At 40.4% G+C, this 71,747-nt stretch overlaps 4 protein-coding genes across 11 annotated transcripts in view; 3 read left to right on the top strand and 1 right to left on the bottom strand.

Annotated features, from left to right (window-relative positions):
* Positions 1–17,776, bottom strand: part of fgf14 (fibroblast growth factor 14) — a 90,764-nt gene extending 72,988 nt beyond the window's left edge. Inside the window, exon 1 of one of the 2 annotated variants that reach the window (XM_086124369.1) lies at positions 16,932–17,776. In XM_086124369.1, the coding sequence (XP_085980495.1) occupies positions 16,932–17,022 (91 nt within the window). In that variant the 5' untranslated portion in view covers positions 17,023–17,776. Of the gene's footprint in view, positions 1–1,617; positions 1,733–16,931 lie in introns of those variants that run through there. The other variant, XM_086124371.1, reaches the window with a different exon arrangement.
* An 11,820-nt stretch (positions 17,777–29,596) lies between these two features.
* On the top strand, positions 29,597–39,638 carry cdc16 (cell division cycle 16 homolog (S. cerevisiae)). The gene is made up of 18 exons (XM_086124466.1): positions 29,597–29,801; positions 29,964–30,018; positions 31,601–31,698; positions 31,887–31,925; positions 32,587–32,724; positions 33,027–33,186; positions 33,675–33,769; positions 34,256–34,389; positions 34,499–34,578; positions 35,315–35,364; positions 35,438–35,511; positions 35,593–35,718; positions 36,762–36,914; positions 37,032–37,095; positions 37,573–37,634; positions 37,713–37,848; positions 38,466–38,556; positions 39,077–39,638. Exons 1-18 carry the CDS (start codon positions 29,754–29,756, stop codon positions 39,331–39,333), a joined length of 1,860 nt encoding a protein of 619 aa, XP_085980592.1. The 5' UTR covers positions 29,597–29,753; the 3' UTR covers positions 39,334–39,638.
* A 2,834-nt stretch (positions 39,639–42,472) lies between these two features.
* On the top strand, positions 42,473–52,076 carry upf3a (UPF3A regulator of nonsense mediated mRNA decay). 2 transcript variants are annotated; one of them, XM_086124573.1, is made up of 10 exons: positions 42,473–42,653; positions 44,363–44,469; positions 44,559–44,665; positions 45,313–45,411; positions 45,654–45,764; positions 46,959–47,014; positions 47,101–47,247; positions 47,321–47,454; positions 49,768–50,062; positions 51,236–52,076. In XM_086124573.1, the coding sequence occupies exons 1-10, from the start codon at positions 42,522–42,524 to the stop codon at positions 51,431–51,433; spliced, it is 1,386 nt and encodes a 461-aa protein (XP_085980699.1). In that variant the 5' UTR covers positions 42,473–42,521; the 3' UTR covers positions 51,434–52,076. The 2 variants fall into 2 exon arrangements, with proteins under 2 accessions (XP_085980699.1, XP_085980697.1); XM_086124571.1 differs by having other exon boundaries at positions 49,768–50,074.
* Positions 52,077–53,462: 1,386 nt separating this feature from the next.
* asmtl (acetylserotonin O-methyltransferase-like) lies at positions 53,463–61,077 on the top strand. Of its 6 annotated transcripts, none has more exons than XM_086124051.1 (17): positions 53,476–53,501; positions 54,161–54,277; positions 54,353–54,484; positions 54,662–54,709; positions 54,857–54,921; positions 54,993–55,057; positions 55,792–55,898; positions 56,200–56,260; positions 56,619–56,724; positions 57,228–57,441; positions 57,494–57,640; positions 58,355–58,511; positions 58,798–58,997; positions 59,065–59,197; positions 59,905–60,045; positions 60,124–60,246; positions 60,872–61,077. In XM_086124051.1, the coding sequence occupies exons 2-17, from the start codon at positions 54,185–54,187 to the stop codon at positions 61,075–61,077; spliced, it is 1,998 nt and encodes a 665-aa protein (XP_085980177.1). In that variant the 5' UTR covers positions 53,476–53,501; positions 54,161–54,184. The 6 variants fall into 6 exon arrangements, with proteins under 6 accessions (XP_085980181.1, XP_085980177.1, XP_085980180.1 ...); XM_086124054.1 differs by having other exon boundaries at positions 53,488–53,615; positions 57,228–57,423; XM_086124050.1 differs by having other exon boundaries at positions 53,488–53,615.
* Positions 61,078–71,747: the final 10,670 nt, after the last annotated feature.

Genomic DNA, 71,747 nt, shown 5'->3' with positions numbered 1-71,747 from the left:
GGTTTTAGTTATTTAACATGACTGACGTTTTCAGGGGTTAAAAAAATTGTCCTTTTCTAAGTTTAAATCTATTATGACAGATATTCACTCATTTTGTCCAACTATGTATCGCCAGTGATAAATGGAGGTTCACTGTTAGCATGAAATTTAAAAACATAGAAACGCCTTCACACTATTTGTCTCTCTCATGTTTGTTTGGAGCCGTTACGTAAAAGTCCCAATCAGCAGCTCACGGGAGAAGTCGATGCAACGCTATTGAGAGCATCACAAAAGACGGCCTTGGCAGATCGTGACTCCGTTGGCGACGACTGCACAAGCGCTTATGGAAGTCACGTGTTGAGACATGAGACTTGATGACTGCAGTGTAACGTGAAAACGAGATCAGTAAAACGTAAACATGGACATTTTGGATCATATCTGTTGGGAATATATATGTGGTTTCCTGCTGGACCATCTTGTCCAATAATATGAGGAGGGTTTCTACACATAAATCAGCCATAATGGAAGCACATTCAGATGCTTTTTAATATATACACAAACAACACACATGCACGCTACAATGGGTGACCTTCAGGTTTGATCATCTGCACTGTGGCGATCATTTTTATTGATGTAAAGGCACACTGCGTTGAAAGCGCTTCTTCACTAATCACATTATCTCCCGCAAATGTCATGATGTCTTGCTATTTGCCTGCCAAAGATACGTTTTCATGGCTTGTTTGTTAGCTAGCTAGTTAGATCATGCACACTGATTGTTGTGGAAGAGCACAGTTTGGGCAAAGGATAATACAATCACAATTTAGGACAGTTCCAGGTATTTAGATTAACTTTTTGTTGGCATTTTTAGGACTTTTTAGAAACGCAAAGAATAATAAGGAGATTTGCAAGACATTTTGAAAGTCTGAAGTTAGTTAATGGGGGGGGGAAAAATCCTTGTGACGGATTTTCAAACAATGTCCATCCACGTATGTTTTCCTTTTTATGTTTGTTTGTTATAATAGCACAAGGTATCGCATTTTTACAACAATAACACGAAACCTACAGATTTCCACAAAACATTGTCAATGGGAAGGTGTTGGCTCAAGGAAGAACCTTTCCATGTTGAATGCATCAGACCAATATATTGATTATAGTCATCCAAATATTATTCTGATGCTGGTGTTCTCCAATTGTAGGAAATGATACTGGATCTCAGTAGTTCCCAGATTTTCCCCAAAAGGCATCTACAGTAAAAATGATAACTTGTACTTTTCCGTCTTAAAACAGTCATTTCAATTGGAAAATCAATTGGAAAATCTTAAAATCCTGAAATTTATGGCAACAATGTTAGTTACCGCAACAAAGCAAGCAAGTTATATTTATTTGTATCTTTAAATTGGGGTTCCATGAAGTGGATAACTGGTCGGTAAACTCTTCTTTGTTTTGAAATGCAGGAAAGCCAAATTTCACAACAGCAAAACTTATTGTAATATATTATAATATTATTAGAATTATATTTGGTGAAATTGCCCAACTTATATTGTATCTAGTTTGTTGCTTTGAAATGTTGAGGGGTTTTTTGTTTGTTTGTTTTTTAAATACCGATTACCACCAGAAAAGCTCTTTAACGGGACTCACCGCTCTGTTCCGCATTAAGTGCCTTGCGAACTTGTCGCTCCACAATCTTAGCAAAAGACGTGGCCTCCATATTTGGCCTGCAAAAAACTTAAACCAGGACCTTTATTTTACATATCCTCTCCAGCATTTCCGCGGTTTTGATATGACCCACAGAGGTACGTGCCACCTTTTAAGCCGTTCTCACACAAATATCTAAGCTGTCACATGCTTGTCAAGACATCGCCAGCGCCATAAACTTCCAACATGTCCCGCAGATAACAGCGACACCTTCTCAGCTCGCCGCAGGCAATCTCAAGTGTAGTGCTGACACTGGCACATTGTGTGCATGTGGAAACGTGCTTGTTTTGGATGGAGGCAAATAGCTACACGTACATGTTTACGTCAACATCAAAAACAAAATTTTATCATTGCCATGTATAATGTGGTCACTGTAAAATGTGTGTGTTGTGTTAACATCATAATCAATTTGAGTGGAAATAAACATAACAGAATTTCTTTTTACACATTCAATTGTATGTCCGGGTGCTTTGCTAAAATGGAATGTGATTTAGGTCTTCATTAAACTTTACTGTAATGTAATTTTGAGAAAATGTATTTTGCAGATCTCAAAAGTCAAAATCAAAACTGTATTATAATATGATATGTATTCAATGTACGATATGCACCCATTTTCTGAATCGTGATGGGACAATGACACAAACAAATACTGCAGAGCAAATAATTCATTTCTTTCGTAAATGTATTTTATAAAATCTATTCTCTTTTTCTTCACTGCAATCAGTCAAAGAGAACTATCGTTCATCATGTAGCCTGCCTAGCTAGTTGATGCCTCAATTTTTTTATTATTTTTTTGTTCTCATATAAAAATGCCAGTGGTGTCTGTCTAAATATAGAACACCAGGTCCAACTACTAGAAGACAGAAACTGAAAGCAAGAAGAAAATAAATAAATAATTGGTTAAAAAAATATACCCAGAGCTATGTAAGTACCCAGGAAAATAAAAGCACAGCAGTACGAATCTTGCCTTGTGAGATGAATAAAATGAAAGCTTGGAGGCTAATGCCCCCCCCCCCATAAAAAACAGAACAATTTTCTGTTCCACTTCTCTAAAACCATGTACACACACCAAAAAAAATGACTTGGGGAGCATGATATGGAGAGAAAGACCACAGCAGCACAAGTCTGCCTGCTGCACTGCAGCAAAAATTCACACAGCCAACACACAACCTCCTGCACTCATCAACGCAACCGTGAGCACAAGAAGCTTTACATTGAAACAACAGTATCCAATTGGAAGAATCTAGTCACAGGATATATTACCATATGTTCTTCATAAGCAATATTTTGCTCAGCTCTGTAAACAGCATGGCAACGCATACCAAATAAAGTGAAAGTACTGCCGCCGCTCAAGTATGGACTCAAGATTACATTTTGAAAAACATAAATAAATGAAAATTGAAAAAAAATCATAATTTTTTAGGGTAGAATTTAATTATTTTAATAAAAATTTTGAAAAAACAATTTTGTAAAATACTACTTTGCAACTTTAAAACTAAATATAATATATTATTTCTTATAATTATGATTCAATTTTGACGAAATTAATACATGAAAAAATATATAAACACCAATAATAATAAAATATTCGCTGTCAAGCTGTAGCATGCCCCACATGCTACAATCATAGGTGTCAAACTCAGGTCCTGGAGGGCCGCTGTCTTGCATGTTTTCCAAGTCTCCCTGTTGCAACACACCTGATTCAAATGAACAGGTTCAATGTCAGGCTTGCGCAGAGCTTGCTGATGATCTGATCATTTGAATCAGGTGTGTTGCAACAGGGAGACTTGGAAAACACGCAGGACAGCGGCCCTCCAGGACCTGAGTTTGACACCCCTGTGATGATAAATGTTATATTCAGTCCCATTAATGATCTATTTTTCCATAATTCTGATTTCATTAAATACTAAAAGTAACAGTTGAAGGAATTAATAAATTATATAAAATAAATACATTGAAAGGAAAAAGTGAGATATTTAACACACTACGTAAAATGGTTGACATACCGATTCAAATTTAGATCCTGATGGATTCATGAAATACCTTAAGAAATAAAAATGCAATTTTGAGGCCACTCATAAAACATTCAATAAACTTGGCAAACAAGTTATACATACAGTACATATTTTGTCAATAACATTACATCACAATATTAAACTTTTGTAGTAGTCACTACATTTCAGGTTTAACTATGCGAAAAAGACCATGAGACCCCCACAATCAGCATCAAGAGTCCTATATCGAAAGAGCAGTGAAAGTCCCTTGTAACGTAATCAAACTCACAAAGTCATGGCTGATATGGCCGGTAAGCTAATCAAGATGCAGGAGCAGACGATCACAATGGGAGATATATGGGGGACGCAGAGCAGGCTGGATTGGGAATATGATTAACCCACGATAAGAGAATCCTGACAAGGTAGGAAAATATGGGCAGTGAAACAAACAAAGAATAAATATCCAAATAATATTATTTAGTCTACTCTTTTACATCCTTATTTTTTAACATCCCAGGTAGTTTTACTCTGGCTTTTTTCACCCAAGTCTGAACCAAATATTTTTCTGTTTGACAAGTGTCTGTTGTATTACCTGGCAAAAGACATTTTGCTGCCCATTGAAATTTTTATGTCCATTTGCCCCCAATCCACACACACACACACACACACACACACACACACACACACACACACACACACACACACACTTTCCCTCCCATCTGCCCCCATTGCATTAAGGGCATAACCACTACACTTTCGAACACGCACTAGAAAATGGTAGCTTTCTATTTTTTGGGATAAGGAGTGGTTCCAAACACAGCCAAGTATGGAGGAAGCTGACTTTTTGTTACCTTGATGCTTTCTCTGCTAACTATGCCTGTTACCCTGCAGAGCTGATACAATCATTCTAATAAGCTAAGCATTGAAACCTGCACTGAAGTTGATGTACACACAGTAAACAAGTCTTAGGCCACGACTCGATTTGTGGTTTAAAAAAAAAAAAAAAACAAGCAAGAACCTATTAAATATTGTTGAGAATCTAAATGAAAGTGCCCTATCAGTATTAATTTGGTCATAATTATCCTCCATATAGATACATAGATCGATAGATCAGTCGGTCAATCGGTAGGTATGCCATAGATATGCTTGAAAGCCATATGATGTCACAAGTGTCAAATATTTCTCACAACCTGAGCACATAGTCAATGTTGACCACGAGTAGGCCTTTATCAAACACCCGAGAACCCATGAAGGAAAGCACAAGCAAACAGCGAGCGGTATCGTGTCGAGCTTTTTCTTCTTGAGTTAAGAAGCACACTTCACATTATGGCCCGGCGTAATAAATGAGCTGCAGGCCAGCGGTGACTCATGAAATCATATCAGCAATCAATCATAATCAAATCAATGAGATGTACTCTGGGCACAGGAAAGTAAGCAGGGCCTGGTGGACCTCATCGTGTTTTTCTGCTCTCCTCATCCGTCTGAAAATCTTAATGGTGGTCCTGTGGATGAATGATTTGGCATCTTCGAGAGCTTTATTGGAATTACCAATTAACAGAACAGTGTTACAAGAAATGCTTTTGAATCCAATGTATTCAAACAAACACTTGCAACAACAACAAAAAAAAAAAAAGAAAAATAGGTAGATTGCATACTAAGGTAACTTAATCAATCTCCTTTTTCCCCGAAGTAAAACATGGGTTAGAATAAATATTATATATTAAGAATATACTGTGTATATATATATTTATAATTCAAGGTACCACTGTGTACACTAACAATCCAATTCAATCTTGGCAGTGTGTCTGCTGTAAAATGTCACACACTTGAATCTGCACACCAGTGAACAACTGAAATACAATTTGTGCTTCTTAGTAGAGGCTCGCATGGGCTTCGCAGTTCACAACTCAACATGCACCCTTTCTCCAATTCGAGTATTCATGATAATGAAATCTACACCTTTTGTCCAGCGCTACACGGCGTGAGCCACAATAAAATAGAGGCGGTTTAAAATGTAGCAAAAGTCGTGATCCTGGAGGTGTTTTGACACCACAGACTGTTTTAAATTATGACAATAAATGCAATATGTCTCCTTTGGAAATCATAGAGTTCCTCACACATCAGTATGAGCAAGTTACCAAGGTGACACAACGTGCAAAAAAGCGAACATTCGTCAGCAGCAACCTGAAGAAAAATTATACTAAAGCACAATCCATAAATTATCTCGGTAGACACTGACCACAGAGGTAATGTTCTTCAAGCCTTAGTCAATTAGAAAGAAACACTGAAACTGTAGGGGTGTTCACACGGCAAGATTTGGTCCGGTGCTACGCCGGGGCTGCCCCAGTAGAGCGTTCACACGTGCAAATTAGCTCCGGCGTAGCCCCGGAAAACAGCTTACACCGGACCAAATTTGATCCACCTCAGGGAGGTGGTTTAAAAATTTGCTCCAGAGCAAATGCTTGTTTGCGAAGCAGCACCAGTGTAAATTTGCACGTGTGAACGCAACTGGGTTAAATTTGCTCCAGAGCAAATGCTTGTGAAGAGTTTACGTACGGCGAGAATGCGTTGCTTTCGCGCTCTGTCGGACTTCCGTCATGTGTTTGTTTAATAACGACACAAGACTTGGCTGGTAACATCTTTCCTTTTGTAGAAGACTGGACTGTCTCGGAGTTCTTTGTGTAGTTTGTTCATTTGTTGTGTGTTCACAACCCCCCGCTCCCCATATAATTTATTTTGTGATTTCCTCTCTTGATTTTCTGTTTGGCGCCCGCTCCCCATATAATTTATTTTGTGATTTCCTCTCTTGATTTTCTGTTTGGCACATTACGTGTTTGCTTTTCTGAGTGTCATTGAAGTCATCGTTGATTTACGTTTTCGGGGGCGGTCACTCTCGAGCAGAAGGTACGGAGACCGAGAAGGAGAAGGACGTGCCTGTCCAGTAGTCGCTTGAGTTGTGTATACGTTTTAAAAAGAACCAACACGACAGCTCATTTGTTTTCTGTCGTTTTGCTCTGCTGCAGAAACTGCCGTGTGAACGCAAGTGGGGCTGCACCGACGCTGTGCCGGTGCAGACACGCTCAGCGGCTTTGTACGTGTGAACGCTCCACACAATTTGCTGCGGTGCAAAATATATCGCAACAAAATACATCGGTGCAGCGCCGGAGCAAATGTGTGCCGTGTGAACACCCCTTGTGTCGCTTGAACACATGCTCTTAAGAAGCAGCCATAAGTCTTTGTGTTGCTGTCATATATCTTGCCAGTTACAAAACCCACAACTTTACTTTGGATGGCAGCCAGATGTGTGATAATACTGAAGGGGAAGGAGAGTGTTAGAATAGACCAAGAGGAGGCGTTTGTTTTGGAGGACATTGGTAAATATTAAAAATGGACACTTCACTTGATCAACGATTTACCCATATTGTAAATTTAAATTTACCACCAATGATTATTCATTCATTGTAACGTGATGGCACTCTCTCCATGAATGTTCTAAACTCTTGTTTCTTTTTCAACGTTGTATTGAGCAGAATAATGCTGTCAGAACGGGGGTCTCTGTGAACGGAGCGCACCTCCAATTCTTGATGTTATGTTGGGCTTTTTTCGATGGCAAATCACAAACCCCAATTTCAATTCAGTTGGGACGGTGTGTTAAGTGTAAATAAAAACAGAACACCGTACAATTATTTGCAAATCTGATTCAAATTGTATTCACTAGAATACACTGCAAAGACAAGACCGTTATTTTTCAAATATCAAATACCGTATATACTGTATTTGTATTTATTTATCTATCTATCTATCTATCTATCTATCTATCTATCTATTTATTGTCACTCATTTTAAATTCCATCAACTCTCCTTTTAACAAAACTCAATAACTATTTGGGGACTGTGAATACTAATTGTTGAAGCATTATAGGTGGAACTGTTTCCCATTCTTGCTTTATGTACAACTCCTGTTCAACATTCCAGGGTCTCTGTTGTCATATTTTATGCGCCACACATTTTCAATGGGAGACAGGTTTGGACTGCTTGGTCAATCTAATAGTAGCACTATTTTACAAAGAAGCCAGAAGATTGTAACACTTTCAGAGTGGGGCAAATTGGATGGTCCTTGTTCTCTATGCTCTGGAAAATACGACATCCACGATTTCACAAAACAATTTAAAATGTGGTCTCGTCAGACCACAGCACACTTTTCCGCGTGTATCAGTTCATCTCAGATGCGTTCGAGTCCAGAGAAGCCAGTGGGGTTTCTAAGTGTTGTTGAGATACTGTACTGCTTTCACTTTGCATGGTAGAGTTTTAACTTGCATTTACAGATGTCATGACGAAATGTGTTTAACTAGCAAAGGTTTTCTGAAGTATGCCTGAACCCACGTGGCAAAATCCTTCACACGGTGATGTTATTTACCCATCGTTGCTTGCGAACAAGTGAGCCTTTCGGGGAGGCTCCTTTTATACACAATCATGACACTCACCTGTTTCCAATGAAGTTGCTCATTTGAATATGCTTGCCAAATTGAATATAGTTAAAAAAGGATTTCCAAATAATTGTATTCTGGTTTGACTTGCACTCAACACAATGACACAATTTATTTGTTTTTCGGCCTTGTCATTGAGAGCAAAACAACTGCAGGGAACAGTTTGACCCAAGAATGGGTTGTGCTTTAAAATGGAGTAAACGTCTCAAAATAAGATTTATTTTTTCTTAAATAGGCTAAAAAGTAAGAAAAATCTGCAAGCCACAGGAACATAGGACTAATCACACACCACAAAATATACTGTCGATAATGCTTATAAATGCTCATCTGCGGCAAATTAGGATTGGACAAACAATTAAATTGCGGGTGGCAGCGTTGAGTTTCAAAATAAGAGTAAGCAACCAAAATGTTCGGAAATAGGCAGTAATTTCCTGAGCGCAACCATCGCCCTTTAGCCAATCCTCAGTGAGATGCAACCTGGCACTTTGAATGGAAAAGCAAAAACATTGATGTTTGGGGGGGGGGGGGTTCTAGATCTGCATCAATTGTGTTTATGTTGTAGTTTTCATTTTGAGTAGTCGGCTTACTTCAGAGGTAGATAAATGTTTCCATGCTTCTATTTCCCACCAGACTTCATTGACAATTTGCCTGCAATTCATTTTGAAGAAGAGGTTAAATTGAATGAGATGTCAGCGATTCATAATGCCCGTTTTCATTTTTCCAGAATAGCTCTGATTACGTGTTTTAAAGTGATATCATTGAGGTGTTAGGCACATTAAATGGACTACCACAGAGTAACATGACCCCTTTTAAGTGGTTACCAAGGAAACCACACTTTTACAACAACATTATCCGTGATGTCTTCAGTGTACGCCCTGATCCTTTATTCAAAGACTACTTTGCACATTTTGCTGAAAGAAGTCGATTCTTCTCATCAGCCAGAATTCCAAAAGGCACATAAGTGATACACCTCTGTGATGACCAAAACAAACAAAAGTAGGTTATCGTTCTCTAGATTAAACGAGAAATGTTTCATAAGATAAAATAACCTTGATTCATGATATAATCTGTGCATGTTTTGGGATTCACGGGATTTAAATATGTGCTCAAATGAACCACTCTTTCTTCATACAAACAGTATGTTTGCATGGTCTGTGCTCATTGATCTTGTGATTCCAGTAGCAAGTGATAGTCGGCTGGCTGGCCAATGTAAAGCTTGTGATATAACAGACCATACAGTGAATGGTACAGCATTGACAGTGGAAATAAAAAGGCTCCAAAACCAAGCTCAAATGCCATCTTTTGAAGATGTTAAAAAAAAAATTGACAAAGATAAATCCAAATTGTTTAGACCGTTCAATGTGTCCTGCACAACCTATACAACTGAATTAAAAAAAAAAGTGAATGTCTTTGAGACGGGAAGTAAATATAAACAACTGAAATGTGGTTACACAAGTGTGACCGTCATCTTATCACTGGGACAATGGCTGTGTTGAGAGCAATAACATTCAATCTCATGTTAAATAGATGACAGCACACACCCATGACAATTTAAAGTGCACCTGAACTGTAACGAACCAGTCTCTGGTTTTGAGTTGGCTAATATTCATTAACACACTGGGCTTTATTTGTGTGCCCAGTGCAACTCTAGGACGCGGCCTGGTCGGCACAGAGGTCTGTTCTAGGTTTAGGTATTTTCTCAGAGACAGACCCTAATTGGTGGGTAACCACTCCAGGGTGTTACACACCAATCACAAAAGTAGATTGACCACCCCATTACAACTATGTCAAATAAGTTTTGAATTAGAATCAAGAGTGATGCATTCAAAAATTATGTTGTTGTTTTTTTGTACAGGAGGACTTCGCTCATGCACTTCTTCATGTGATGAATCCTAGCAGTGTGCAATGATGGTTGGAGGTGGGTATTTTTAGCCAGCCCTGCCATTCTCTCATAATTGTAGGAGTTATGTTTGCGTGTTAACCCACACTTTAGCACCACTCTTTTCTTTGTCTCTCACTACCAATTGAATGAGTGCACATACATTATGCAGATATCATGTACAAACCAGTACACCCTTTTCTACTCGGAGAGCCTTGATTTTGGGTGGTAGCTACCTTGAAACGATACTGGAATGGATGGCTGCATCTGACCGTAAGATGCAGTTCAGGTGAAAATTAATTATACAGTGGAGTATGCTGTCCCTTCAAGCCTGGTTGCCATTTGAGGTTGATTGTAGGTCTTGTCTGGCATTTCAATTCATTCGATTCCATTTCATCCTGTTCAGAGATTTACATCTTTTTTTTCTATTTAACATTTATTTGTTGAGCGCTACAATGCAACTGTAATCTGAGGGTTAACCATGATGTAATGATTGATGCAATATGCAGCTCGACCAATGAAGAGTGAGTGGCATAACCAACTAATGTGCTTGTGCTGAATGTAATAAACATTCACATGTGGACTTGTGCTGTGTGCAATGGCAGACAGCCCTCTCTCTGTGACATGCGGGCACTCACAGCCAACAATGAGGCGCTCTAAAGCACCCACACGAGTCTGAAGCCCTCAGTCCACGCATTGGTCCATGCATTGGCTGTCAAGTCAGAGATTGTAATTTATTTGTCTCCACTTTTAAACTGGTGCAAAGTAAAAATACATACTAGTTCTGGGCACATAATCTACTGTTCATCATGATAATCAGAAAAAAAAATTAAAGCATCAATGTTTCAGTGAGGGCCCATCAAACTTTCATTTCACAGGATAGATCAAGACATAACCTTATCCTCCAACGTTTACCACATTACTGACCTCATTAGATCACTGCCATTCACCGTAGCCAGAGTCCCCCATTCAAGTGACATTTGCAAAGTTTCAAGATGACATCTGCGTCATCGCTCACACAGGAGAGAAACTTACTCCGGCTCTATTCCTTCCACTCAGCTGCCTCATTACTTAATTGACTTAATAAAGTACAAATGAACTGCTCGGACTGTCAAAGCTTTCACGACAAGTTGCCATGTATGCATGAAAGAACTGCCGAATGCCTTCTTCAGGATTTCTGACAATAAACAGAGTCCACCATTTGCATTACGAGGTGGAGGAAATACTTCAATGATCAGTCAAAAATCACTGAAAAAAAGTGAAAAATATCATCAATTACTATATTTGTGAAGGGGGGGGTAATTTTGGACCGTGTAATTTTTATTCTAATTTTGGGTTGCAACGCAAGGCAAAACAGCTGATGAAGCAAATGATCAACAACTCAACAATCTTGTAAATTGGAGCCCTCATAATTCAAGGCACTTGTGTACATTCCATGATCAAACTTAAAATGATGCCTGAGCTTGAAAGTGAATCACGAGACTTGAAATTGGGCTTGGACGGGAGCTTAACTCTCATCACGTATGCCCAGCTTGACAGCCTTGTCAGCTTTGTCTCTCTCAGTTCTTGCAGTTTAGGTGGAGTTACTATAAATACAGCCACAAAGCTGGGGTACCATATCTAGGCCTTTTTAGATGAGGCTGCAAGTGCAGTTGCCTCTTCTCTATGACAAGAAAAACACATGCCTGGATTGAACTGCTGCGTGATTTGTTTGACAGGTAACATGCTCAACTCGTTATCTTATCGCCATGAAGCGCCGTTCTGACACTGCCTCGCTACTTCATTAAATGCCAGCTTGCTGAATCCACAGAAATCATGAGCCTATTTTTCATAGTAATGGTCCATCTCGGCTTGTGTGGTCAGTGCGTTGGCCTCGATGAGGGTCTTGCTTTGGCTTCCAACAAGCTTGAGTCTGGAATGTTAGCGTCTTTGAGCGCCTGCCACGTGGAGCCATCGCAATCAGTCCATCATCAACCCCAATGTGCCTTTTGCGTCACTGGCATTAATGACTCACTGTTTGAAAGAGTGAGGGCTTTAACTCAAAAGATGTTGCAAGATGCTCAAAAAGAATGAACCATCAATCTCATGTTCACAATTATTCAGAAGTTTAACCTGAAAGAGAAAAGGCCCATTGTGATTCCTCACACTTAATTCAGTACCAGCCAATTCTAGACCAAGTCTGAAAAGATGTTTAAAAACGTCTTTGGGAGTGAATGAGTTAAGCATTACATGGCCATAAATCAAGTGACCCACAACTTATGTGGATCAAATTATTTAAAAAATGGTAAATGTGTAAGAATTAAATATACCGGTACACAAATTTAAGTCTACATATACAGTATACATCACCGAAATGTAACAAACACTTAATTTTACCACTTGAAATGTCTCATAACTACTGTTACTTTGCTACTTAAAATGTTAGCTAAACTTGAAAAATGGAAATTGGGCTGAATTAGGTAAATATTCATAGTTTTTTCAAGGACATGCTAATTCAATTGTATATCGCGCTAATTTTTCCGATGCTTGATCCTGAGGCTGACTTTCTCACCTCATTTTCTGAGAACTGCACTTTTTAATCGTCAAAAGTTTGAACACTGTATATATTTATAACATATTTAAACACTATATTAAATTGCATATTACCTCATTAAGAGTGCAGTCCTTCCACCTGCACGTTGGCTGTTTATAATAATAATAATAATCATCATACATTTTATTTATAAGCGCCTTTCAAGACACCCAAGGACACTTATTGGTCGTTCACCAAAGATTCACGGGTGAGCGACGGATACTACAGTACTGTTTCCACTCTCCGACCACATACTCGCAATGGAGCTCAGCTGAATGAATTCGTTCACTAAATGATCCATTCAATTTATGTAAATTAGTCAAATTACGGTGGCCTCAACTGAAAGTTAAGCAGATTTTGCTTAAAGTTAGCTTGACCGACAGAATATGTACATCTCGCAATAAGGAAAATATGTGACTTAGAGGGCCACCCACCTCCCCAAACTCGACTTATACAGTGAAACTCCTCTACAACCAAATCATGTTTGCAGCAAGAAATGTTTCACAACAGGGGACTTTTCACTCTAGCAAATTTTATCTTAGATGTAAACACACACACACACGCACACACAGCGTATATGTGTACTCTTTTTTTTTTTTAGTCCCATAGTGCATAAGTATGAGCATACATTTATTTGAGACTTCATAAAGCTAGTGTACAGTATACAAACATAAGACAAAATCGACCAAATTACAACAGCTGCGTTCCTTCTTTCTGTTAAATGAAATTACTCGAGGTCGTTATTCCGTCATTATACTGACAGAAGATCGGTCACCGGGATCGTCACTAACTGGGTCAGTGCCAACGGACCTTCTCAGTTCGTCACTGCCGGATTCCCGTTTCGCTGAAGACAAAGGGAAACGCGCTGTGTCTCGCATGTGTTTGTTCGAATACACTGGTGTTGCTTCTCGAAGAGCGGAGGAGCGGCTCCTCATCCTCTGACAGAAATGAAAAAAAGAATGAATATCACTGTCTAATATTTTCTGTATCAAACTGTATAGTTATAGTTTTAAAAGAAATTGAATCTTGGTGAAATGACTTATTTTGAGAATTTTCAGAAGACGTATTTGCGGTCACAAGAGCGTAATATCCTGTGATGAACCTTTACATTAAGTTTATTTATTGAAAGTTTGAATCAAACAGTTGTAATATTATGGCGGCTGGCCTGACAAATTGCTCCGACCCGATTCAACAATTGTCTGGTGCAGAATTGAATAGCAAAAGGAAAATAATTTTTATATTCATTTAAGATTTCCGAAGAGTTTATAGCTTCCATGGAATCCTATATCAAACACCTCTTCCGTTGCTGACACAAATGTAATGTCTTTTCTCACTTGCCACATAGTGATGCAACATGACAGTCTAAACCCGTAATATAGGAATCTAAACGCCGCCCAATGTGCCAAAACTGGTCACCAAAAATCTATGTTGACATTTTTATTTCATGCTCACATCAACCTCTGAAAATATGAGAATGATCACCCATCTATTAGGGATTCGGGGTGTTTTCCTCTTATAGAAGTGCTCTAAAAAAATCTACGCAAATACAAATGCAAATCACAAGACATGTCTTGCCACACTACACAATGTGACACTTAAAAAAAATGTGGCGGAATCTCTCATCATGCAAACATTGACGTATTCATTGCATATACGCCTGCGTACAGAACCTTATTTTCAGTAACGCCTTGACAACGGCTGTTGCAGATGAGACTAGCCATCAATCAAACAAAAATGACATAAATTACATTTTAATATCTTCGTGATAAGCAACTCAACATTAATATTTCACAACACAAAAATAGCTACCATGATAAAATAAAATCATAACAATAAAAACTTGACATTTAGAAATCCGTGCCTCAAAATGGCATACGCATCTTGGTGGGCGAGCACCAATAGACATACAACACAGCCAGCTTTCTTAACCTGCTGGATTGATCGTTAGTGAAATGGGTGTCCGTAGGTACTTTATGTTCTCTGACGGTACACTAGGTGGCAATGCTGGTATAAAAATACTGCTGAGATGAAACGGGCTGTGTGGGTTAATAGCTTGTTAAGAAAAGACAGTGTTTGGCTACACTTTGGCCTTGTTATTTTGCCTCCCACCACCACATACTTAACCCGGTTAGAGACGATTGAAGGGACGGACAAAAACCCACTTCTGTTCTTGCTTTGTCCATCCTTCCTGCATCAATCCGGGACGGACCGTTCCGTCCCAGGGACAGAATGCCCATCTCTGGTAAATACTACGGTCTTTGTTTTAGTTTTCACGGTGTTCCAAAGCAATAAAACGATTGTGAACATCAGTACAAAGTGTGGTTCTTTACCTGTGTAGATACACTGCTTGTGCTATGGACGCTTGTAATGTAGTCAGTAGTATGTTCTCGACGCTGACTGGCTGTCACTGGCGTAACACCAAAGGACAAGAAGAAGAAGAAGAAAAAAAGATCTGCCAGTGATAAAATACTGTTGGAGAACTAAATTTTAGCAATTTTGGAAGTGTGGTTATGAAAACAATGACGGAGTGACAGTCTCTGACAGTGCTAAAATAGCGGTGACAAATTGACGGACTGACGTTGAGAGATTTGGTCGGCTTGAAATAATGACCCAGACGCTTGCGAATGATGAATGACGGATCAACAAAATTGACTGATGCGCCTCCGTCTGATTGTTACTTCCAAAGCTAGTTAAACTGTATGAGGTAGTAAACCTAAACGAGGTAGGCCTGTGTTTTGCTCAAGCACACTTAAAAGAAATGTGTAAAAAATGTGTCATAGTTGATTCATAAAACAAATGGTGACTTCAAAGCTAGATATGGTGAAGTTAAAAAAAAAAGCTAAATTAGGGTACATATTTTTAAACTGCTCACATTAAGAAACATAAAAATAGCGCGGATCCACTGAATCCTGTACAAGCATGAGACTAAATAGTCCGTCACGTGATAACGAACAATTCTCAGTTCTGTGTTTCACGAAATAAATTGTTACTTTTAAGGTTAGCTATGTAGTTTTATCCTGTTGAGGGGCACATAAAGAAACCTGTAAAAACTTGACTCAAGTGATGGAAAATCCTTAAAATTGTGTGACATGGTGGCAAACAGCGAGTTGTGCCGATGATGCTCATAGTCTACTTAATCCCGAAGCAAACTATTCTTTTTTTGTTCACCCAAGTATGGAATTGTTTAACCTGTATGTGGGGGAAATAAATGGTACGAAAATATGGTATGGTCTTTCAATGGCCAAAACATTAGGTACAAGTGCACAGTCTAATGAGATCCACTCAATTTTAAAAAGTGCCTTGGTTTCGAGTGACACTGTGAGAGAGCCATTCATTTCATAATATATTTCGGGGTTTGCCGCACACTGCACTGCATCATACGGAGAGCTGTTTGTCATGTTTGTTTGTATTTGGAACGCGTTTGACTATGTTGGAGTTTACCTAACGTGGTGGTCTTCTTTGCCTGTATTCAACTGTTTCTCCTGCAGTGTCAGAGTGTCTCTCCATGCAGTCAGATGTTGATGTGTGGTGCAGTTGCACTGTACTGCTGAGCTCATCATCTTCCCTTCGCCAGGCTGCACGGAGTAACAAGTAGCCCCGCACAACGCAGACACACACCACCAACACCACCAGATGCACTATTATTAAACACATCTCCCCATTCAGCCTGTTGAAATAAACATGGCATTGTTGCATTAGCACACACAAACACACATTACCCCACCTCCCCCTACCAAAAAAAAAGCACTGCATTGCTTTGCCAATGCAGTGCTGCTGGTGGGGGCCCGTTTAATCGAAAAGTACTGTTGCAGTGGAGGGCTACTGCTGCTGCAGTACGAACCCGGATGGCATCATGTAGTGCAGGGGTAGGCAACATGTGGCACATGGGCTATAGAGGGGCCCGCGAGAGCAGCTAATCCAGCCCGCTGGACAAATAAAACCATCTGGTCAGCATTCAAAACATAAATGATCATACATTACATTTGTTTGCATCATTAAATTCATATGGCATTCAGAGGACTTCATATAAACTGAAATAAGGGCCCTTACCACGACTGCCAATGTAACAACTATGCAATAACTGTGCAATACAGCTACTTTGGAAAGAAAAAAGTTGCAGGTGATGTGGTGCGGCTTGTTACTTGTCCCCCAAAAATGATAGCAGATATACAGAATAAGTTGTTCCTCCTCCCTTATGGCTGTGTGTGCCTCTGCATTACTGCATTCATAGCATTACAGGATCTGTCACAAATTTCAAAGCAGAGGAGCAATAAAGCCAAATCAGACACTTGGTTTATGATAGGGATAACGAAGATGCCTCTTACCACTTGGATTCTTGTTTTTCTTGAGACTCTTGCCACAAAGACACTGCAGCATATGCGTTCCTTTGCTGAAAATGTTCCAAAGAAACCACATTGATTGATTTGGGCGAATCCAGTGGCTCAAACACCCGGAGAGAGATGAGATCCTTGCGGTTGCATAATAATAACAAGAGTAACGATAATGACAACACAGTTCTCCACGCAAAGCCTGCCAATTGTATCATACAGGAAGAGGAAGGGGAAAAAACATCTCCTGTCTGTGCGGGATTTCTTGTGTTTCTCTCACGTGGCTTTATTCGTAACAATGCTGTGGTTTCTTCTTCTTCTCCTTCTTCTTGTGGCGTCCTCAAGTAGAAAAGGTACTCTTAATTGTATGTGTCGCACCGGGGAGGAGACGCCAGCACGCATACACACACGCACGCACGCACGCGCACACACACATTCACACACGCGAGCACACCCAAGCACACACGCGCGGCACAACGCGCGCACAACTAAAACAATAAAAGACGCCGGACTTCCGTGGAGGAGAAAACCATCGCGGCGTTTTAGTTCATCACTCTGAGGAGAAGCTGAAGAGGTGGAGGAGGAGGAGGGTGGATCAGCACCGCGTCACACGTCAGGGGAGGATGCATCCTTTGAAGACCCCCTGCACAAGTCCAAATTCGCCCCTGTAGTCAGTCACACGGCCCCCATCACAGTTTGCACGTCTCTGCCAGTCCCGCACCGCTGCGTCTCGATGCGTGTAGATCCCCGCGTGTCTCTTTCAACGCCACGCTAACTCCCCCTCCCCTTAAAAAAAGTGCACCTACTGTATATCAAAATGTCCATGGATGGGGGTTTTTTTCTGTCCAGCTTGTGTTGGAAACAGGAGGAGGATGAAAAGAAGGAGGAGCAGAATAGGTCTCACTGGAAAGTCTGGCTTTGCGTTACGTAAACACGTGGTTTGTGCCCCGTCATGTCAGTGATGCTGCGAAGAAGATTCCGATATGCTACACTGTAATCATACCTGTCAACTCATACGGTTTAGCCATAGTTCATACGGATTTTGTGGTGAATTTTACGTATATGGCCGTATCGCACAAATCATACGGATTCTGAACATTTGCGGGGGGGTTTTCACCAACTCCAAATGATTTGGAGTTGGTGAAAAAAGTAACGCAGGAATACAACTCTGAACACAGTAATGCCACTAAGTAGAATGATGATTAGACATTAACCAGACATTGTTTTATGGAGATCTACAATAAATATCATTGAAAATTTCGTGGGTTTTTTTCTGCCGTTATTTTGACATATAAAATGCTTTGGTATGTTATAAGGATTTTTTGCTCTTTCTAAGGATTTTTTTGGTAGTTTATATAGGTTGGCGCTCCGAAAAATTGACAGGTATGTGTAATACGTGTCGAATTCTGAAGTGTAGTGCACAATTGCAAGAGTGAAATTTGCACGGCAGTGGATAAAATTGAAAATGAGTTGTGTTCACAGTGTCAAACTGTGACAATGTTGGGGAGGTGAACGTATCCTACATTCTCAGATCAAGTAAATTTCGTAGAGTACATTTTGCCCAGTCTAAACAAAGTAAAATATGAGAGTAAAGTATTCAGATCGAGTCAATTTTACATACCAAAAAATTTGGAGCAATATACATTTGGAAAAAAAAAAACAATCAGAAATATATAGACTTGAAAAAAAAAAAAGAAATTCTAAGTAAATTTTTCAATGAGTTTTTTTTCAGTAAAATTTACTGGCACAGTAATTTATTATTTTTTAAAAGTCATTCAAGAATTGAGTAACAAAACCACAACCTTCAGGACGGGAGATGGCAAATCTGCCATGTGAGCCGTGCTGCTCCGACTGGGAATGAGTAAATTGCTGATGTCAGTCAGAATACTCGTACCTCCAAAAGTATTTGGGGTCTCCTTTTGGAGACATCAGAAATTTACTATTTCACATAGAAGTGACATGGCCCAGGTGGTAGAGTGGCTGTCTCCCAATCTGAAGGTTGTTGGTGCATTCCTCAATCCTTGAGTGCCTTCTTTTTTCAATTAACTAATACTGTGCAGCGGCCCGGTGGGCCAATGGTGAGTGCGTCGACCTCACAGTGCAGGGGTCTTGGGTTAAATCCCCGCTCCGGCCTCCCTGTGTGGATTTTGGATGTTCTCCCCCCTGCGTGGGTTTTCTCCGGGTACTCCGGTTTCCTTCCACATTCCCAGAACATGCACGGTAGGCTGATTGCACACTTTAAACTGCCCCTAGGTGTGAGTGTGAGCATGGTTGGTTGTTTGTCTCTGTGTGCCCTGCGATTAGCTGGCAACTGGTTCAGGGTGTCCCCAGCCTACTGCCCGCAGACGGCTGGGATAGGCTCCAGCACCCCCCGCGAGGATAAAAGCCGATTGGAAAATGAATGCATGAATGAATAATACTATGCAAGTAAAATTCACTCAAAAGGTCTCCTTGTAAAATTTCCTTTGAATTTCTGACTGGAAAAAAAACAACTTTGTCTGTGTTTTTCAAGTAAACATTGCTCCAAATATTTTTTTCTGTGTAAAATGTACACTGAAAATGTAACCCCCAAATTTGACTCTGTTTGATTGGGGACAAAATGTAGTCTTTTTGAGTGAAATGTACTGTGTATGTACTTATAAGATATTTGCATCTAGAAAAAAACTAAAATGTACTAAAGTAACAAATAAATATTTAAAATTATATCACTGTCAGTGGATGGGGAATATCTTGCCTTACATTGTAAGTCTCCAAGATTTCAATTAATAAAGAGCTCAGCGTCTTCTTTGAAAGCTGTGAAAATGAACCGTATTTTGACAAAGTTAGGAATAGAAAGCAATTTACAGAGAAGACGTCAAATAGGTCGTGAAAGTCAAAAGTTGTCAGAAAAAAAATACAAAAGCAAAATACAGATACCTGAAAATTCTACTTCACTAAAATAAAAAGTTATTTGCACTTGATTGTTCCCCATTCACCACTGTTGCCATGTTAAAACCGTCATTAGATGCAGCATTTTAACATTCCTAACACTCATGCAAACGAACAAAAACAACCCATGTAAAACTTGAAAACATCGAAACACTGTACAATAACATTGCTAACCAATGACAGCATGGATTCTGGTCACATTAAATTTGAGGACCGTTGATTTGTTGGGATTTCAAAATATTTTGTTCACCCAGGAAATAACAGGGGCAGCACAAAAGCTGATTGTTTAGCGCATCTGCCTCACAGCTCAAACAGTAACTAAACTTCATGTCTATTTTGTGTTCATGAGAAGACACTCAAATGATCCAGAAATCAAAAAGGCAATGTGATTGTAAATGTGATAGTGCAGCAAACTAATGCAAGTACAAGTCCTGAAAAGTGGCTATTGAGCAAATGTATAATGTGACTGAGCAACATTTTATGACTTGACCTGGTTTTTGACTCGACTTAGTTTGAAATTTTTCGGGATTTAACTTGCGTGATTTTGGCCATGGTAACTTCATACTTGTTTAAAACTTTAATGTTAAGAATGTCAGTCACGGGGCACATATAGAGACAAACGACCACTCACCCCCACTTCCATACGATCACTGATTGGGAACCGATCCCACACTGCCCGCACACAAGTCAGGTGAGTGTATCACTACACCATCAGTGACTTCATATAGCCCAACATATTCCACTCATGCACACGGTTAGACAGCGCTTCACGCTCCAAACATGAAGAAAAGGCTCTTCATGTTTGATTTGAGATAACAGTAGTTTTCCCAAAAGAGTATTCCATGTAAAAACACAACTGTAATAAATCCTTCGATAAAGACAACCATTTTTTCTTGGATGTGTATTTTCGTGAGGTCAAACAGAGTCACTGTGGAATCAGCACAAGCGGGCAATGTTGTGACCTTAGCCTCTGTGCAGCTTTCGCATTCATCCGCCGACGGCAATGCAAAGTATCATTGCACCCTGGAGGATATTGTCTGACCATCTTGTCAGGTATCATTACAATACTTGTGTTTGATTGCCCCAAGCTGCAGGCACCAGGAACTGGTCCCTTGTGTGCTGTAACGGCCTCTTTTCTTCAGACAGGAAAACCAGAAAGAAATGGGTTCAAGTTTGTATTACGCTTTTCCCGTTTGCTTGTATTTACATTAAAGCCTTCTTATCAATCACTTGCTGTAGCTTATCCCAAATGATTTTGTACCAAAGGTACAGTAGATGACACCATGGACTGGTTACCAGTCAGTTGCAGGGCACTTATTAAGGTGGAGAACCTTTCACACCATCGCTGAGTGAGTAAGGTTTGAAATCAAACCAAATAATGTTTTAGGATCCCACAAATGTGGGCTCAGACAAACTGCGATAAAAGGATTTACAGAAAAATGCAGCGACAAAGTACAAACAGAAATTGCTGGTCACAAGGAGCCAGGATAAGCAAGACATAGGGTAGAGAAAGTAACACTGAGAATACAAATGAAATGACAAAGAGTCCAATTCACACAAAAAAATACAACACGATCACAAAGAATTGATAATACCAATATTTACAAAACGAGAAACAAAGAGAGCAAAACAACTATGTATGAGGTTAAGAGGTCAAGAAAGGAACACTTCAGCATAAACGGCAAGCAAGGTCAATAAACCAACAGAGAGTAGGCAACTTAGCAGTCCTTAAGTACTGGGCAAGACCCCTTCACTCCAGCTGGAGCTGGAACAAAAATAAAGACAGACGTGACAGAACTGAACCCACACTGAACCCAATCAGTAACTTAAGGGATGTAAATTTAAAAAAAAAATAAACATTTGTACAATGACCTCGCGATGCTGTACAGGGTAAGTGATGTCGAAAATGACATGACATGACATGAAGCAATCCGATCAATACATTTAATGAGTTCTAGTCATCTTCACAGCTTGGTTTGATCCTTTATTGGTTTGTTAATAAAACCCTTATTTTATTGGCAACATGCTCTCTGTTCTTTACATACGTATGCTAGATCTCATTTGGTTACTTGGCCACGTTCACAATGTCTGTAACCAGGATGTACAGCCATGGGCAGCCATGCGATTGATTGGTCCTGTAGTGACAAAAAGATAATCAATAGTTAAGCTATTTTCTACTCCCTCTTCCACCCATGATCTGCCAGAGTAGTCAACCCCTCCCTATGTTATCTTCCTCAGACTGTCTTTATCCTAAACCTGAGACACATGAGAATTGAATGCAACAAGTCGGAAATTTGTGATATATTCCTGTTGAATGGTGTATTGTAAGCAGCATTACAAATTTTCACATGGCACCCAAAACCTTGGACATACAGTTCAAGTAGTATCATCGGACAATCTTCCTAAAAATCCTGGTGCTTGTCCTCTTTAGTGTGTGAGAGAGCCTATCCAATTTGACTTTGTGTAAGAGGTGACATAAACCTCTGACAGGCTACCAGCCAATTAAACTCATTCACTTCCAAAGGCGTTTTTAAACGTCTTTTCAGACTTGGTCCAGAATTGGCTGGTACTGAATGAGTTATAGAGCACAAATATCAATTTGTTTCTGGCAGTTGGAGTTGCTCTGATATATTTACAAAAATAAATAAATAACGAGCCCAGCATGGTCACCCTTTGTCATTCGCAAATTCACATATTCGCTTGGTACATATAGCCATAAAAGCACGGGTTCATTGAAATACAGAGTACAGAGAGTGATGCGCAATATAACATGAATTAGTGCAGTGATACTGATCAAATTGAATTGTGCTAGAGGACAAAGTGACAATGCGAAAATGAATGATGGCGTAGTAATGGCACAACAGAGAGTACAAATTGTTAAAGTGTCACGATGAAATTAACTGTTAACTGTTTAAGAAGTTAATGGTAACGGGAAAGAAGCTCTTGGAATGTCTGCCGACAAGAGGAGATGGGAAGGGTGGTGCGGCCCAGGGTGGAATGAGTCTAAGAGAAAGGAAGATCTACCGCTTGAAATTTGAAGTAGAATGGAAACATGGTGAGATGCCAAAAAGACGGTCTAGCAGTGAAACAGCAGAAAAATTTTATTCAGTGTGTGAAGAAAAAAATGGCATAACCTCATAACATATTTATGAGTTGCCTTGGTATATTTTTCAGTTTAGAATTAAATTCCTCAAAATTCCTTGTTCAATTTTCACATCAATCTGTCATTTGTGCTCATGAAAAAAGCAGTTTCTCATTTTTTTGGGACAAGTCGCAAATGCTTTGGCTGAACGAGGTATCATAAAATGTCAAGCGTGTTTATGTCAAGCGATACATTTCCATTAGACGATCTTGACTTTTTCTAACAAAGGGAAATGTTTCAAATAATGGATGAAACGCGTTTTGTGAAGTAGCTCATAGATATTTTTCCATGAGGAGATTGTCCCATGTTCACATTTCTACTTTATTTTTTGATTCTTTTTTTTTCTTTATGCTATGTAGTGCTGTCTTTTCTTCACTGTGTCACAATGAGGTGGTTGGTCAACAAATTACAGTGCAAACAACAAAAGTGATATGTGAATTGCGGTCTTCCACATACACAAAGGTGTAACTTTCAATTTAGAATATTGAATCTGAGATCAAAACTTAAGTGGCAGTTTACATCAGAATATCCCACCAGAGCGTATTACACAACGACCCAAGACCTGTCAATCTGGTGGCACTGATGTGTTCAGCGACACAAATATTTAGTTTTGAGTGATATATGAAGGATTTTTAGAAATTAAATGTTTGGTTTGGTTTGGTTTTGCAGGGTAAGCGTGATTTTTTTTTTTTTGCTATTTGTAAGAATCGTTATGAGAATCGCACTTACAAATTTCAATTCTGATCTGAGAAATGTATCGAAGCAACTGTGAAAAACTGTCACTGGATGAGCGACTGGAACTGATTCTGTAACATTTCAAGATTATCTATTGCAATCAAAGTATCGTAAAACATGAACAAGTCTGATAATAATCTGTAAAAAATAAAAATAAAAACATTTAAAAATCCTTCAAACCTCCCAACTTTATGAATGAATGAGGAGGGTGTCATACCCAGTCGGCGGCCAGCTAGCAAAGTGTCTAATTTAGTAGTCGCATCACTTATTGCTCCTTCTTGTCAAACATCACAAATGGTTTCTTCATGAAAAGAAACTCGATATTCTCTTTACTGAGACTTCAATCAAGCCAAAAGCAGAAAGTGGAATATCACCAAAATAAAACCTACAGCTACATCAAACATGGCTTAACAGAAAACAAACTGGCATGTAGTGGCCATCTCTATCATGTCACTGAAACACACAAACGAGTTTCCTTTGACGGTGGCTAAGTTGGAGTCTAGTTCTGATGGCTCACGTATGATAATGGTTTCAACTCCAAAACGACATATTGTTTATCCAAATTTATAGTCCACCTAAAGGTTGGAACTCCAAGGCACCGCTTTAGCTTGGTACTCTGCTAATTTGTTGCCATCGTAAGTCATTCCGCCATTACATAACGGCTGCACCAGTCTGTTTGGTTTCATTATTTATAGCCATTTATAGCAGCAATCTATCTGAGTATTATGAAGGGAAAAAATGGTCCAAACTTCCTGCATTCAGTAGAAAGTGCATCGTGTATGTGCCAAACTGTCATAGAAACAGACACTTTGTGGGGTTTGCGGGGGTGTGCACATAAAGCCTACTTCCGAGTCAAAGAATGCATCCCGGTAGAGCTTGGCAGTATTAATGGAGAGTGCATTGCCTTAGAGTCGTTTGCTATTCTGCCATCCATTAGTTGGCTTTGAAAACTGCTTTTTGATGAATCAGGTAGGAAGGCTTTTCAGATTGTGTTAGTGTTAGCTTTCCGTTTGCAGTTAGATAAATACAGATGTGTTTCTTTGGCTACATGTATACTTTGGTCGCTGACAAAATAGTCAAACATGAAATGGCGTGATTACAGATGATTAGCCGATCACGAAAGATGAGGGCATTCGTTACGATGGCTGCAATGTCTGATTGCTTTCGGAAAAGGGCAAGGTCCCCTTTTTTATGGATTCCTTTGCACTCACTTGACAGATGGCCAGTGGAAATGGAGGAGCGGGGTTTGAAATCCTTTTTGTCTGTCCTATTTTTGAAAGCAGCATTTCCTGACCTTTACTGAGCCAAAGTACATATGGTACCTTGACTCATGGAGGCCCCAATTTAAGTTAAAGTTTTTGAGTTATAAGCCATCGCTTGGCCAATTTTGGATTGATTCTATGCACAAGCGTCTGTATTTAAATGGTACGATGCTTTTTCTCTTTACTCAAAACTGATAACAAAGGAATATATATATATATATATATACTGTATATATATTTTTTTTGGGGGGGGGGGGGGACAGAACAGATTAATAAATACTGGCGTTATAAATTGAGTTGAGTTACGATCTTGTTACGAATTGAGTTACGATCTTGGTAACAGCAAATATGAAACTCGTAAATCAAGGTAATGCTGTATTTTATATTAATCACAATCGTGTGGCACTCTAACAAACTACATTGTCACAAAATTTTACTTTTGCACAAATGGTACAGTAAAATATTTAGCTTTTGCTATCTGGTGAAAGAGCCTGTAATTGCTTTGCCTGTCACTATTTGTCGCTGTCAACTAAGAGACATTATTTGAAATACTTTGTAAATAACTGATCATTTTTCAAGCAATTAAGTGAAACTGGATAATTTCCCTCAGGACACCTAATGATCTTTCACTGATAATGTCACAATTTTCTTTCAGTCATAAAGAATGTTATTCACCAACATTGGACATCTCATACACCAAATTTCGATGTATCGTTCTCTGTCATGTGATGGTACTTCAGCTTGATAAATAATGTTTCTTTGATTTGCTTTCTCCTCGGACAACCTGGTAATGTTTTCACAACTTGGCCAAATGGGAAATCCGGTCCTCGACCTGGGCCCAGACCACGGCAGCATTGTTTGTGAATAATTATGGATCTGAATTAATTTCTTTCTCTCCTTCCACTTTGATGGTTCAGGCTGAACATTTTTAGAAACCCTGCTCACGCCTTGCTTTTTTTTCTCCACTGGTTCTCCGTCACGAAAGCTACCTATTCTGATATTTAACACAATTGAAATTAATGATGTGATGAACTAATTTCATTCAACTCTCTAATCTGTTGGGAGAAGTGCTTTGACTCATCCTCATCCCCCACCACCACCACAACCACCCCACAAAAAAACAGATTACCAACTCATTGACGTCATGCTATAAATGCCATTATGGAATAAAAAAGTCGACTAATCTTTCCAACCCTTCAGGCACGGTGGGTGGAAATCACTGATCTAAAGGCTGCTATCGCTTCCGACTTTATCACTTTCAAAAAAGGTCACTCTTTGAATAGTGCTTATTTTGATAGAAAGATAAAGAATGTGACAATCTGCAGGATGTTAAAAAACACAAAGACAAATATGAGGTGTGGATTGCAACAAGCAGTCTGGTAAACGATGTGTGCTGCAGCTTCCTCTAAACAAGATGCCCTCACGGGACATGTTACCTTAGCCACTTTCCATCACATGGACACAAAAAAAACCTCCTCCTTTATGGTGACCTTGGGGAAATGCACAGATGCCTCCTGCTACTGCTGATCTCACTTGCATTTTGCCCCCAGGGCACCATTGAGGAAAATATGAGCACTCACAATGCTATTTGTCTCAATCTGAGCAGATCACTGACGTTTAGAGTCGTTTAAACGGCAAAATTATGAATGGTGATGAGTTAACAACCTGAATTTAAAAAATAATGTCGGGCTAGTGGCACAGTGAACAACTGGTTAGCATGTCCGCCTCACAGTGCAGAGGTGCAGGGGTTAGATTCCGGCTCAAGCTTTCCTTTGTGGAGTTTGCATGTTCTCCCCATGCCTGTGTGCGTTTTCTCCGGATACTCTGGTTTCCTCCCACATTCCAAAAACGTGCATGGCAGGCTAACTGAACATTCTAAATTGAACTGCAATTGTGAGCGCGAGTGATTGCTCATCAATGTGTGCCTTGCGATTGGCTGGCAACCAGTTCAGGGTGTACGCCGCCTATTGCCCGAAGACAGCTGGGATAGGCTCCAGCATGCCAGCAACCCTCATGAGGATACGCGGATTAGAAAATGGATGTATGGATGGATGTAGGGCTACTGTAAATGTAGAATCTTTACTGCAATGGAGTCAATTAGGTCTTCAATACTAAAGAGACTTTTGTGGAAGACTAGCTTATTCCCAGGGAGAGTACAATAAGGATCCACCTTAGGGACCCATTGCATCCCCCATCCTTTCTGAATAGAACACCAAGACAGTCTTTATTAACTCTAACCCTATTAGGATAGTATTGGCTTCTGAATTACTAAATGAACATACGTAAGGAGTACACAATAACACAATGGAGAGCTCCTAAATGCGCTATTGACTTTTTCAAAGCTTAAAACCTTCAAAAGGTTCCATTTCAAAAGGATCTTTCCATAAGAAACAATGTATAAGGATGGATGGATGGATGGATGGATACATCTAATCTAGGTTGAAACTGCGCCCTTGATGAAACAGGAACTAATGAACTGTACAGGCAATTTTTGAAACATTTAACCATCCTTGTCATACAAAGGAAATAAACCAGAGTTTACGCAAGAATTTATTCAAGTTACACATATTGTATTGCATTAAGTGCAAAGATATACGGACAATAAATCATCAGCTAGAAAACGATTTACTCCTCGCACATGGTGACCGCCAGACATGATGACAACAGGAATTGTTTCGAAAGGAAAAGGTATGTCTTCAAGTAAGGTTGGAATAAAATAACATAATTTCTGCACCTTAGCCTGAACATGAAGAAATGCCAGTGGGAGTCAGTGCAGATTGCCAGGAAAACCATGAGTTGTTGTTCCGGCTGAGGATGAAGGATCAAACTTACACTTAGTGTACTTATTTAACACTATTTAGTGCATCCAGGAAAATTCAATGCAGCTCTGTTTGTGTTTTGAAATGAAAATAGAGATGACACAGGGGTGAGGCAGATGTGTCTGTTTCTAAATGCTAGTGACTGCAGGGTTGTTTCAGACTTTGCCCAGCCGCTGCATGAAAGTCACTCCAAATCATGGATGCCATTGGCGGGAAAAGTGGTGTAGGGGCAATAACGCTGCAATTCAGTACTGAGAGTTGTCCCTGCAAGAACACAAAATAAGCTCCTCTGTGGAGGAAAAAAGAGTACGTAGTAGTTTTGGTTCAAATACATTTTTAAAATGTGATGGGCCTGTCATTATCACATATAATTTGTGTTTATCTTCAGAATCGGAATCAGAATCATCTTTATTGGCCAAGTATGTAGAACACACAAGGAATTTGTCTCCGGTATAACACGCTGCATTAGTATCATCGTAAATAAGGACATGACAAATAAGTATGGAAGGACATTTCGTAATGTAAGTGAACCGTAGTGCGGTGGTACCACCCAGTGACAACTGTGAGACAATGTGCAAAGCATCAAGCAGAGCTAAAGTGATCAGCGGTAGAATACAATACGATGACAGTTTGTACAGTTGGTGCAGAAAATCATTGAACCATTTTAGAGTGACCAGTAGCAGTATTTGTTGTACAAGAAGAGTGACTATGTCAGTGACTGTTTAGGGAGTTAATGGCTAGAGGGAAGAAGCTGTTTAAGTGTCTGCTGGATTTGGTGCGCATGGATCTGTAGCGCCTGCCTGAGGGGAGTAGCTGGAAAAGGTGGTGGGCAGGGTGCGGGGGATCCAGGAGGATTTTCTGTGCCCTTGTCTTCATTCTTGCAGTGTGCAAGTCCTCAAGAGTGGGTAGGGCGGTGCCAATGATTTTTTCCGCCGTCCTAACTGTGCGTTGAAGTCGGATTTTGTCCTTTTTTGTGGCGGCCCCAAACCAAACCGTGATGGAAGAACACAGGATTGATTCGATGACTGCCGTGTAGAACTGGCGTAGCACCTCCTGTGGCAGGCCATGCTTCCTCAACAGCCTCAGGAAGTACATCCTCTGCTGGGCCCTTGCGTTTCGTCTGGTAGTGCCTCTTGATATTAAATCACTTGAGCTGGAATAGGATCCCTTGAACAGCTACTGTTTCTTGGCAAATTAAGAAGACACGGTTATTTCATAGTTCTGTGAAAAAAATGTGCCAATTTCCACTGGAAGTGACCACCAACTTTCCTTTTTCGTCACTACAGTCTTCATTACAGAAATGGGCTGGAAAAATGCACCTAAGTGTGGAAGTGTAGAATACTTAAATCAATTTAGAACATGCCAAATGAAATATTTTTATTTCAAAAGTAAAGTAACAACGGCAAAGAGCAGTTAACGGGGCAATCAACAATGCAGTACAAACGCTGACTGGCATTCAGCATTCTGTAAATGACGTCACTCGTGCAGATTATTATAATAATAATAATAATAATAATAATAATACATTTTATTTTGAAGAACGAAAGCATTTTGGTTGTTAAGCACGTTGCTATGAGTCGAAATATGATTATGGGTGGGTTAGGTTAAAAAAACTAACGAAACTATGTTTGAAATAGTTTAAGATATAAGTACTGTATTATTCAAAAGATGGTCAATTGGAGGACGAGAAAAGTCAAATGCGGAAGAACGCATTTCACGGGGTATTTTTTGTTTCCTTTCGGTGGAGTTTAACGACGCACTGAGAGCGCAAGTTGCACACGGACGGTTGCACAGGAAGCCTTGGATTTGATTTCAAGCAGAGAGCAGGCTTGCACATACTTTACAACTTAACTGCAAGCTGAACTGTTACAGTTTCTTTCTTCACTGTGACATGTTTTTGATATTTAGGCAACTGCGTAAAAAATAATTTAAAATGAATCTTGACAGACTTCGAAAGCGAGTCCGGCAGTACATCGACCAGGTAACAGGGATGCTATGTGGAGTTAATGACCATCGTAGTTAATGTTAGCCTGCATTCAAGCCAAGTGAAGATGTCAAAGACATTTTTAGAGAACGTGCTTATTCAAGCAGCATGGCATCATGCATTATGTGTCACTCTTGGGACTCTTGTGTTTGATTTCAGCAACAGTACCAAAGCGCGCTGTTTTGGGCCGACAAGATAGCGTCGCTTTCTCATGGTAAGTTGTCGGTGCCGGTGTCATCGAGCATTTTCCATTCTGGCAGTCAACACGAATGCTTCGAAATATCATTTGTTACGGGCAAATGGTGTGACTTATATTTGATACGTACTAAGAGTAGTATATTATTTTAGCTTCGCACAACATTTATGTCTTTAAGCCAGACTGTTTCCCTCATTTCCAATGAGGGTTTTGTTTGTTTATTTGTTTGTTTCTGCAACTTTAAACTTATAACACGCTGCATAATTGCCACTGGTCCACCACAACGACAAAGGTAATTGGATGGACGTTTTTATCCCAGGCCAATCAACCTCGTCAAAACGGTTCTAAATTCTTGTGCCGCATTCACATCAACACGGAAATATCCCATTTGCCACTTGCATTTTCCGAACTTCAATCGTTTTAATTAAGCAAATTCAGATATTAAAAAAAAACAGCATGGCTGACTACTGTGTAATTTGAATGTCTGCACTCTTGTTAACTAATTTAAATTAGCTCTCTCATATAACCTACTTTGTATAACTGTAGTTGATATGGTCTGCAGTCTGGGGTGTTCGGAAGTAGTACGCATTTGTGCAGATAATGTTAATTGTTTCACGCTATGACGCGCTGCCAGGAACAACTTCAAAATAAAAACGTGTGCTGGCAATGATGTCAATATGTTATTTAAGACAGGTTTAATTTGAAGTTGGCCTTCTTACTGCATTGGTGGCATACAGTATTACTGTCATGCATGCATACACAGTTGTTGCTGTGGTTTGCTTGACAACTGCACTTTTACTGACAATGTACTCTTCCTCAAATATTTTTTAAAATTTAAATCAAGGTTCCTGAATGACTTTAGGACTCGTTTCAGCCCGAATTCTGTCTTTTATATTATTGATTAATCGTTGACTCGGATTTTTAAAAAAACATGTTTTAATATCCATCCCTTTATTCAAAAACAGGACATTATGGCAAATTGATACTGCAGAAAATTCTCAAATCAAAATTAATTCCGTTTCTGGTTTGATCCGTAACATGTCAGGTCATTGGCAAAAAATTACATTTTTGTTTTCCCAAGTAAAAGCAAATGTTTTCAAATGTCTTATTTTGAAAAATGACAATCAGTTGGCTTTGAGAAATTCTGAAGATTTGGACAATTATACATTTGACAAGGTTTTGAAACGATTAATTGATTGTCCAAGCTATCTATTAATTTGCGTTCCAATGCACTTCTGCTTGTTTGAGGTTGAAAATTTCCTAGTTTCCAGTTTTCTTTTAGTGCAGCAGCAGGTTCACCTCAGCAACCAGGGCACACCAGCGCGGTGTTCCCACACAAATTAGAGCGGACCGAACATATTGTTTTGTATTTTTTGTTATTGTAAAGTGTCCTTGGGTGTCTTGAAAGGCGCTTATAAATAAAATCTATTATTATTATTATAACTACAGTTTTATTAGAACTTGAAAATATTTGGCCATGACACTGTAGTAGTGTTCTGTTTCATTAAAAAAGTTGCTTTGCAATGTTTGCCTGTACTGTGACATCGTTTAAAGCAATGCCTGACCAAATTTATCATCTCCCCGGTGTTGTGGCATACAGAAGATCCACAGGACATATACTGGCTTGCTCAGTGCCTTTACTTGACGTCCCAATATCACAGAGCCTCGCATGCACTACGCTCGAGGAAACTTGATAAGGTAATTCCAAAAGTCTCTTTGTAGTAAAAGTTGGGCTTGACGTGTGTGTGGAAACCAAGTTAGTTCGAGAAAAGCTACGTTTCTGCATCATAGTCTGTGTTTGATGACTGCTTTGTTAAACATTTTATTTTTCAAATGAGGTTCACTAATGTTCGCTTGCATTGTGACATTCACCCTTTCTTATACAGATGTATGGAGCCTGTCAGTATCTTGCTGCACGGTGCCATGTAAGTTACTTGAATATGTGATGGAACTTCTAGTATTGAACACAGTGCTTGGTGGTGTTCTGATTTTTAACTTTTTTTTTTTTTCCCCCTGTGAAAAGTACTGATGATGGATCAAACTGTCAACACTATAAAGCAATTCATTGCGCGAGGCACTGTTTTGAGTAAAATTCATATCAGTCATCATCGGAATAAGAATAGTGAAATGTAAAAGCAATAAAATTCATAATGTCACATAACTCCTTATTTTTTTCCTACCATTTTCTTTTTACCGCCATTTTGTCTTTTGAAATAATTGTTTCTTTAAAAAAAAAAAAAAAGCATCCAAAGAAGAAGCCAAGCGTTAATATTTCGTTGCTCGTCAACCTGTGGTTGAACAAGGCACGCTGAGGTCTTGCTGGAATCACACCCCAAATTGTTTGTGACTTTAAATGAGTATTCTTGCAAATATACAAATATCCAGTCAAATTCTGAATTATATATAAGATAACCTTTTATTTGTCCCACACCGGGGACATTTGCAGTCTACAGCAGCAAAATAGGGGGCGGGGAGCAAAAAATATGAATTTTGATTGTAGAGGTTTCATTATAGTTTACGAGTTGGAATGGAAATTATTAAAATTATGAGTGAAATGATGATTGGATGATTGTATTTGTGTTCTAGTATGCCGCCAAGGAGTTCCAGCAGGCCTTAGATATTTTATCAGAGGAGGCAAGTTGTAAGAAGCTGCTCGACAGGAGTGTGAAGGAGGAGGTCGGGACACCAGAGGCAAACAAAGAGTGGGACATGTCGCCTGCCTCTGTAAGTTCGAACCTGTATATCTCTCAATCACAAATGAAATATTTACATTGTTCTCTCTACATTAAACGCCTTGTTTCATTATTGGAAAAAAAAGGCAGAAGGAAAGTCTGAGGTGCTTGCACCCTCTGCTGGTTCCTGCCAAATAGTAAAATTATTATGTTAAAACCGAGTCTAGGCGTAACAACCCTTTAAAAAACAGGGTTGAGCATCCACCTGTGCACATTCTACAGCAGAGAAGACAGTCAGTAGGAGGCAGCGAGTGTTGTATTGACACTGGACTGAGGTTCGTGTTCCTCTTCCAGATCAGCAGCTCCATCTGCCTCCTGCGTGGCAAGATCTATGATGCCATGGACAACCGGCCATTGGCCACTTCCAGCTACAAAGAGGCCTTGAAACTAGACGTGTACTGCTTCGAAGCCTTTGAGCTTCTCACATCGCACCACATGTTGACAGCCCAGGAAGGTAACAGGGGCCTCTGGTACTTTCCACCTTATTCCAAAACATTTCAAAATAGATATGCAGCCCTCAGACAGACTCCTCCTTTTTACCACCAGAAATAAAAACAGTTTGTGGATTTCTCACACACTCACATTATAACTGACTGCAGATCCCGTTTCAGCTTAGTTACTAACCAAAACAGCAGCACCTACCAAAGCACATAATCAGCCTCTCGGGTAAATTTGTCTAATGCTTGGTGTGAATGAGTCCCTCGTGCAGTATTATAAAGAAGAAGCCTGTAAAGGTGTTTCACGTTCCATTATAAGGCGACTGACCAAATTGACACTCCTCATTGTTGTGTGTATCCACGTTTCTCTTCGGGGGAGCTTTGTGACTTGTTTTGTCAAAGTCTGCCATGATTCTTACTGTTTCACTTCATTTCATAGTCCTTCTTCTTCAGTTATATTTGTTGGAAATTGCCGTAATCTTGTATACTCTACCTTGTTCAACAGAGAAAGACTTCCTACACTCGCTACCGCTGAGTCAGCAGTGCACAGAGGAAGAGGAGGAGCTGCTTCATTTCCTATTTGAAAATAAATTAAAGAAGGTACAGTGGTCCATAGCTGTTTGCAGGGGATAGGGACTGGATTGGGCCGTAAATAGCAAAAATCCACATGAAATATACGGGTTGGGGGGGTATTTATTTAAAACCCCAAAAATTCTTAAAAAAAAAAAACACTGATAGACATCAACAATGCATTTTCAACAAAAACAGGGAAATGGGGAACCTCCCGACCCCCTTACCCCCCCCCCCCAAAATATTGAAAAAACAGTCATGTGTGAACATGCAAATAAATCCTCAAGTGCTGAACCTCGAATATGCAGTGGTCCACTGTACATAAGCGTAATAATAGAAAACAAAAAAAACAAATGTACGGAAAGACGCAGAAAGTGTTTGCATGTTGTTGGCACCACCACATAACATGTATTGGCAATGCAAACACGATGCCTGCAGTTTAATACAGTTCTGAAAGAATTGTATAAGATTGTGTTGGTGTGCCTTAAGTGTCTCCATTCGTCTTTGCCACAACAGTACAACAAGCCCAGTGACCTGGTGGTGCCTACCATGGTCAACAATCTGCAGGACAATTTAGATGTTGTAGTGTCCCTGGCCGAAAGGCATTATTACAACTGTGACTTCAAAATGTGCTACAAGCTAACCTCCACGTAAGTAATCTTGCACCCAGATTGTGTGCGGTGGTGATTCGAAAGTGCCTTGAGCTCACTGTCTGGCCTTTTCTTCCTTTCCTCCTCCTTTTTTTTCCCTGTCTTTTAGGGTGATGGTCAAAGACCCTTTCCATGCTAACTGTTTACCAGTGCACATCGGAACTCTAGTAGAGCTGGGAAAAGCAAACGGTAACGTATACGCCTGCTTTTCAGAACCACTTGACCAACATATGCTGTGCATACATACAAGTTAAGCGTTCTGGAAGTCAAATAAAACTTGAGTTCAAACCACCATTGTTGTGTGTGAGACTCAAGTAAATCTTAAGAATTCAGTTTAGAGAGTTAATAGAAAGCCTAACTCCACAATTGATGCTCTTTTTCTGATGTCACTACAGAATGGTAACGATGACTTTAAGAAGGAAATGGGATGATAACCATAGAGCAGGAAATGATTGTTACTGCGACAGAATATTCTTCCATCAAATTTCCTCATTAGGGTTGCAGGTGAGCTAGAGTGGAGTACATACAAACTATGCACAAAAAGAGTCGAAATGCGAACCCCAAACCTCAGAATTGTGAGGCGCACGTGCTAACCACTAATTAATTTTACTAAACGTATATGAACGTAAATACACTTATCATGCACTAAATTCAGCAATAGGTACAAAATGCCACACAGTGACCATTTCCATCGTGAGTCTGTCGAGTGTCTTGGAAGGGTTAGGAGACTTTATTTAAATGTTATCAGACAACATGTGTTTTTGCTTGTATAAAAGTTGTAATTGTTGCCTTGAAATTTGAATGTTCTCATGAAATTGGCACTCAAACGGAGTGTCACCGAGGAGATGGCATTCTACTTTGGAGTTTCTACTGTATTGATTAGTGTTTCCATGTTTATGTATGTCTGTGTGTATTTGTCCTACAGAGTTATTTTATCTATCACACAAACTTGTGGACTTGTATCCCAACAACCCAGTAAGTTTCTCTTCATCCACACCATTTTCATTTGCCACAATGACCTAAAAAAAATGAAAACACACATTTCCAGGTATCCTGGTTCGCCGTTGGCTGCTACTATCTCATGGTTGGCCATAAAAATGAAAACGCCCGTCGCTACCTCAGGTATTTATGTTACCAGTCTGCAAGAATTACCATGTTTAGGAGTAAGGTGTTTGCCAAGCTAATGTTTTACCTGTCCCTTAGCAAAGCCACCACTCTGGAGAGGACGTATGGTCCGGCCTGGATTGCCTACGGTCATTCCTTTGCCATGGAGAGTGAGCATGACCAGGCCATGGCTGCCTACTTTACAGCCGCACAGCTGATGAAAGGGTACTCCCACAACTCAAAATACAGTAATCCCTCGTTTATCGCTGTTAATGGGGACCAAAACCACCCGCAATAAACGAAAATCCGCGAAGTAGCGACCAATTAACATACAGGTTAATTTTTTTTCTCAGTCTGGAAAAAGTCCGCAAACGGTGCGAGAAGCTGCAAAACAACAGCGAGTCACATAGCGCAACATATACAGTATTGTACTCCATGTATGTGGGAAAAAAAGAATTATGAATATGTTTGAAAAAATCCGCGATGCACTGAAGCTGTGATAAACGAACCGCGAAATAGCGAGGGATCACTGTATAGTTTTCTTTGCATTTGCAAAATTAGTGCCCCAAATAGCAGGTGGTGCGATGAGGGTGGTTGTAGTCACATTTGCTATGATTGACATCTCTGTTGCTGTCGAATCTTTACACTGCCTGCAGGCCAGACATGTCATCTGTAAAGCTGACGGTTAGTCTGTCCAGCTCAATTTTGAGGGTGTAAATTCTTGTGATTTCTTTTTAGTACACTTGTTAACATTAACCTCCCCAAAAGTCCCATTTCTCATTATGGGCTGTTGCGTGTAAAATTTGGAAAAAGGTGTTCCATTATGGAATAAGGTTTTAACATAAGAAAATATGAAAAATGGAAAGTGCTTGTGGGTGTGAATAATTTCTAGATGCACTGTAAAATACTGTAATATAATTTAAAAATTGTGGAAAATGTCTTGAAAAATATTGTTTGCTATTAATATGCAAAGGTATTCATTAAAAAAACATATTTTGCATCCTTCAAATTACTCTCCCTGGTACTTTCTCCAGTTGAAAAATGAAATGCTCCTGGCGGGGGTCATTTCATGGTTAATTGTTTTCTACTCTCACTATTCATGATCAGTCTTCCATTTCGTTTCCAAAAATGCCTCACGGTTAGTGTAATAGTGCCTGTTGCTTTTGGCACTCACCATCTTATAAATAATAGGTCAGTGTTTTTGTCAATAACTTTTTAATACATCCTCTGACTTTCTTGTTCATTTATACCACATCTTCCTATTCCAGGTGTCACTTGCCAATGCTGTACATCGGCCTGGAGTACGGCCTGACCAACAATTCTAAGCTGGCCGAGCGTTTCTTCAGTCAAGCGCTGAGCATCGCTCCGGAGGACCCATTTGTCATTCACGAGGTGGCCGTGGTTGCTTTTCAGAATGGAGAGTGAGTCAAACACAAGCTTAAGACATTAATTGTACTTAATGGCCATTTCAATAATCCAGCAAGGCATTCACTGTGAGTGTGAAGTTGTGTAAAATCTTTTCCACATCTGCCTTTCAGCTGGAAGATGTCTGAGAGGTATTTCCTGGACGCCATGGAGAAGATTAAAGCCATTGGGAACGAGGTAGCTGCCTTAACAATGGGAAATGGAAAATAATTTTTAATATAACTTTTTTCCCAATTCTTTTGGAATTGTTTTCATTTTAGATATTTAAAATTATATCAATTATTGTTTGTATTCATTCCTTCATCTATTCCTGGTGCATTAATTTAAAAGGTGGATTATTTTTTTCTTAAACATTTTAGAATTTTTATTTGGAATTACTTTTGAGTGACTTACGTTTCATATCGAAAGGAAAAGAAGAAGTTTCATATGCATTTTTGTAATTATTTACAATTAGTTCTTTCATTTTTGTATTATTAAAATGCTACATATTTTGTTTACTTAAGCTGTGTTTTTATTGAACACTGTTTTTAGGAAAGTGCAATGTACTTGATTTAATCTAAAATTCATGTTATTTTAGTTAGAAGTATTTCATTTTATTTAAAATGATTATTTTTGTATTTATGTCATTGTCACTGTGGCTCATTTTCATTCAAGGTCACTGTAGACAAGTGGGAGCCTTTATTAAACAACCTGGGTCACGTGTGTCGCAAACTCAAGTAGGTAGCATGACATTGTTCATGTTAGATTTGCCCTAGAATGTTGGTTTCATAAAGCTCTGACATGCATTTGTGCAGGAAATACGACCAGGCTCTGGAGTACCACCGTCAGGCGCTGGTGCTGATCCCCCAGCACGCCTCCACCTACGCTGCTATAGGATATGTCCACAGCCTCATGGGAGACTTTGAGAGTGCTATCGACTACTTCCATACAGTAAAACATTTTTCAAATCAAATTAGTTCACCAGCCACGACAGCGGGTCCATTTTAGGGCCGGGAGATAAATCGATTTCATAGATTCATTCGATGTCCATCATATTACTTACTTGATCTCCTATTTATGAGAGTAATTATGCTGTATAGCATTTCAATGTGTACCATTATCATGAGTTGTGCTAATCCCTTCTACCACTGAGGCGTGACTGTTGGCCAAGGTAGAAAAATGTGCATCCATGTTAGGGTTCGTTCAAGGTCGCAAATGTTCGTGAAAGGTTCGCCAAATATTCGCCAACAGTTTTCCTTGTCAACATTTTTCTTGTCGCCAGGGAATTTTGAATGTTCATAGGTTTATTGTACCGTTTGCCATCCAGTGGAAGCGTGGTTTTCTCCGTCACTATATGCCGCTGGCATGGATAGAAAAACAAAGATATATTTCTGATTAATGAAAATATATAAATAACCATACAGTAACAAAATGTTGAATAATTCTGTGAGAATTCTTCAGGTGTTCATTTTTACACATTTTACCGAACTAAGGTCCAAGTGTACTGAACCAAAAACCGTTACCACAGATCCAAGATAGTTTTGTCAGAATTTTTCCCCCCCTCTTAGGCGCTTGGACTGAAACGAGATGACACGTTTTCCGTGACGATGCTTGGCCACTGCATCGACATGTACATTGGTGAAACAGATGCCTACGAAGGTACATTGCACTTGTTTTTGTTCATACTTTTTTCCTGTGAAACAACTGGAAATATGTGTAAAACTTTGATGAGCCAAACTGACTTTTTAAAATCAATTTAAATTAAGTATCTTTAAAAAAGTGAAATAAATCTCACGTAACATAGATGAACTGTTTCCGTGGTGACCCATTACGTGTGCAGAGCATTGTCAACAGTCATACAAGTGTAAATAGAAGTTAACTGCTCAGTGCAGTTTATTAAGACTGCTTAACCTGCGCTCACATTAATTTTTTTTTTTTTTAATTCTAACGTCATTCTTTTTTTAATGATCTAATCTTTGTGTTTTGGCTACAGAGAATAGAAAAAAAAATTGACACCCCTGTTCAAATGCGTCCCCCGCTAAAGGTGTTGAACCACTGCCTTTTTAGTTCTGAAACTACCTCTGCATCTCCATAACTTCTATTTGCTGTTTTATGAAAGTCATCGCAGTGTTCCTCTTTCCCATCATTGACAACTTTTTCCAAATGTGTGCCCGTGAAGGTACTGACATCGGCGACAAGGTGCGAGGAAGTGCCAACACGCAGACGCTGATGAAGGCGCTCAACGCGACGGAGCTCACGGAAACGTTGGCCTCGCCGCGGCTGGAGGACGTTAGCAGCGCCATGACGGTGGAGACGCCGTTATCCCACCAGGACAAGATGGTCCTTGACGTGCCCCTGCGGCTGTCCCTGACGCTGGAATGCGACATGTACGAAAGCGACGTCATGTTGGACACCCTGTCGGACACCAGCATGTGATTTCGAAGCAACAAGGTTGTCATGGAGACAACACAACCAAGAGTGGAAGGCAACTTTGCATGTGCCTTTGTTTGTGGGTCTAAAATGAGATTTGGACTTAAATGCTAGGCCTCGGAAAGATCTTGATTGTTTGGAGCTAACACAATCTTAACCTCAAAACTTCAAAGACTGTGGTCACTTTTTTTAAATGCTTTTCCTCTCAGCAGTACCTGCGGATTTTTCATGACGACGTCAGAGCCGCAACCGTAGACAAAAATGCAAGGAAGTCCATTCAATAAATCATGCATTTGTCTTTAAAGATTTTAGCATGAGTGTGTGTATATGCATGTGTGTGTCTATTTGACATAATTGGATGGAAGTGTATTAAGTTTTAATGGGAAATCAAACCACTACATTCCATCGTGTCATTTGCGTTACACTTCATTTTGACATGTGATATTCCCTTTAATTTTCATTCAAAATGTTTATTTTTGACTTGCCTTGTAGTACTTAAGTACATTACACTTTCTAGTAAAAAAAAAAAATAAAAGTGAACTTTGGCCTCTGCTCCTATTCTGTAGAGACCATGCCCCAATACCTCAACTACTTGTAGAATAAATAAATGTCATGTGTTCCCCAACAGAAAGTAAATAACAGGTGACGACTCTACGTTACAAGTCCTTGGACATCATAATTCTAGAAATTCGACAAAAAGTTTTTTTATGGCCCATTCTTTTTTTTTTCTTTTTAATTGCAATCCTCTTAAGGGAAATTCCAAACTTTAACCTCGATTTCATCCACACGTGGTAGCTTTTGTCTATGCTCTGTTTGTAAGCATGATGCAGCAGTGTCAACTGAATACAGTAGTATGAATAGAAGTGTTGGACGCCTTTCTAATGAGGCGTCCGAAATGTAATGAAGCAGGAATGTTGTTCAGTCTTGCAGACCAATCCCTATGGGAAAAGGTTCTTGGGCCATCTCGGAAGGACCTACCCACCAGGAACTTTATATTCAGACGAGTTCCTGTTGTTTACCCTCAAAAAATTTGATTTCCAGAACACCTGGACAGGATTTGACATGCAACACACTCTGCTCGTGTTCAGTTCTACTGAAAACAAGCTCATTGATTCAAGAATTTTTAGACCTCACCCAGTTGTCAAAACCCCGCCTTTGTTACATTCTGTGCAAAGACGGAAAAAATTGTGGTTCTTTTGTTATGGCTGTGATGCAGCAATCTTTGCAGAAAAAAATGCCCCCCCCCAGGTAAAGATAAGATAAGAAAACCTTTATTAGTCTCGCAATGGAGAAATTCCAAATTCACAGCAGTAAAGTTATGAAAGGAAGAAGTAGAACAACAAAATATAGGAGCTGCTGGAAAGGCAGCCACTCTCGCGGTGCCATTTTGAAGTCAAAATAACAAAAATAACACAACACAACACATAGGACACAGACAGTCGTGCAATCTTCACCAATTTTCTGCATACACTTTGTTGTCTGAAGCAGTTATAGAAAGAGGAGAAAGCAAACACGAAGCTGTAGCATCCATTGACGAAAAGAGATTAGTTCCCTTCTCCTGTCCCACATAATCCGCTTCAAACTCCAAGCCGCAACTCCCAGTTCCAAATCCGCATCGGCGCTCCGCGCTAACGCTCCTTTCTTCTCATCGTCGGCTCCTCAAGACTTACATCCATCCAGCCGCAGACCGTTCAACAGCACCGATCTCTCCGCTGAACAAAGCGGGGCTGTGAAAAATGCTGCCCATTACAGGCGCAAGACACAAGTGCCCCGGGACAGTCCAGCAACGACAGTCAAATGGCGCCGACATTCCTCCCAGTCAAAAACAGTGCTGGTATACCCATGCTGCCGAGAAGGCAGAAGAAGTACTCCAAGAAAAAGAAACATCAGTGGAAAAATTAGAAACCTTGAAACCGATGGAGGAACCCCCAATCCAGGATGCCCAGGCAGCAAAGCATGCCGAGTTGGGCGCGCTACGTTAGTTAGAATAATATAACATTCCATTTAATAAGATGCAATTCTGTAGGAAGATGTGTTCGCAGAGGTGGGTCCTCCTCAAAGCCCAGCCTGGTTGATCAATGAAGTCTCAATAGCAGCGCCTTCAAGTAGGTGGTCCACCTCGGATCTTGTCCAGGTGAGTCGGGCAGAATCTATACAGTGACATCCAATTGGGTCATTGTCATCTACCCCCGTCTCCAAGCCGAGGAAGTTGGGGGAAGGAGGAAGCGCTTTACAAATACTTTTTAAGTCTGGTATTAAGCTTGTATACGAAGATACCGTCTTTAATTTCCATGAGTATGGTATTCCAGAGCACTGGAAATCAAACAGGAAATGCTCTGGAACGCGCAGACTACTTTTTGGCTCACTGGATCACTAAAGGGTAGCATTGAAGGCAAGTGGTTAGCATATCTGCATTGGGTATGGGTGTTCAATTCTCAGCTCTGACCTTGATGTGTGGCGAGGGCAAGTCCTCCCTGTGCTTGCTTTTCTGAGGCAACAGTGGCTTCCTCCTACATTCCATAAACATACATGTCAGGTTAATTGATTTCAATACACGTTTTGGTAACACATGTCAAATGCATTTTTATTTTTAATTAATAGGGAGAGCAGTAGTCAGACTGTTGAGTTTAGTTCCATCAGGATGAAAGCCCAAACGCGCAGCCTACAATGACCATAATGCCTTCCCTATTTCCAGTTGCGGGTTTACCAATACAGATTTATTTCTTTATTTGATGTGTAAATAGCTACTTTATTTCTTTTCATTAATAACTAGATCAGAGAATGAATGAGAAATCTATTTTTCTATTAATTAAATTAAGTTTTGCTGATTTATTTACATTTTTAACTTTAACGGCAGCAACGAAAATAACCAGTGACGATTATTGTAACTTGGTCACGAAAGAGAACGTATTTTTTTTATATTCTGGTTTTATTTCCATTTTGAATGCATTTGATGTTTTTTTGCCCTGATGAAGAACAGAAACAGGAAAGAAATTATGTAATTTCTTCTTCATGACGAATTGCTTACGAATGAAAAAGGAAAGAAATTATTCAATTTCATCTTCATGACGAATTGCTTATAAATGAAAAAGGCCAATTGGGCTCGCTCTCACCTCTCGCGATACGCTCGTGTCCTCTCGCGAGCGACCTGCTAGCGCAGACAGAGTCCTCTCAGCACAGGGAAATGGAGAAAGATGAGATCTGAAAAGGAGCAAATGACGGCATTGAAGGACAAGGGCGTCTTGAAGATCAAGTTGAGGGACAATTCGGGGGACCAGGACAATATTCCCAAGCAGAAAGAAGAGAAAAAAGAGGTGTTTACGAAGGTATGATGTCGTTTGGCCTGCAGCCTCCAGTGTTGTTATTGTTTACGGTGTGTGGGAAAACATGGCGGACGGCCTTTCAGCACCACGGACAGAGACTCCCAGAAACGTTTGTTTCTCCCAAACGATCTCGTATAACGCAGTGTTTTACATTTTTAATTAGTGGGCTCACCTGCATCAAAACATTAACTCTGCTCTTCTACTCTGTTATATAATGTAATTTTAGGCTCAAGTAATGTGCTCATTAAAAAAACGTTTTAGAGACATTCACATCATTTAAAAAAATGCAAATTCTTCACACACACACACACAAAATTGGAGATATTTGGCTTTCAGGCGAAATTGATTGAAAATGTACACAGTTCACACAACAGTGATATCATATCATGAAAGTAAGACATTTAAGGCGAAGGATGCACTAGTGATTTACTCATCTCAAACATTTCATTGAAACAAAGATGAATAGCAGCCGTTCCCTGATGATGCGACCTCAATGAGCTAGAGCATTGTTGTCCATAAAGATGAAATTAGGCCCGTGTTGTTCATGTTGGGGCACAATCACCGCATTCATAATGTTATTCAGCTAGAATGGCCTTGTCACTGTACCATTCACAAAGTGTGGGGCAGTTCTGAACCAACTGGACACAACTGCCTACACTGTAAAACCGCCACCACCAAAAGCTCGTCTGGTGAGAACAGTGGCTGATGCAAAGCGCTTTCCTTGACGTCTCCAATATCGTTGACAGACAACATTTCTGCTCAACATGAATTGACTTTCATCAGGGAACAGCACTGAGGCCCACTGGTCCCTCGTCCAATGTAAATGCTCCATGTAAGACGATGCCTGATGGTGAGGTCAGGTACCCTTGCAGGTTGTCTCACACGCAAACCACACTGATGTAAACGGTTTCGAATGGTCTGAGGTGACACTTGGGTGCCTCTCACCTCCCTTAAATGTGCTTGGAGTTGAGTGGCGTTCATCTTCCGGTTTCTCGGGGCATTTTTCACAATGAAACTGTCATCAGCATGGGATGTGATCAAAGGACGTCCACTTCCACATCTTTCTGTGACTCTTCCAGTTTCTCGGTATCTCTGTTGCAACATGCTAATGACACTCTGTGACACTCTCAGCTCAGTAACTACTTCTGCCTGAGAACATCTTGTTCGAAGCATTGATCCATTGTTAGGTGTCAAAATGTGAACAGCATGATGAGGACGACTGTTAACACAGCAGCACTAATTGAACCAGGACATTTCTTGGTCGATTCAAGGATCAAACACCTGTTGTGAATTTTGCTCTTAAGCTCCTCGTTAGAGAACAGCAACTTGTGCAAAAAGTACAGAAACATTTAACAATTGGACATCTGCAAAAGCTTAGAGAAGGTCACATTAAGTTCACCTGTAAAGGTTTGAATGCATTTTAGGCTCATCCTGAAATGTCACCCCAAAACCCAAATATCCCTAACTTTTTGTAAGTAGTGCATGCACATGTATATACATATATATATATATATATATATATATATATATATATATATGTATATATGTACAGTATATATGTATGTGTGTGTATAAAAAAAAGGTATTTTATTGGAGAGATGCACACTCCAATTATGTACACATGCACACACATCATTTTTTTGTTTTTGCATTATTATAATAATGAATTTCCCCTCTAAAAAATAAGTAACTGTTTTGTGTTTGACGGACAGGTGGTCATTCGAAGGCTCCCACCCCACCTGACCAAGGAGCAGTTAGAGGAACATCTGAGCCCGCTTCCTTCCTTTGACTACTTTGAGTTTTTCTCTGCTGATCCAAGGTATCAATATAAACCGTTTTTTTCCCAGAAATATATATGTACAGTATTATCATTATTTCCGTTCATGGCCTCCTCCTTTGTGTCCGTAGTCTGTACCCACATTTGTTCTCCAGAGCCTACATCAACTTTAAAAACCAGGACGATATCCTATTGTTCAGAGATAGATTTGATGGCTATGTCTTCATTGACAACAAAGGTGACCACTTTTTTCATTACAACAACGCTCTGAGTCTTCTTATTAAAGCACAGGGCAAAACGGTGGAATGGATCAAAGTACAGTATTTCAGTTCAGCCCTCGAATACAAATTCTGTATTTGCTCACACGATGATGGGCATAAAATGAGCTGCAGCCAATGCCAGCTGACTTTGGGCAAGAGTGCCGGTTGCTGCAGTACAATTTATCAGTTGCCCTGATTTACAAGTAGGATTGGATTAATTTTTCCATGCAGATGCTAACATAAATAACATGTTGATCCATACATACATTGCTACTGGCTATCATAAAAAACAAGAGACGCTTGCCAGCATCCTCTCAGTTATGTTTCTGTCAGGCATTTTGAAATGGTTAGCATGTTGGCCAGAACCAATGTTATCGGTTCTTTGCTTTTATTATACCGTGGTTTACTTCTTCTGCACTTGTACAACAGGAATATAAAAATGAACTGAAAGAAGTGACTCATGTTGGAATATGTCATAATTCAGAGAATTCCATCTATTGTTACATCGTATTTTTCCTGAGTTGTTGCATTTATTTATTCAAGTCGACTTGTGATTTATTGATCCATGGCATCTATTTGAGTGGAGCCGAGCATCTCTTTTACTGAATCTTTGACACCCAAACAGGTCAGGAGTTCCCTGCTGTGGTAGAGTTTGCCCCCTTCCAGAAAGTCTCCAAAAAAAAGCTCAAAAAGAAAGATGCCAAAGCTGGAAGTATCGAGGAAGGTAACAGAAGAGTGAATTATCATATCAGAACTGTAACACCGTGATTTTAACCGTGATTTTTCACATGACCCAACAAAGACAACTGTGTGCTTTTACACAGCAACACGGGATCCCACAATCAAATATTAGGCCTCTGGCACTGTTACAGTTGTGATACTACTTCAAAATGCAAACAAAATTGCTTGGTTCCATTTCACATTCCCGTACTGTGGGAGTTGCTTGAATGTCACATCCTCCTTCAGACCCGGAATATAAACGCTTCTTGGAGAACTACTCCTGTGATGAGGAGAAGTCGATGGCCAACCCTGAGACGCTCCTGGGGGAAATCGAGGCCAAAACCAAGGAGCTTATAGGTAAGCTTTTGAGTAACTATCATCATGTGGTCTCAGAAGTCAGTTCATACAAATGAGATTTCTTCAGAAAGGTACCACTTGCAGGGATGTACAATCAGGGTAGGCAAGTGAGGCAATGCCGCCCCCTGCTGTCCCATCCCCTGTATATAAAGAGTCAAAAATAATAAGACTGTGCTTTATACTTATTTTCTTTCATAAGATCCCCAAACTGACTTGTTTCCAATGTTACAATCACAATTTGCTATCAGATGTGGGATCCTGTTTGCTAGTTTTCTTCAATATAATTACCATCACAATTCAGTGTAAGAGACTGGGATCCCCAAAGGATTTGTCTTAAATGATTACGTTATGATTTGTTGTCAGAGGTTTTCTTCCAAATTTTTCATCACGATTCAGTGTCGGAAGTGTGTTCCCATTCGTGACTTGTCTTCAAATTTACTGTCAGAATCCAGTGTCATAAAATCGACTCGATTTGTCTTCTAATGTTACCATCATGGACGGCACGGTGTTGAATGGTTAGCCCCCCCCCCCCCCCCCCCCCCCGTGCAGAGGTGCAGGGTTGGATTCTGGCTCCGGCCTTCCTATGTGGAGTTTGCATGTTCTCCCAGTGCCTGCGTGGGTTTTCTTCGGGTACTCCGGTTTCCTCCCACATTCCAAAAATCATGCATTGCAGGTTAATGGAACACTCTAAATGGTCCCAAGGTGTGATTGTGCGTGCAAATTGTTGTTCGTCTCTGTGTGTGCCCTGCAGAAGACAGCTGGGATGGGCTCCAGCATATCTGATTAAAAAATGGATGTATGGATGTTACCAAAACAATTTGTTATCAGAAGTGAGATCCAGATAGGAAGTTTGTTTTAAAACCCACCATCATAATTTGGTGTCAGAATTTAGATCCTACTTGTAAGTTTTCTGTGATGTTTTTAAAAATATGTATTTTTCCAAAAACTTGCGATAGTGTTAGAAATGGGAATCATGCGATTGATTAGTCTAAACAAAGTTGCCATCGCAATTTGGAATCAGAAGTGGGATCCCGCAAGTGATTTGCTTTCCACTGAGGATCACAACATAAAATGTTTACCATTTTACCAATGTCAATCAAAACAGGACATTGTTGTCTTAGTGAAGCAAGACATTTTGGATCTTATTAGAGATGGCCTGATGAAGATGTACATATCCTCATTGTCCAATTTCAGCCAAAAGGACAACACCTTTGTTGGAGTACATCAGAAACAAGAAAATGGAGAAACAGGTATGATGAGAGAACCCCCCCCCCCCCCCCAAAAAATGACGTCTACTAAATGGGAAAAACATGACAAAGTGCTCGTGTCCTTACAGAGAATCCGAGAGGAGCGGCGACGGCGAGAGTTCGAGAAAAAGCGACAGCGCGAAGAGGAGAAACGGAAGCGACGTGAGGAGGAGAGGCGCAAACGGAAAGAAGCTGAGAAGCAGAAGAAACTTTCTGATAAAGACATCAAAATTAAGGTGATAATTTGCTGTACACGCATCTCCTGACTTGAAGTGACCCGTCGCCTCATTCATGATGCTCGTTCATCAGCTGCTGAAGAAGAGCGACAGGGACGATGATGTGGACTCAGACCGCCTGAAGCACAAAAGTGACGTCAATGAATTGGAGAGGGGGAAATGGGAAAAATCAAGTGGACAGATGAAGTTCAAGGATTCCAAGGAAAAGTAAAGAGCGTCAATTTAAATACTGTATGCCATCCATCCATTTTACGTACGGGTTGCTGGTGAGCTGGAAACTGTCCTATCTGGCTGAGAGGCAGTGTACACGCTGGGCTGGTCGCCAGCCAATTGCAGAGTGCAGACAAACATCCAGTCACACTTGCTTACACACCTAATGAACCTAATGTACATCCTTTTGCAATGTGGGAGGAAGCAATTGATGGTGGCCATTGGGAAATCCTGGAAAACTCCCAAACAGCCGGCCCATTCCGGGCTGAAATTGGCCAGCCTTTTTTGAACTTGTGAAGTTTTGTCAATTCTCTGCTTGACTTTATTCGCAGGAGATCAGAATAGCCTCTATCATTGCATAATACATAATTTGTAACGCAATGTACGAGTGGCCTCGCCACGCGGCAGGACTCAGAGAAACAAAAAAATGTTTGGCCTTTGGTCGTGTGCACCGAGGACTTCTCCATCACAAATCCCCAGGCTAAATTTCGAGACCAGTATGTCCCAAACCTTAGGACGTCCCACACAAGCATGGCGAGAACATGCAGACTCCACACAGGCAGGATACGAACACCTCAGAACTGTGCGGCAGGTGGGCTAACCAACCACACGTTCACGATGCTGCTGCTGCTGCTGCTGCTGCGGCATTTATCTGTTCATTATTTATAAACCTCTAAATCGCTGTTTAACAGTGGAACCTCAGCATTCAAACATCTTAAAGCCGCCTCATGCGAGACTTCAGGTCAGTGAGCATCAAAGCAATTACACTGAACTCTGGCAATTCATGGGGATACAAAAGAGCCCTGGCCAAGTTTGCGAAAATCCACTACTATAACCAACTATAAATGCCACATGATGGTGGCAACGTATTACTTTTGTCTAAATTTATTTTAGCATAGTTCCTTGGCAACAAGATGCTGGCAAAGTCATATTTTTGCACAATTGTTTTGCACAAAAACAAGGAATAAGTGAGTTTTTCTGCATTTAACTGTCGGTAGCCAAAAAAAAAATCTGAAACGTGAATTTGTGAACAGCGAACTGTGACTATACAGGTTTGTATTTTAACTCACCATTTGTATGGCTTTGTTTTGTGTGTGTGACCCCACCAATAATTGCAAAGAGGAGCAATACTAGTGAGCTATAGAAAATGAAATCAGACTTTATTGCTCCCACAGCAAAGGGATTCGTTGATTACAGCAGCAAAAGACATGAGTCCCAGAAATTTAAAAGGCATTCGATGTAATAAAAAAATAATAATCTAATGAATCCGATGAGAGAAAAGGTTTTTTAGAAAGTGTTAGAAAGCATAACTAAGTTAAAATAGCAACATTGCATTACATAACATATATTGCAACTTGTGTTTTATTACACAGAAGTACCATTGAAAGTGTTTGTTCTTGTTTTAGCTCGCGAGTGTGTGTTAGTGGGCTATTGAATGAAAATAGAGTCTGATTACTGTGGGCAAGAATGACTTGCAGTAGCACTCATTTCTTCTCTGAGAAAATTTTCTGGCATTAAAGGAGCAGCTCAAGAATTCTGTAGAGAAATGTAGGAGGTGGAATGTGTTGCCATGATGGATGTCAGCTTGGCCACCTTCCATCTGTCCACCACATTCTCAGTGGAGTCCAGTTGGCATCCTAGAACAGAGCCACTTTTCATAACCACTCAGTTAAGTCACTCCAGCTTTGTCTGCAGTGTTTCTTTCCTCACACAGGGTGGCGTAAAACACGGCAGACCACAGTGACAAAAAACATCCTGAGCTGTTGAAGGACCTTTGTCCGCAATTGGAGAAAGATCTAGTCCAGCTCATACAGTCCATTTGTGATGCCTCAGTGTCAAAAGAAATTTTCATGAAAAGATACTCGGCAATACATGAAAAACATTCTGAGAGGCTATGATGCAAAATGTCAATAACGTCTCGTGAATTAAGCACTTGGAGACAGAGTCGTGAGCAAGGCTAATCATCCGACAGGCAGTTGTTGGTGTGGCCTGGTTCATAAAGCAGGCAGGTAAGAAGGCCAAATTCGAGACAGGTGTGACTCGTGAGGTAATGCCCACTCGCCAGCTGGAAACTGAAACAAAAAGCAAACAAGACAGGATCATGACAAAACTATGTATTATGTTTATAAAGCTAAGTAAATATAATTCCAACACCAGCGATATGTACCCCGTGGTTAGCTGGTGACCAGGCCTGAACGTACCCGCACTTACATCCAAAGTCAGCTGCTAGAGGCTCCAGCTCACCCTACAAGCCCAATGCGGAAAAGTGGTTTCAAAAATGCATGATACAATAATGTACAATATCTGCAGTCTCTTCACTAGAGGTCAGCCTGAGAGTGACAAGGAGCAGCAGCAGTGCCGCAGACAGCGAGACAAGGAGCATCGCGGGAAAGACGATGACAGGAAGCGTCAGAGGCACCACTACGATTTTGACAAGTTCGCGCGGCGCAAAGACGAGACCAAGTGGGGCAAGGGCTATTGCCAGGACCGTGCCAAGAAGGAGCCCCACCACCACACCTATACTTTCTGCCCTGACAGTGGCGACAAGCAGATGAAGGAGGACAGGGACGAGCTGGCAAACAGAAAGGAGCGCCTCCGAAACAAGGTGAGCGAAAAGGTGAGCATGTGAGGGGTTCATCAGATTTTTTTTGTTTTCTGTTCCAGTCGAACCTCGTTACAGCGTACCTCGAGGGCATAACGAATTTGTCTGTTATAACGGTAGTTCATTGTAACCATTTCCCATAAAATGGCCGCCAACTACGATGTGCAATACAGTTTGAACATTTATAGATTTAAAACTATGAACATGAAATACAGTTTAAACATGTCAATTACAAATCTGAGTATACAGAATGAAGAAAAAAAACGATTTTATTAGACATAAAACAAACAACTGTTGAGTTCCTGCTTCATCTCTGAAAACGTTCAGTCAGCAAATGAAAAGTACCTTCTCCAGTTCAGGATGTGCCATGCCCCGAAGCCGTTTATGCATCATCTTTCAATCTCTTGGCCTCAAACTCTGCCATGATTTTGTTGCCATTATGCATGATTGTAGAAATCCTTGACTTTGCCAATTCGTCGTCTCGGCCGAGCTTGGTCTGGGAGACTTCTTTTCGAAAGACAATTTCTGATTTGCTTCCGTTTATACCAGACATGTATTCAGACCATGTGCACCGTGCCAACTGAAGTTAGCCCGATATTTGCCACACCAACCTGAAAGGTTAGTTTGTTAGTAAAGCAAAATGAACTGAGCCACTCGGTGGAAACTGAGCTTTCATTGGTTGATTGGTTGGATGTTTGGTTGGTTCTTTCATATGCCAAATTTTTTCTTTTAAATATCTACAGAGCCATCAAGTGAAAGCTATTTAATTTGTTGAAATGCATACATTACACTGGTATGTATCATTCTTGTTTTTTTTTTGTTTTTTTTTTTACACAAAGCAGTGTTATGTAACCACTTGATAGCAATGGGGCTACTGTTTGTTTGCTAGTTAGTAGTAGTGCAGATGCGAATAATGGCTTGGATGAAGGAATTTATTTCATCTTTTCACTGCGCCATTCTGCTTAAAATGTAGCCACTTGCATTTACAGGACTTGAGTGGAATCAGAAGATTAATTCTTCAAATGAAATAGATGGGCCTGGTATACATGATTAGGAGTGTTTGGCCTTCATGGAGGTCTACAAAGTCTTTGCGTATGAAGTAGCCGCACACATGCATGTTTTGATATCGTATGACCCTCATGTTTGTTACCCCCCCGCCTCCCCCCACCTCTGCAGGACCGCCCGGCCATGCAGCTGTACCAGCCTGGTGTGCGAAATCGTAAGGGTGTCAACTCGGCCGTCAAAGGCTACGACTGCATTCCAGTGGGCCACTCACCCGAGGGCGAGGGAGTGGGCTGCTTCGAAGTGGCTGCCATGGCGGCGGTGCAGGACAAAGCCTACAACAACAGCAATGATGAGCACGAACACTTGTAAGACAATGTTCATGTCTCACAAAGGAGGGTTTGGAACCAATCACCATATTATTTATTTTGTGACAGTGTGCATTACATTAAATTATTGGTGATACATTCCACTATGATAGAATTATATAAATAAACGGCACAACAACACAGTTTCATTATAGAATGGAAATAATGGGACTATATGGTTAACTGTATCCCATAAAATTTGGAAAATAATGCACTTGTTAAATCATTTCCACAAGGCTGTGTTTTAAATGAGAGATGTAGGCCGGTTGTGCTGTAACCATGATGCTGATAAAAGCAGAAAATGTGTGGATGTTGAAACACCTACACTGCCCACAGCTGTGCCGCCCAGGGGTGTGGGTATTCTTGTTTTATCCTTACTGACTTTGTGGAGACATGTTGACTTTCACCTGTTAAGATGCGTGTGCCATCCTGAGCAAAGCATTATTACAATCATCGTTCATTGGACAATTTTGAGAAACTTCCCAGAAAAAGAAATAGTCTTTATTTTGAGCCAGATAACTAATGAAATAATAAAAATGTGCTTTTAGGCAATCTTGTCCATGTAATAACAAGCTGTTGTAACCCCCCCCCCCCCCCCTTATTTATTCCTACTTTGCACAATCGAAAATAAAGCAAATTGAGTTTAAGTGTGATTTGAAAACTGCAGCCTCTTTTCCACGAGAATTGATTTGGTTACCTTTTTTTATGTATCTGTATTACTTTCCATCTACAGAATCTATGTCTGTCTGTCTATCAGGAGTATTGGAAGAGGGAAACTTGTAAAACAAACAGGGCTGCAGCTCTCTCAGACCAGAGTTGCCTACCTATAAGCTAGATGAATAGTCAACTTAATTGTTAATTGTATGAATTTCTTTTTATTGAGCTTTTAGGTTTTTCCTCCTTAGCAGTGCCATATTTAACAGTTTACTACAGGATATGACAGTATTGGTGTATCAAGCTGGATCGCTTTTTTTTAATTGACTCACATCAACAAACAATACAACATTGTCAATCATTCATTCATCTTCCAATCCGCTTTATACTCACTAGGGTCACGGGGGTGCTGGAGCCTATCCCAGCTGTCTTCGGACAGTGGGCAGGGGACCCCCCGAACCGGTTGTCAGCCAATCGCAGGGCACACAGTGACAAACAACCATCCACGCTCACACTCACACCGAGGGACAATTTTGAGTGTTCTGACAGCCTGCAATGCATGTTTTTGGAATGTGGGGGGAAACCGGAGTACCCGGAGATAACCCACACAGGCACGGGGAGAACATGCAAATTCCACACAGGAAGGCTGGAGCTGGAATCGAACCCAGTACCTCTGCACTGTGAGGTCAGTGCGCTAACCACTGGACACTGGGCCGCCCATATAATATATGTACATCAATTATCAGTTATATTTAATTGTTAAAGTTATCCCTAAAAATGACAGTAAGTGGAAAAAAATAAAAATGCACAGTAGTACAGTTAAATTATCTTTGGATATACAGGTATTACAACTGAGGCTTCATGAGGAAAATACATTCAACAGTTTGAACAATTTATTGCTTTCATCGGGATTTCAATTCCAATAGGAAAGGCTCAAATCTGGGAAATCTGGAAAATGATTATACGTGAAGAAATAATTGGCATATAGAATGAGAAAAAGGCATTAGGTTTGGTCATTAAGTTGTCATCACTTGGGTTCAGATAATAGCAAACATTTTTCAGATTAAGTGTATAGGGAGTTTTAGAAGCTTTATAAACCATTTAATCAGACCACAGTGGCTGAGTGGTCATACAGTCAAAGAATAAATGAGACATTGTTTCAATGTCATTTCCCGAGAAAGAGCAAAAACTATCTGCATCTACAAATTCGGATATTAATAAATCATTTTCCATCCATTCTCTGAAATGCGTACATAATACAAAAAACAGGCAATACAAAGTACGCATAACGCAATAAACGTATAAAGCGTCTCTTTTTTTTTTCAACGTATCAATCGTCTCATTGGCCAATCCACCAAGCGTCCTTACGTCATCACGTAATGTTACGTCGCCCACTGTCAAGTTCCGGTCTCCCAGAGGTAGGAGAATTTTTTTAAAATGGGATTTTGAAGTGTGGAAAGGGGAATTAAAAATTCTAATTTTAACGTGCCGTCTCCATGCTCCTTCAACACAACTCTACGTTTTGTCATTAGGTGAGCATGATATTTTTGTATGCATGTCAGGAGTCAACAAAATAAACCAGTTAGCGAATTTTGACGTCTAAAGTTTGCTGCAAATTGCACCTTTTTGGAAGGAGTGAAACTGGCTACTCTCATTAAGCGACATAGAATACACATAACGCTGCTTCTTTGATAAATCTTATGCTTAAAAACAACGCTATTTAGACATTTGTTTCTTAGGCACATGTATAACACGTCAAATTGTGTAATTCACGATAATTGTTTTGTTATATAATGTCATAATTGCGGTTGAAAACCAGCATGAGTCTTAAATAAGGATTTACCATGTTTTAAACATGTGAACCGAAAATGTAGTGCACATGTACACGTCATATACGTTTGCCTGTATATACCAATTGTCAACTAAAACTGAGCTTTTAAATCTTTATGAAGACAGGATTTGAATGAGTGAAAAGGTCTTAAATTGATAAATGAAAAATATACGGTGCATATTGTTTCACACGTTTGGTTTATTTGTACAACTATAGTTCTTTGACATGTGTCCTTGTTCTGTAAAGGCAGCTGTAAGTGGACCACCAACCATGTTACTGAACCCCGTCATCTCTAAACTGGCTGGAAAACTGGTTGTGTTGGCGAGCGCATCCCCGCGGCGACTGGAGATCCTTCGCAATGCTGTAAGCGTCTGGATGAACATTGTAACAATTTTGTGCATTGTCTCTTCTCATGTCCTATCTTCTACCTCATGTTAGGGGCTACGCTTTGAGGTGGTCCCATCCTGGTTCAAAGAAACTCTTGACAAGCGACTTTTCAAGGCACCCCAGCAGTACGCTGTGGAGACGGCCAAGCAGAAAGCACTGGAGGTGGCAAGACGAATGCCCTGTGTGAGTTCAATCATAATTGGGTGGTTCCGTAGTTTCCTCATATACAAGTCTTTTTATCACCTACAAATTTTGCGGTCGGCCTTTGTTTTACAAATGCATATTTTGTAATATTGTGGAACTTGTTGGACAGCAGCATTAATGGGATTTCCCCCCTCCCCCTACTGTGTTGTGTTTTAGAATCACCTTAAAACTCCAGACATAGTGATCGGAGCGGACACGATTGTGGTAAGTGTTTTTTCAAAGGCAGTGCTGTTTTACTTGTTCTGAGAGGAGGTTGGTGCTCATTATTTTCCTCACCCACCATCTCATCAAGCTTTATTCTTTGCGTATAAAGGTATATTGTATTTTTTTATTTAAAATATATTTCCACAGACTGTCGATGGCATGATTCTGGAGAAGCCCCGTGACAAACAGGATGCATACAGGATGCTCTCACGGTAAAGTTTATTGTCTATTTTGAAAAGGGAGGATAGATAAATATATTGGTAATAATTCTCTCCTGTTTTAGTTTGAGTGGTAAAGAGCACAGTGTCTTCACAGGCGTCGCCATCGTGCTCTGTTATGAGAATCCAAGTAAGTGGCTTTCAGTGATGCAGCAGGGCACATGATTTTCTTACACTTAACCCATTTAAACTCCATTCATCCATCCATTTTCGTGCAGTAGGCGGGGGACACCCTTGACCGGCTGGTTGCCAGCCAATCGCAGGGCACCCACAGATGAACAACCATACGCGCTCACACTCACACCTAGGGACAATTTCGAGTGCCCAATCAGCCTGCTATGCATGTTTTTGGGATGCGGAAACCGGAGTTACAGCCAGCATGCAGACATTGTGCATGGATCCATAAAGTTAATTCCGAAACTTCTCGGTGATTCAAAGGACTGGTGCTGTTGTGCCAAATCTTACAATGGTAGTTAAAAAGCAAACATGTCGTGAGTTGTTATGCTAACATAGCAACAGAGCAGCCCGATTATTAAAATCACAAAGAAGGATTTTACTTCATGACCACAAATCAAGTACTTTTTCAATTCACAGTTGATAAAATCTGAGTACAAAAGCCAATAAGTCAAATCAGTTAGGGATTGACATCATGCCCTGCTGTTGCATACTTTTTCATACTATAATTTAGCAAATGCCGACATGCTAACAGTTGTTAACAATATATCGCAAGGCAGCAGGGATTTTTACGTCTTGGTTTGTTGTCAGCAGGCCTGTGACGATAATTACTAGGTCGACTTACCGTTGTATGAATAAAATAGACTTGATCGTTTTTTTTTTCCAGACTTGATGCATGCTCTTTTACAGGCAAGTTACACTTCGTCGTCGTCATCATCATCATTTGTGCTACTTCGATGCCTCTCCGGTCAGTCGTCTTGTTTGCCACTGTGGGAGTCGACGCACATACACACGAGGTGTGAAAGGCTTTTGAAAAACAATTCGGTTCGACTGTTCCGGTTCGATGTGCATGCGTTCTGTTGGTTCATAGGCTCCGGCAACTCCTCTCATTTACTTTTTCCAATCAGAAATGCTAACAATGTTTAGACATTTTAAAACATTAAAAGACAGCATTCTGGGTTCAGAAAGCGCTAACTTATAGTCTCGCACCTGAGTATATATCACAGGACCCACAACCTACGAAAATAAATTTGACTTATAGTCCAAAGAGTACAGTATACATGGTTCTATTTCAAGCACACCTGTCTCACATTGCAGAGATGGAGGGTTCGATTCTGGGCTTCGGCCTTCCGGTTTGGAGTTGCAATATCTTCCCCAGGTACTCTTCCCAAATTCCAAAAAATGCATGGCAGGTTGATTGGACAATTCTAAATTGCCCCTCGGTGTGAGTGTGAATGTGAATGGTTTTTGGTCTTTGTGTGCCCTGCGATTAGCCGGCAACCAGTCCAGGGTGTACCTGTACCCTGTCTACTGCCCGAAGACAGCTGTAGCACACGTGCGCGATCCTCGTGAGGATAAGCTGTTCCTGATCATGGATGGGTTCTATTTCAAAAGGATAGACTGGATCGAATGCTTTCTGGATGCTATTATTGTATATGTAACGTAAGACTGGCTGATTGTAATACCCCTTTACTATGAAATGCATAACAATCCATGATATCCTTTTCTGATCTGAGATGACGAGGACTACCAGATAATTGACTTCTATGAAGAAACTAAGGTGAAGTTCGCCGACCTCTCTGAGGATATGCTGTGGGAGTACATTGACAGCGGTGAACCCATGTGAGTGGGACATGTAAACATAGGCATGACTTTGGACTTCTGGATGTCACTGTTCTTAACTGCTTTAACTTTCATCCTCTTGATAATTTTACATACAAATAATGCCATGTGGCATCCATTTGCACCCCATTGAGAACTGGTTTATACTTTGTATTTTCAGCAAGTGAAGAAGACAAGATCTTTTTTATTCAGAAATATGTGGAAATATGTTTAACTTTAAAAAAAACATGCATTTCCAGAGAAACAGAATAATTCTATTCAGTATCATACTATGGACATTATTTACGTAAAAATCATCCCAAGAAGGATCTGTTTGGACATGATCTAGACCTGGCTTCAATTTGCAGCGAGTAAAGAAAACAAAAGATCTTATTGTTTACAAATGTGCTTATCATCTAAAAAAAAAAACAATTATAGCATGATTTCCTATTATTTTGGAAAATATGTTCACTTGGGTCCTTTTGGACAACAATGAAAGAAATGTTTGCGTGCGTGTGTGTTAGGGACAAGGCAGGCGGCTATGGCATCCAGGCGCTCGGTGGGATGCTGGTGGAGTATGTGCACGGGGACTTTCTCAACGTAGTGGGTTTCCCCCTCAACCACTTCTGTAAACAGCTGGACCAGATTTACAACGGCGACACTGCCCCAACTCTGCCAGCAGCAGTTCATCCGCTCCCTACCCCTTCATCCACGCACACAGTACTTCCTGAACACCAGGTCAGCTTTTGCAATGTCAATCACCACATCTTTTAAAAACCATTTATAATAGGTGGTGAACAGCTCATCCGGACCCACTGAGGAAATACAACCAGCGACTGCCAACAGTAGGCACTTCAACAAAGGTGAGGACAGCGAAGAAGCCAGAGAGGACCTACAGAAAATCATTCAACTGATGGACGGATTCAAAGCCTCCAAGGTGAAGGGCGATCAGTACTTTAAAATATTTTGTACACATGACTTGCCAACAGCCATAACTGAGGGATATCTTCAAAAATTCACTATGAAGACAGGAATGGCACATTTGAACGACGCTCGAATTTCCGAACGGTCGGAGTGAACCAGTGCATGCTTTGAGCATATTTCCAAACACGGTTGAAGTTCACTGCCAATGTAAACATAAAAAAAAGGGGGAAAAAGACAATTACAGACACTGTACATGTTGTGTATTTTACCCACCCGCATAGCTTTTGCCCTCAAAATGTCAATTTAGCTTTCTGCTAACAAGCAATGTAAAATGTTATAGCATTGGCATTGAGGCTTTATTACCCTTTAAGAAACATATTTGAATACAAACATTGGAGCAACACTTGGCGAGAGACAATATGACAATGCTTGCAAGCATATATTCTTTATCCTTTGTGACGACAGTATATGGTAGCATCTCCGGTTGGCCAGGAGCAGCTGGCCAACAGCTGCCCATACTAGGAGCAGCACAATGCCCATTCAGTTGAAGCAGCAGCTTATATTGTTTGCAGAAATGAATAAGAAATAGAATGATAAAATAAGTACATAACGTCTTTAATTGTCAAACAAAATTCTCTCCATCCCATCTTTTGGTTGTAAGATTGAATGGATAACAGCTCTTTAAATGTTTATTTTATTTTTTTAAATCCCAAAATAACTCTTCCAGGCACTGTTTACCGCTTCCAAGTTGGGCATATTTGACTTGCTCCAGCGCAGACCGGCGTTGAATGCAGCGCAGGTGGCCCTCGAGCTGAAAACTTCCCTCAAGGGAACGGAGCATCTGCTGGAGGCATGCCTTTCGCTAAAACTGTTAAAGAGCACAAGTTAGTCAACCATTTTCTCTTCTTTATCACCTGTGTCATGGAAATGTATTAAATGCAAACAATTGAATGTTTGTGGTCTTAAGGCATTTCATGTTTTGTGAAACTGTTGACAGCAGATGTTAATGAAACAACCTATTGTATAATGCATTCAGTGGATCTGCTATTCTCACCTTCACGTCATACTCGCAAGGAATAAGCGACACTAGAAGGACAGCTACAGTAATCTATGCAATATTGACACAAAACGCTCACCTCTCTCATATTGTTTTTTTTTTTTTTCTTCCAGACTGCAAGACTCCGGCGTACGAGAACACAGAACTGTCGAAACGTTTCCTTCTGTCCGAGGCGCCATCCTCCCTCCTGGGCTACTTGGAGCACTGCAACGATACCGTGTGGCCGCTCTTCAGCCACCTGGAGAGCGCTGTGCAGGAGGGCGTCCACCAGCACCACAGGACCTTCTGCAACAAGTCTGGCGGCTTATCCCAGGTAAATAGTCCAATGAAGTACTAAAATTCCTTCATTGTGCACGTCTAATGCTGAATTGCTCACAAAGGACACAGTCAACCGGAGCCAGGAGGTAAAGCTTCGGTTCATGAAGGCCATGCACAGTTTCGCTCGAGTGTCTGGGAAAGCAGTGGCAACAGCCTTTGACTTGTCTGCCTTCAAGAGTGCCTGTGACCTCGGAGGTGAGAACGTGAACATCTTCTTATCCTAAAATGGAAACAGAAGTTGACAATGTTACGAGATAAAAAGAATATTTTGACGGCTGCGATTGGCGGTCCTCAGTTTTTTAAAATTAATTGATTAAAAAAAACACTCAACAATCCACTTTCTGATCTCTTTTTATTTTTTATCTTGAGATGAGCAAAGACTCTTTACTGTTGTTTTAATAAACTGCTAAGATAATTTAAAATAATTTTAAATGACGAATAAAACTATAAGTATACTATATTTGTTTGGACCAATATATTAGTGACAACAAAAACGGCTCATAAGAGTTGAATTTAAGAGCTGATTGTTTTCTTGAAAATAACCAAAATCGCTTCACAAATTCTTGCGTCAATAGCTATGACATTGTTCTGCCAAAAATTGAGCATTTAGACATTCCATGTTTTCTTTTGTGTTAGACAGTCACTTGAGACACTTTTAGTGGCACCAGACTTTAAAATGAACAGGAAACCGAACAAAACATGACGGCCTCGTATGTTTTTCTCTATGGCTGTACAACTTAATATATACGGTAATTGTTTGTTTTTAAATTCAAGGTATGAACTTTTTTTTTTTGAGCTAAAATTGTACAAATTTACACTCATCCATTAGGAGCAACTTCACACCACAACATTTTACCAATAACAGCCCTCTGTGTGCTGATTGTCTTGTATTTCTTCGCAAGGCTGTACAGGTGCAATGGCATTGGAATTCACCAGAGCTCACCCGGAGCTGTCTGTGACAGTGTTCGACTTACCGGCCGTTGTTGAAATGAGTCCGCGTTTCCATCCACCCTGCACTCAAGACAGGGTCACGTTTTTCGCAGGTATTATTGTTATTATGTAGTGGATCAAACAGCACAGTCTTGAACGCTCAAGATGCTTTGCACTTTTGACACCAACAGGAGACTTCTTCAAAGATGCCTTACCCAAAGCGGACTTGTACATCCTCTCAAGAATTCTCCATGACTGGTCTGATGAGAAAGTGCACTTCTTGCTCGGCAAAATTGCAGATGCATGCACACCAGGTACATTTCACTTTGCACACTTTGTCAAGCTAACATTACTGCTCAAATAAAACCCCATTTCAATGAAGTTGGGATGTTGAATTAAACATAAATAAAAACAGAATACAATGATTTGTAAATCACTTCCAAGACAAGGTATTTTAATGTTTAAAGTGACAAACATGATTGTTTTCAGCAAATAATTATTAACTTGGATTTTTTTGGCTGCAACATGTTACAAAATAGCCAGGATGGGGGTCATGTAGGCTATACTTATCATGTGTTAAGCATTTTCTTTTCTCCACTTGACTGCTTTTGTTTTTCAAGCAATTTGTGACGTTTGTTGGCTTGCGATGACAAATATTTTGGATGAGTATGATTTAGGCATCCAGATTGCAGACACAACGGATACATATCCTCTGTACGTCCACGTGCAAAAGAGTCCTGTGTTGGATTTGGGGGAGAAAAAAAAAGAGTGCAGACCATGATCCGAGCATTTTTTTGGTTTTTGGCCTTGGGTTCCTTATTTTCTGTTTCAGCCAAGAATTGTCATTTTAGTGATTTCATTGCTTATAATCAACTTTAGGAATGTAAGGATTACTGTTATAAAAATGCTCGTTAACTCGTGCTGTCATCACGCTGGCAGGTTGCGGCCTGCTACTGAGTGAGATCTTTTTGGACGAGGGTCGGACAGGGCCAAGTCGCGGGCTGCTCCAGGCCCTCAGCATGAGCGAAGGCAGACAGAGGAGCGCCGACGAATACGCTCTGCTTTTGAAGAGCCACGCCTTTGTTGCCACCGGTATCAAACAGACGGAAAACCTGCTGGATGCAATGCTCTGCATCAAAGTCTGACCACTCTCCAACAACCTACAGGTGCGGCAAACTTAACTACAACCACAAACTACCCCAAAATGGATTCACACTGCAGATTCCAAATTCGGATGTAATGTACCATTGATCGGATTTAATAAGCGACGCAACTCTCTTACCTATTTAGACCATTAAATATTGTTTCCACACATCTAATGTACCAAACTTGGAGGATATTTAATTACACTGGTCAACAGCAAATTTTAATCAGAGATTGCTTCATGTATCCCTCAACGTGTTTTTGACACGGATTTAAAAAGGTCAAAACATTTGTTGACCAGTGTGAGCAATTAAACCTCTTATGTACGGTAGCACATTTAGACCATATTTAATTGTCCGTGCAATTTCAATTCACGATATTTTGATTCGAACTATTTTATGGTTCACGTGCCTCTAATGTACCATGTTAAGATGCAATTGTAAGGCTGCACGCACCTCTAAGGGACCACATTTTTACCAAGTTTAACAGTCCACACGCCTCGAATGGTTTTCAGACCTACAGTCGAATGTACCGCATTCGGAACGTATTAAATGGTCCTTTCACCTCTAATCTGGTAACGCATTTAGATCAAATGTAATTGTCTGTGCAACTCCGATATGCCAAATTGAAATTATATGTTCCACCTTTTATACTGTATTTAATTGTGTTTGCTCTTCTAATGTACCAAAAGTAGTCCGTATTTAATGTTCTGTGAATGTCCAGATATCTTGTTTTAAATTCACATTTGAAAGAGGCCTGATACAGGACTGGGGTTTATTACATTTGATGCGTTTAAAAATCTTGTTTGCCTCTTGAAGCATGTAGTTCAAATCCATCTTTTGAAAAGCAAAACGGAAGCATTATGCCACTTTGGGACGGTGCATCAGGCAAATATTGTCAAGAGATGTTTGTTGTATTTTTACACTTAATGCAGGCTGTGCTGTTGTCATTGCTGAGACCATGTTGGACGGGCGGTCCACCTGATCAACCCTGCAGTCTCTGAACATGCTGGTCCACACCAAAGGCCTGGAGAAAACGCTGCACTAGCATGCCGATTGCACCAGGAAACACAGCTTCGGAAACATGCGTGTGGTACACCCGGGGAACTTTAATGCATTCATTGTCATTAAAATGTGAGAAAAATGAAACAATGTCTCTTTTCATTCACTTCGGATGAACCTATTGCTCTTTCATTTCATACTTTGTGAGAGACAGATCACTGTAAACCATTGGACATCTGGATTTTGTCATGCATTCAAACATGAGGAAATCAAAATTAGATCAGCCTTTTGAAAATGTTTTAAGCCAGGGGTGCCCAAACCTTTTGGATCGAAGATCTACTTTTCAATCAACTAACCTCCCGGGATCTACCCTTACCGGCACGCGCGCGCACACGCACACGCACGCCATGATGGGAAACAGCCTGAACCTGAGGCATGCGACGCACTTTTGCAGCCTGTTAACTATCGTAGCTCACACGTACCGTTTTAAAGTGCTTCCCTGGGCCCTCCTAGATTCCTATTCTTTGCCCGTGCCCTCGGTGAATTGTACACGAAGCAAACTCTGAATGAGAATAATGACGATAAAAGATAGAGCGCAACAGTTCTGATCACAAGCTGCAATTGCAGACTGCTGAGAGCTAACAACTTCCGGTGACGTAATCACGCGCCACCGTGAATTCAAGATTTACGGTTTATTTATTTATTTATTTGGTGAAAATGAGACTGATAAGATGATTAGGGTGCAGTGTACATTAACACAAAAAAATACATTACTAACATGTACAAAGACACACAAATGGTTGTTTGTTTTTTTTCTCCTCGACACTCCTCAGATCTACTTGGGACCTGTCTTAGATCTACCGGTAGATCAGGATCGACCTAATGGGCACCCCTGTTTTAAGCCATATACGCCCTTTGACATCCCAACAGAGTTGATGCGCCCCCATCTCTCTGCACATCGCTTCAGCTCGATCAGTCTTTTCCAAACTTCCAAAAACCCGCACACACACCATCAGCAAGATGACTCGTTCCCATTACTTTTTAAGTGACGTACCCCCTGAGATATAGTGACAATCCCTTTCTTCCATGCCAAAAAATAAAACAATTTAAAGACCATTTAAAGAATGTCATAACACAATAGATTTTTTTTAATTTGCTAATATAATAATTATAATTTTATATCATAAATTAATTCATTGTTTTTTTTAAGTACTTAGTTGCATTTAGATTTTCAGGAAAGGAAACAAATGCTTTTATTGAACATTTTTCATTTTCCCATTTGAAAAGCAGTTTAAAAAGAGATTGTGATTACATGTTTCTGCCCAAAATCAGCATGGATAGGCTGCAGCACACCTGAGACCGACCCCAGTGAGGATGAGAAGGTAGAATGGATGGATAGATGACATTTCATCATACTAACAACTGCCTAATTTATTTTTTATTTTTTCCAAATTCAGGTTTTTACAGGAAATGACTTGTCGTAGTCCAATGTGCATGTTGCAAAAGTGCCTAAATCAGAGACAAAAGATGAATGAGCCAATTTGGTTAAAATGGTGACGATTTGTAATCTTGTTCACCCTCTATGAATACACAATTTGGAATTGGACCAAAATAGTCAGTCAAAACTGTTATGTTACACGAGGGGTCAACTAATCTCACTTTTTGTTTTATTTATTTTTTGCAACACCTGTATTTCAAATGAGGGCACAGCTGAAATGAGAACACTTCCACTGTATGATTCTTTTTCAAAAAGGTTGACTTTTTTTTTTTTTTACACCTGTGTAATGTTTATTGATGTTTGCATGACATCATACTTCATTCAAGACATGGATGTTTTCGTGTTATTTTTCTTTTTACATTTTAACACTTTCTAAAAACATTCCGTCAAGAGTGCCAAAAAGTGAAGAAGTAGTCATTGCCCTTGACAGTTTTCACATTTTGTCACCTGAGACTTACAAACTTGACTGAATTTTGTGGAGATTTGATGTGACAGATCCAACATATGCAGAATTGTGAAATGAAACAAAAATGACAATATAAATCTGAAAAGTGTGATGTGCATTTGTGTACTATGATTCCTCTAAATACAATCCACTGCAATCGGTTGTGGTCAAAAGTCACCTAATTAAAAAGTCAAGACTCCACCTGTGTGTAATTTACTCAGTTTAAACACACCTGTTCTGTGACACCTTCATGGTTTGTTAGAACGCACCAGTGATCAACAGTATCATGAAAGACACAACAGGATCTCGCCAGACATGTCAATGATAAAATTATGAAGAGGTTTAAAACAGGTTTAGTTGAAACCTATATATTTTTTAAAGCCCAAGCTTTGAAAATGTCAGGAGGCACCATTTAATCTATCATCCAAAAAATGGAAAATATACCGCACAACCACAAACCTACCAAGCCATGGCTGGTTGCCTAAACTGAGAGCAAGCGAAGAGAGCACTGGTCAGAGACAGATGGCACCTTCAACCTGGAGGCGCTGCAGAAATCCACAGCTGAGGTGGGAGAGCATGTTCACAGGACAGTGGCTGTAGTTGAAAGAAAGGCGTTGGGAGGTTGTCACAAGCCATGTAGGAAATACCACAAACCTTATGGAAAGAGGCGCTTTGGTCAAATGAGACCTGTGTGGAATTTTTAGGGGCCTAACTGAGGCGCTATGTGTGACAGAGATAACACTGCTCGTCACCCTCAACACAGCATTCCCACTGTGAAATACGGTGGTGGGTGGCAACATCATGCCGCAGGGATACTTTTCTTCAGCAATGACAAGAAAGCTGGTCAGAGTTGATAGGCAGCTAAATGAAACTATACAATACATAGAGAGCAATCTTGGGAGAAAACCTGTTGGCCAAAACACTTGAAACAGGTGTATGGATTTTATCTTCCAGCAAGATATTAACTATCAACAGTCAGTGAGAGAAACTTGTATTACGTCTCAAAACCTGGTCCCCGAAGGCAGGTATCCTGCATGTTTTAGAAGACTTTGGTTGAGCTATTTTGCAAAAGATGGGCAAAAACCTTCAGTGGCTAGATGTGCAAAGCTGTTCAAGACCAACTAAAAATCTGGAAAATGGAAAAGAAATAGGTTGTTTGGAAATGGCAAAAGTGAAAAAGTTCAAGGGTAATGAATACTTTGCCAGATCAATGTACCGGTACATGCTTTTGTAATGGCCACAGTTTGACCCTGTATTCCTTTTTCATGCTCATGTTACTTTTGGCTCTTTTCGTGACAGTTGCTGACTCCACCCTGGATTGGTGACAGCCACTCACAAATGATCACGAAACCAAGGCGCTGTGAAGGAATCGAACCCACGCCAGCTGCACAACTGTAAGTGGTTTATGAATCATTACACTATACAATTAAACACTGATGTTATGCTTCCGTGGCAGGAAAACGGGCTGGTTGTCACCCTTACTCAACCTTGAAGGTCTCCATATTTGTGTACAAGCATGTAATGTAAAGTACATCTAAGGCCCCCCTCATGAAAACCATTCAAGTCAATTACAGTTAACACAAAAAGGCCTGGAGTTGTTTAGAGAAATGGCTCAAACATCCGCAGTAATCTTGTGCGAAGTGATCCGGTGACGTTCACAGTGGGCCATACTGTATGTGTCGCTCTGTTGGATAAGGCCTTGGTTGTTTTGTCCAAGTGACTGACAAGCGGCACCTGCAAGTCATCACCATTCCTCTGTTTAGTGCTTTGATATCACAGCCACTCACTTGAGGCCTTTTGCCGTTGGTCCATTGCAATTGTGCCAAAAACGCTCCCAGATGTTCCCAGACCTGACTGTTTTGAGTGTTTGTGTTTGCCGCTTGAGCGACGGCCAGTAAAAACATCCACGGTGTACTTAAGTAACACTCAACAAAAGCTCTTATAATACTTGCGGTTCCAAACGTACGTTTGAGAGAAGTGAGACAATTGTTGGGCGTACTTCAGTAAATGTGATTCCTCGTGTGAACCATAGGGGGCAACATTGGCCAACATTTTAGTCGCTCCATATGAAATGAAATTTCACGTGAGTGACCACAGCAGGGGACACTATTGGGTAACAGAATTACAGTATGTAGTTTACTGTCCCAGTTACAGCAGCACAGTGACTCGTGGTTAACACACTTAATCAAGCCTGCCGTTTCTCAAATTGGTGGATTCGAATCGGCCGGCCTTCCTGTGTTTGCTCCACTCCATCTTCCCTCCATAATCCCAAATCATGTTAAACTATTTGAAGACGGTTGTCATTAATGTGAGTGTGACTGTTTATCTGTTGTTCGTCAACTGTGATTGATCAGGGATAAACTCGAGCACCCTTTTACCATGAACCGTATAAACGGTAAATAAATCCATTTTCTAATCCGTTTATCCTCACAAGGGTCGTTGGCGTGCCGGAGCAGTCATCGGGCATTAGGCGGCGTACACCCTGAATTGGTTGCCAGCCAATCGCAGGGCACACATAAACGAACAAACATCCGCACTCACACTCGCACCTGGGGACAATTTAGAGTGTTCAATCAACTTGCCATGCATGTTTTCGGAATGTGGGAGGAAACTGGAGTACCCGGAGAAAACCCACGCAGGCGTGGGCAGAACATGCAAACTTCACACAGAAAGGCTGGCGCCAGAATCGAATCTTGCGCCTCTGCACTGTGAAGCCGACGTGCCAACCAGTCGACTACCGTGCCGCCCTCCATAGTAATTATTATTTGAAAATATTATATTCATAGCAATGAAACAAATAACGTAAAAATGTCATTTTAACTCTTTTGAGATTAAATTTGGTTATGAGGTGATTGCACTAGAGATATTAGGGGGTACTTTTTTCGGGAGTTATTTGGTACTGTATTGTCAAAATTATTTTCAAGCATTATTTTCTCAATTTTTTTGGGAGGGGGATTTGATCTCAGGACAATCACATTTACTTAGAAGCTGCATGTTTAAGAATTTTCTTTGTGCATTATTTAAAATTTGATGGGTGGGACGTAAAATATCCTCCAATTCCGGAATGTAGATGTGTCCACCAGGAGGCAACATCGGTTAACCAAAATCATCCAAGTGTCTTCAGGTCATGACAAACAAATTCAAGGCCAATTCTGGAACTAATTCAGTCCCGGTAACAAATGTGACCTCGTCTGCAGCCACCCACTCCAAAAATGGTGTGTACAATATAACGTTTTCCATTTTTTTTAAGTTGGTACTTTTTGACACCTGTTTCAAAACGGTTGTTTATCCAAGTGGTTGGCCCACATCTCATATCAGCAAATGTGTAAATTGTTCAAAGCGAGTTGTGCTACATTGATTTGTTTCAAGACAAAGAGGGGGGAAAAAACAACCTCAAGGCAATGCAGCGTTCAGAAATAATGCAGTCCTTCTCTGCTCTGTGCTGTTCGCTTGGCTTGACATTAGCTTGCGTACATGGAAGGGCTCTAATGAGAATGAGCGGATTGGTGTATTTCTCCCCTTCCTCTATTGTTTTAGGATGAGTGAGGATGGGTTTGTCCTTTGTTTCAAGTATGTATGCAAAGCAAGGATAATGCATTGGATATTAAGCCCTGCGAGTATAGTTTGGACGGTCATAGATGGGACAGAGCTGCTCCTCCTGTTGTGTGACGTAGGAGGCGTCAAGTGGTTGCAGACGGGACTTTGATCCGACCTGCCAACGATTCTTTGTTGTTATTTTTGGGATTTCTCCTGGGTGCAGCGTAAAAGAGCAGTCGACAAGACAATTCAGAACGCTCCCACAAATCCACGTGCACATGCTAACTTGAACCTCTCCATGTACAAAACCATGCTTGCTGTCATATCGATCAACTGGATTTGGGGATCGATGAAGCATTTTATTGTCAGGGGTTAGGACACAAAGTAGCATGTCCAATTGTGGCTGCATTTCTTTTGTCCATCTAAGACAATTTCTTTTACTTGTATTTGCAAATTTTGATTAATTATGGATGTGACAATGTGCGTATAGATCTACAAATTGAAATAGACATGAACAAATAATAGACATGAACAAATAAGCAGCTCCTATATTTTGTTGTTCTACTTCTTCCTTTCGTAACTTCGCTGCTGTGAATTGGGAATTTCTCCATTGCGAGACTAATAAAGGTTTTCTTATTCTTATAAATGTGTACATTTATGTAAAGTTGTACTCGATGACGACATGGTGACAAATGACATTTGGAATATCTTCAAAGATTGAAAATCATAGTTCTATGAACGTGTTCCATTTGTAAATTATACAAAGATCAACCACACTTACTTTACATTTGTAAATGTGTCCAAAGGTGTGCAGATGAGACTGAACATTTGTAAGTTTGCTCAGATTCATAAAAGCAATTTCTAAATAATATAAATCAGCATGTATTGTATTGTATAAGCACAACGCTCTGCAAATATCAAATGTATTTGTACAAAGACAAAACACAGATTTGCAAATTTGCAAAAAACGTTCATGTACAAAGGCCCATTAATGTTAACATGCGTATGCACAAAGCTGTGCATTGGCATGTATACAAATCAACATTCTCTATGCAGTGTTTGCATATTTAAATCAAGTACCTACAAATCAAAAATGTATGCTTTTTTTTCAAAGCATATCCATTGCGCAAATGTGAGGTCTCACTCACACCCCAACCCCCAAATCCTCCCATGGATAGAAATGCATGTGTAAAAAGATCCATCTAAACTGCTTTTTTTTTTTTTTTAAACTCTGAGATCAAGTGTGCTGCGGGAAATTATCCAGTTTAAATGAACTGGTCTGAGAAACATTCATAGACTGTCTGCCGGCGACCTTTAGTGACAGGCAGAACAATGAAAAGATCTCCAAGTTGATAGAAGCAGACACATAAATAACTTTTGTTTCCACTGTTTTGCAAACTTTGTCTTTGGTGGCAGGCCGTGAGAATTTTTCACATGTAAAAGATGTACCAGTACCTTGGTTCAATAAAGGTTGGCAAGCATTGGCATATAGATCTCTTCATGTGTATGAGCACGCGTGAAACGACCTGTGTATCTGTCAGATTTATGAATGTGCACATAGCTAATTTTTGCACGTGCGTCGCCATCCTCCATGTCGATGGCGTCGCCGTATGAAACGGAAATAAACGTTAGCCGTTTGATATCACACTCCAAAAGTAATTATGACTTTTCCCCTTTTGCGAAATGCAAAACAAATGTTTAGCCCGGCGACAGTTTACGTCGCTAAGATATTTAAGGGGTTGACACATGTGTAGCATCTCGTCGTGTGTTCGTCTCAACTGCGAGACGTCACATCAGACGCGACGGCTGTTGCAAACATGGCTGCGACGCTCCTCTCGCAGCGCGACGCTGACCTTTCCTCTTAACCCGCGCCTGGCTGCGGCTTGCGACAACAATCAAACTAGCGCTGCTACTAGCATCTGACATATAAATGATATGCATCCCCTGCTGCTCCCATGGCAACCGCCTTGACTTTATTGTTGGCTGGCTTTGATCCCGCTACGCTTTGATTCATTTCTCCTTTCAGCCTTTTAGCTAAACATATCATGTGAATTTGGAGCTTTGTTCCTGACAGGCCCCCGTCTTCCTTTCGGCTCGCTCCCGACGCTTCCCCAGAGGAGTCGCGGAAGAGGAGAGGAATTCCGCCGGATTCAAAGACTTGTCTTGACTTCTTTCTCCCTGGGCTTTGCCTTCCCTTGCTGACCTGATCCCTGTCGCCCTTGGTGCCTTTCCAGGTGGTTTAGTTTGACTCAGGCATGAGTTATACTGTAGGTCTAATTACAATTTTGTGTCTACATTTATTTGGAGGTTTTTCTTTGGAAGCTACTCTCCATTCTTGGCTGAGAGACGCACCAATTCAGCAAGCAATAAAAGTATTTGTTTGGTGCAAAGAACTACATTGGAGAGATTTGAGGCGCTTCACTTGGACAAAAAAAGTGCTTTGTCATCATCTTGTGGAAATTACGTGCCAAGGAATGGTGATGAAATGAGTCTAAGAGTTTACTTTAGACAAAAAAAGTACTGTGTTATGTGTGGCTTCTTAAAGACATCCTTAATCCTTAATCCTTTTTTTTAGGGATGGTCAGTCCTTATCTCCCACGAATAGTGGGTGGACACAGTCTATCCCAAAACAGCAGAGACCTCTGCCCCAAATAGCTAAGCAAAAAAAATAGTGTGTGTGAGTAGCTTATTTTATTTATTTATTTTTAATCCCACTAATTGGCCTGTGGGGCAGCATGGTCAACCATCTGCCTCACACTTCAGAGTTTCTGGGCTGATGTTTTGATGCAAGCTTTTCCTGCGTGGAGTTTGCATGTTATCCCTGTACTTGAATGTTTCCACTTTGCATCATCTGCAAGTGGAGATCTTGCAATTCCTTATAAACATTCTTTGCTAGTTCCTGCATGGACCCCTTTGGAGCGTGTCTGTTATGCTTCTGCCAGCTAGACCAAGCACATCTCCTGCGCCGAAATTCAATAAAAGGTATGAGAGGAGCTGCTTCAATTGATCGGGAAGCAAGTCAGCAGTGATCCCTCCCACAATGGCGCAAACACCCATTTCATACTGCACCAGTCTATGAAAATAACAGTTGGGGGGAAAAAAAATACCCACGTGCACAGTTAGACTGCAGTTTGCACTAGACTTGCGCTGGGCCTGAAATGGTACCCGTAGTGTTATTAATGAGACTTTCGGTGTGTGGTAGAGCGCTGTCATTTTAGCATGGTGGTTTCTTATCCAGTGGGTCGCACGTGTGCCTTCCATTGTGGGACCATCAATCTTTCTATGTTGTCACATTGTGGCGAAAAGCCTTTTCATGTGAAGTTTAGGCCAAGGTCAGGTGAAGGTATTGTGTATAAAGTAGTAGTTTTGGTCGGACTGCAGGAAATGAACGTTAAAGTCAATTATGACAGAAACAAGCCCACATTTCCCCATAAACGTCAGAATTAAAGACGTGGCTATGTGTTTCGAACCTGGTGATTATAGAACAGGCCGTGTTCTATTGCCTCTGCCATGGCTTTTATTGTTTGCCACTTATTTTACTGTGTGTATGCTGGCCTGCCACCGATACTTTACCAGTTGCCTGCAAAAGGGATTGCCGCTTTTGATTACCTTTGCCCTACTTACCTGGCTTTCCATGTTAAAATATGACTGCTAGTAAATGCAAAAAAAGACCCTACATTGAGCACGTCAATGGGAATGTGGCACATGAACAACCAATGGAGGGGAACAGGAGTCTCATGTTTTTAATTCTTGGCATATGGAGACACGTTTGATCAGAGAGGTGAGTAAGGGCACCAATAAAATGGAGTGCTTTGGCACAGTCGAGACTGTGGTGTAGGCTACGTATGGCAGCATCCAGAGTGAAATCACAGCAACAGGTTAAGCTAATGTCAACGGAGACGTTATTTCTCAGGGATGCTTAGGAGACCGTTTTCATGTAAGAGGAGTAAGAAAATGGAGCGGTGCAGCAAAATGGAAACTGGAGCACAATAATTTACACACCCTACATCCTGAGTCAAAGCACAACAACACAGTAAAGTCATATTTGCAGAGAACAAGGATCTTGGATTGAATGTCCGTGTATTTAATAGACATGTCATTGGCAGTGAATGAGTTTTAATGCACAGCCACAGGCAAGCTAAAGTTAACATCGGCAAACTCAAGCTTTGGGCATACATGCTTTTTATTGGA

This window comes from Hippocampus guttulatus, chromosome 11 (genome assembly GCF_054856545.1).
Source record: "Hippocampus guttulatus isolate MCC_2025c chromosome 11, RoL_Hgut_1.0, whole genome shotgun sequence".
NCBI classification, from domain to species: domain Eukaryota; kingdom Metazoa; phylum Chordata; class Actinopteri; order Syngnathiformes; family Syngnathidae; genus Hippocampus; species Hippocampus guttulatus.
Note: the sequence above shows the minus strand (reverse complement) of the source record. Positions and strands in the feature narration are given on the sequence as shown.

What these genes read in the sequence shown, in the direction of transcription:
- cdc16 (XM_086124466.1), top strand. Translation starts at nt 29,754, where the DNA reads ATGAATCTTGACAGACTTCGAAAGCGAGTCCGGCAGTACATCGACCAG. An exon ending in ATCTTGCTGCACGGTGCCAT is followed by an intron (nt 31,926 to 32,586) that starts GTAAGTTACTTG and finishes TTTGTGTTCTAG; the next exon opens with TATGCCGCCAAGGAGTTCCA. An exon ending in AGAGCTGGGAAAAGCAAACG is followed by an intron (nt 34,579 to 35,314) that starts GTAACGTATACG and finishes TTTGTCCTACAG; the next exon opens with AGTTATTTTATCTATCACAC.
- upf3a (XM_086124571.1), top strand. Translation starts at nt 42,522, where the DNA reads ATGAGATCTGAAAAGGAGCAAATGACGGCATTGAAGGACAAGGGCGTC. An exon ending in ACAAGAAAATGGAGAAACAG is followed by an intron (nt 47,015 to 47,100) that starts GTATGATGAGAG and finishes GTGTCCTTACAG; the next exon opens with AGAATCCGAGAGGAGCGGCG. An exon ending in GAAACAAGGTGAGCGAAAAG is followed by an intron (nt 50,075 to 51,235) that starts GTGAGCATGTGA and finishes CCACCTCTGCAG; the next exon opens with GACCGCCCGGCCATGCAGCT.
- asmtl (XM_086124051.1), top strand. Translation starts at nt 54,185, where the DNA reads ATGTTACTGAACCCCGTCATCTCTAAACTGGCTGGAAAACTGGTTGTG. An exon ending in ATTGACAGCGGTGAACCCAT is followed by an intron (nt 56,725 to 57,227) that starts GTGAGTGGGACA and finishes CGTGTGTGTTAG; the next exon opens with GGACAAGGCAGGCGGCTATG. An exon ending in CAGGGTCACGTTTTTCGCAG is followed by an intron (nt 60,046 to 60,123) that starts GTATTATTGTTA and finishes TGACACCAACAG; the next exon opens with GAGACTTCTTCAAAGATGCC.